Source organism: Onychostoma macrolepis, chromosome 03 (genome assembly GCF_012432095.1).
Source record: "Onychostoma macrolepis isolate SWU-2019 chromosome 03, ASM1243209v1, whole genome shotgun sequence".
Lineage (NCBI taxonomy): Eukaryota > Metazoa > Chordata > Actinopteri > Cypriniformes > Cyprinidae > Onychostoma > Onychostoma macrolepis.
The window spans coordinates 7,716,859-7,788,947 of NC_081157.1; the positions used below are offsets into that span (position 1 = coordinate 7,716,859).

Genomic DNA, 72,089 nt, shown 5'->3' on the forward strand with positions numbered 1-72,089 from the left:
GCAGTTGTATTTTGAAATATTTTAACTAATCTAGGTTAGGTCTGTAACTAATGATTATTTTGGTAATTGAGTAATCTGATATTTTTTAGTAAGTCAAAACCATGGCTTTAGTATGACTATTTTGGTAACGCTTTAGATTACAGCCCGCAAAGTACCGCGTAATTAAACAGAATTTACAGCATACCTATTTGTAACTATATAGTACCTACACAGTACCTACTCGTAGGTATAAGGGAACAATATGCAACGTTTGGGGAATAAGGGGGTAATAACCTGCGGAATTATAAAGCATTTATACGGTAAGTATTTTATAACTAAAGGTTACCTATTCTGAAATTACGAGGTATGACACACAAAGCGCAATTTTCCACGTCAGCATAATTTACAGCTGTAGTAAAGATTATGAGATTATGTGATATGCATTACATACTGTGTTTGGCAACAATATTATGATTTAGAACAAGTTGCCTTATTGTAATATAAAATATATGATGCCGTATATTTTACACTACATACTGGGTACTTATTGTATTATTACAACATATAGCTTACATGACATTGATACAAATAGTAGGCCTATACTATAGTATAATTTAGTAATTATAGCAAAGTTAAAAACCACCATAGTCGAGATTACTAAAGTATGGGGAAATTTTGAGTTTCTGCTATGATTTGGTTTAAAAACTGATATGAAAATTTACCTGATAAAAGAGCATTGCATATGGTCATCTCAGCAGCGAATCATGTCCGTTGAGGTGCAGTAGTGGGAAACTAGATTACCTGTTTCCAGCTGCTCCCAGGATATAACATATAAATATACCATCATAATGCACATGTACATTTACCGAATTGATGTTTTTTGGATAGCTGTAGTGCTGTTGGTGCACTTGTGGTTTGAGGCAAGTAGAATAAAATGTACTGCAACATTTTTCTTAACTACTATGCAAACATACACCCTTGTTATGTGTAGTTACTGTGTAAGTGTAACATCCGTGGGCTGTAATCTAAAGTGATTCCTTGTTACCCTCTTGTTACGTGTAGTTACTGTGTAAGTGTAACATCCGCGGGCTGTAATCTAAAGTGATGCCTTGTTACCCTCTTGTTACGTGCTGTAATCTAAAGTGAAGCCTTGTTACCCTCTTGTTACATGTAGTTACTGTGTAAGTGTAACATCCATGGGCTGTAATCTAAAGTGAAGCCTTGTTACCCTCATGTTAAGTGTAGTTACTGTGTAAGTGTAACATCTGCGGGCTGTAATCTAAAGTGAAGCCTTGTTACCCTCTTGTTACGTGTAGCTACTGTGTAAGTGTAACATCCGCGGGCTGTAATCTAAAGTGATGCCTTGTTACCCTCTTGTTACGTGTAGTTACTGTGTAAGTGTAACATCCGCGGGCTGTAATCTAAAGTGATGCCTTGTTACCCTCTTGTTACGTGTAGTTACTGTGTAAGTGTAACATCCGCGGGCTGTAATCTAAAGTGATGCCTTGTTACCCTCTTGTTACGTGCTGTAATCTAAAGTGAAGCCTTGTTACCCTCTTGTTACGTAGTTACTGTGTAAGTGTAACATCCGCGGGCTGTAATCTAAAGTGATGCCTTGTTACCCTCTTGTTACGTGTAGTTACTGTGTAAGTGTAACATCCGCAGGCTGTAATCTAAAGTGATGCCTTGTTACCCTCTTGTTACGTGTAGTTACTGTGTAAGTGTAACATCCGCAGGCTGTAATCTAAAGTGATGCCTTGTTACCCTCTTGTTAAGTGTATTTACTGTGTAAGTGTAAAATTAAACAATTTTAGTTATGCTAAACAGAGCTTTTCCAAGAACAGAATGCAGAAAAAACAAACTTGCAACCACTTATACAAAATACAAAGAACAGTAAACACACACACACACACACAATCATACATTTATTTTTAATAGGCATATTATCAATTTTTCCTTTCAGCTGAGGGCAGGAGTCGACAAATTTCTGGAGATCTTTTGCATATGCTTGCAAAGTTATCCCTGCAGTATATGAGGGAGCAGAAAAGTCCTCCACCTCTGATGCAGTTTTCAACTGTGATCACAATTAGAGAAAAATACATTGCAAAAAAAAAACAAACAAACAAAAAAAACTGTTAATACATGTCAAGTTTGCATAATGTAAAGAAGTGCTGCACAAAGCTTATATTTAACCAAATATATAAAATAAGGACTTCTGTGAGGACTCTGTGTCACAGCAATGTTTCAAGGAAAATCTGTAAGAGTTGCCAACACTGTGATACGGTAAAGCAATAAATAATAAAATAACAAAGGACTACAAAAGTACACAGGTAACTGGAAAATAAAAACAAGAACTTAATAGTATAACAAAATAGAGAATATGCGACAGTCAGTAGGTGACAGTCCACTCTGATGGGCTCCAACTCACCTTAACCCCTGGGTATACCCTGTACCTTACGAATTTTTTTAAATTATGTTTATACCATAGTTAAAAAAAAGAAACATTCTTACTATAGTTAAACCATGGGTACCACAAAACAGCCATGATTGTGCTACAAAACCTGTGGTTAAAACCTCTTCAGCCCTGTTGCATATTTAGCATTTTTACAGAATTAGGCATCCCTGAATTTAAAAAAAGAGCCCTACCCACAAACATTAGAGAACATTTATAAAAAATAGTCTCTATGTACAGAAAACCCGGTCCCATTTTATATTAACTGGCCTTTACTACTATGTACTTGCATCAAAAAGTACAATGTACTTATTGCGTTTATATTGTATTGCAAATCACTTTTTCTGCTATTGAGGTGGGATACGGGTAAGGTTAGGGACAGGTTTGGTAGTATGGGTAGGTTTAAGGGTGGGTTAAGGAGTAAGGGATGGGTCAACAGTGTAATTATAAATGTAATTACAGAAATTAATTACAGATGTAATTATATGCAGGTATTTTTAAAATATAAGTACAAAGTACAATATGTGCATAGTACCAAATGATTAATTTAAATGCTAAGGCCACTCAATATAAAGAGGGACTGAAACCCTCTAAATTTTAAACCATGGTGTTGTTTTAATGTATTTGTTCATAATTTTATGACAAACACAAATGAAAAAAATTCCTGACAAGTTACTCACCTGTATGTTATCCAAGATGTTCATGTTTTTTTTTCTTCAGTCGCAAAGTTTTTTTGAGGAAAACATTCCAGGATTTTTCTTCATACAGTGAATTTTTATGGTGGCCAGCTGGATTGAAGATTAGGCTTGTAACATTGTAAAAGAAACTCCCGGGAATACTGAATTCTTGCCGAGTCCAGAGGAGATTCAAACAAGCACATGCTCAAGTGAATTAAAGTCAATAAAACAATTACTCCTATTTTCTCCATTTCCTCCTCTGTAAATTTCTTCAAGAAGATATAAGAAAAAAAAAAAATCTCCACATCAAAAATCTTTAAAACAAACAACGAGCAGACAAAAACACGTTGACACCTGTAGCTGCGAGTCGCCGCGTGCGCAGCGCCATTCTGTAGGCATTCTTCAAGAGCGCTCGCACTGATGCCCAAGAGATCACACAGGCTCTCCGCTCAGAGTCATTTACAGTGTCTGTAAATGTCTGTAAATCTCTCTCACTGACTACTTCGTCCCAATCAGATTCAAAATGGTCAAAACATGATCTACATAGGCTATATGATCTATATATGATCTACATGCGCACCCTAAAGACCCGGAAGTCCCGTACCTCATTCAGGACATGCGCTAGGGCTTGCCGGATTGCCGTAAAAACTTGTCAATGGCGGGGAAGCGTTGTCTCTTAATTGACGAGATATCTCGTCAATGGCGGGGAAAGAGTTAAATGAACAAAAATGATTATATTTCAGCTAAAGTCATAATATTATCAAAGTCATTAATATTTGCTTTATTTCTATGGTAATATTTGTTTAAATGAATTGAGAAAAGCCTGCACATGTTTGAACACATTTTGACATGTTTTAGTAAATAAAATAACTGATTTTTGTTCAGTGAATATACTGTCATAAAACATTTTACAACTCAGAAGAAAAGAGATATTTCAGAAAGTAAATATTCTGTCATGATCTTTCACTGAAGGAGATCTAATAATAATTAAATATGCCTTTACTGTAGTTAAAATAAATATATTTGATTAAATGCTGTGATTAATGTTATATTTGATAACATCAGAAACTCTCCTGAAGCTGATTTCAGTCAATTAATTAATTTTATTCATAATTCATACAGCATTCAGACATTTCACACATCAAATAAAATATGATCTCAAGATGATTTGACATTGTGTTTTATTACAAACAATAGAGGAAATCAAATGAATGATAAGATATAAGCCTGATTTTGATAGTAATAATAGAAACACAGATCATCACTCACTGATTTACTGTCTAGATGTGGATTTCTGATTCATGTTCATATTAATGTGATGAAGAGACTCTATAACATCTCACTGTCACTGATTGTTCATGCAGCTCAAAGCATTATGGGTAGAATCTCTGGTCAGTTCTATTCTGATTCATCAACACAGTTTCACTGATGATCCAGGAAAACATAAAACCCAGGATAGAGCGGCTGAGTGAATGTGGTCTGGACCGTGTGGATGAGGCTCATTGTGTCAGAGACACTGTAGAAGGACAGAGTTCCTGCGCTGTGATCCACAAACACTCCTATTCTCCTGCTGATGGGCTCTACAGGGAGATCAGTCTGTATGTCATTGTGTCTGAATGAGTATCTGGAGGGAAAACAGTTCAGACTCCAGGACTGATCATTAAATCCAAACTCACACTCATAACCTCCTCCCCCCTTCCTGCTGATGCTCTTATATGACACTGTTATAGACACGCGACTATCTCCACTCCACTCGATCTCCCAGTAACAGCGTCCACACACACTCTCTCTACACAACACCTGAAACACATCAAATCTGTCTGGATGATCAGGATACTGCTGATCTGTGAGAATGAATGTAATCACTCTGTTGCTCTCAGACAGACGGAGGTATTTATTCACTGTGTTCAGATCCAGAGTGAGCTGATGGGAATCTGCTGGAGATAAAACACATCACAATCAGGAATCATGAATCAATTTATAAATCAGACACACAAACACATGGTCTTTAATATAAGACTATAACATCATCCAAACCTGCACTAAAACTAAACCTGTGTCACAGAACACATTCTGATATATATTCTCATATATCTTATATGTATGTTTTAACAGTCTTTTATAATATTATATAAGAGTGTTAAAATGTTCAGAGATCTCACTACACACTGTGTGCGTGTGTGTGTGTGTGTGTGTGTGTGTGACAGTGTGTGTGTGGGTTTGTATTTGTGGTTTACGGGGACACAAATTTGTTTAATTACATGGGTATGACAGAGGTATTACAATTTGAAGGTGGTTTATGAGGACACTGCCTATGTCCCCGTAATTCAAAAGGCTTAAAAAAACCATACTAAATGGTGGGGGTTTTTTTAATCTAAAAATGTTTCCTGTAAGGGGTAGGTTTAGGTGTAGGGTTGGTGTAGGGCGATAACACGTGGGTCATTCTTAATTTGTGGTGGCAAGTGGTGTCCCTCTACTTTACAGCAGTTGAAATTAACTTTAAATACCAATAAATCATAAAATGTTTGCATGTTTGTATTCTGTAGGCTAAACACAATTTGTGCACTGTTAAGTTAAATTTTTTTTGTTTTAAAATACATATTTAATTGAGTTTTAGAGATTGCATTTGGAACAAAATATGAATGTTCCCACCATACCTTAGAGAGGTACCATGGAATGTAATTGCAACAAAATAAAATTTTTAACAAATAAAGTGGTTATATTGTGAATACAGATTTTATTTAACATGTACAATTTTATTAAATTGTTTAAAAAAAAGTGAGTGAGTGTGTGTTTGCGTGCGTGCGTGTGTTTGACGTTCACAGACCTCCAGAGGAAAATCACTAAATCACCTCACTGTCCTTCAGAGCCAAGAAACCAAGGACATGTTTAACCAGGGACCTGATCATTCAGTGCCACATCAAACCCATTTCATTCCTCCATAAACCATAAACTCTGTTTTCCATTTCATTTAGTTATGGATTCTGTGTTTCATGATTTAATACCAGTTTAACATTTAAAAAAATATGTCTAATGAAATGAAGTAACAGAAACTTTTGAAATCCTTTAAAATTTATTCAAATTAAAACAATTTACAACAAAACAAAAAATGTCATTTTTTTTTGTCAAATAAGATGCTGCACAACAGAACTGTATAAATAATGAAACAAGTACAGTTGTTGTATGATATTCCTTTAAATTATTAGTATTATTATTATTATTATTATTATATTAATGTTTGTTCAGCAGTCATATGTTTGGGACTTTTACTTTGACGGGTGTCGTAAGGGTGACAGTATCTTCCTGTTTGGACCGGAAATGAGCATTGCGCCTGTAAGAGAAGGTGTTCACTGTGATGTGGAGCTGTTTGAAGCGATTATTATATGAAGGGTGAGTTATTCTGCTGTTGAATATCTTCTCTGAGAGTTTGTGACTCAGTTTGTCTGGTTTGTGTGTGTGGTATAAGCTCTTCACAGCTTGTTTTACAGTCAGAGAGCAGCTAGCGTGTGATGCTAACGCCACTAGTGAACGTATTCTGGAGTGAAACCACCTCGGCAGTGCACTAGCTTCTAGCTGTCACTATGGCAAATATCAACTGCTTTGTTTAAAAAAAACGTGCATTAAAGCTGAAATACAGCCTGAACGATGACAACAATAACGTACAATCCAGTGGCGGCTGCTGGTCTTTCAAAGAGGGGAAGCTCATAATAAAAATGGCCTACTTCATAAAAATTGTCCATTTATTTATACGTAAATTCTGCCCTACGTTCCTTTTCAAGAAAATGCTCTGTGACCCTGTCGTACCAACTAGGCGTCTTCTCTAGTGACGCTAGCCTAGCCTGCTGTATGAATGAATGAATGAACAAACAATCTAAAAAAAAAGATATTAAACTCGACGGAGGAAATGTGGGAATTAGGTTAAACTGAAACAAGGAATGTGGTGTATAATAGGGTTGTCACGATACCATAAAAATGTCTTACGATACTATACCAGCTTAATTTATAATTCAATTCTACAAAATGAATCAAAATTTAATAAATGAATAGATGTAAGTGAAAACGGACAATATTATTCTCTGAATACTTAATTAATGTGAATGAATGACTGGCTATTGTTATCCATGAAATGATCTAAACAAAACTCATCTTAGCACTGCACAGAAGCTGCATGAAGTGACATTTAGATGTGGCATTTATTCATTTAGACTGTATTTATAATTTCATAAATAATGTTATGAGATTAATGTTTTAAATACTAAATTCTGAATATAGAAATATGACGGGAAATATGATCCCCTTTTAGACGGGAAACTTAAAAAAGGCCAGCAGGTGGCAGAAGTTCGTGATTGAATCACTGAGTCATTAAAATGATTCTTTCAAAACGACTGAATCCTTCAGGATCCTCCAAATGACTGAATGATTCGCCCAAATCAACGTGGATTTGGATTCGAACACAAACGAAACAAAAACAGCACTCTTTCTCATTTCATATTGCCTAAGTGTCAGGAGAATTTTTTGCTTGCATATCTTTTTCTCGCATAATTTCCGAGTTAGCAGCATGTATATTAAAACATAACATTATAAATGAATAAAAAATATATATAATGATTGATAAGAACCAAGTGCAAAGCCGCTATGGGACTGAGCTCGAATAGCTTCAGCGTCAGCGACTTTTTATAGTACAAAATCGCTGTCAATCAAAAGGAGATGCAGACCCTCCAATCATCACGCAGAAGCCCGGAGTCCAGGCCAGCCCACTCCTCCATTCACCCCCAGAGACGCTGAGCGTCCGTGGGCGGGACATAATCGCAGCATTTATCCAATGACCGTCTAGTTTCGAAGCACTGAAAAAAACTGTTCAAAGCTGCCCCATTAAAGTCAATGGACGCTAGGCTTCAACAGAGAAATACACTGATGCTACGGGAATGTATGAGAAGGAAATCGAGTCACCCGACCTGATGTATGAAGCTGATTATGAACGAACTCGTCTTCGAGATAAACGTGTTCTAACGCATTTTTAGTCAATAAAATGTTAACACAATAGTACATATTTGACCATTAATTTTTTGACATTATAGGGGAAGCCGAGCTTCCCTTGCAGTCTTAAAGAAATCCCCACTGATTTGCGCCCATTTGTGCTGGTCTAAAAAAGAGGTGTGTTCAGGCGCATTGTTGGCGCGTTGCTATTTTGAGGAATTGAAAATATATATTTTTTGTTATTTAAAGAGCGCGTTAGTAGAAAATGAGCCTCTGGGCGGGTCCACAACATGCGTTCACTTTACTTATTACACACAGGGACGCACAGCAGCACACAAACATGCCAAATATTAAAAATTAAAGGATTACAGTGTAAGAGAATATTATTGTGTAGACTACATAAATATAAAAATGTCATAATGGATAGTCATAGTGTGTATCAGTGTCACGTACATCGGAGCCAAGGAAACGAGGAGGCAAGGAACTTGAAAACATGACTTTATTAACCAAAACTTAGGGAACGCTTGAGACACGGAAAGACATGCACAGAATGACGATTAAGACCGGACACAGAGGCAGGGAAGCAGAGGACTTATAAACACTGGGGAAAACTAGATAATTAATGACACAAGGCTGGGGAATAATAAACTAATGAGGAGAACTAGACGAGAACAGGAAACAGATCAAACATGGGCACGAGAGGAGGGGAAACACAAGACATAGAAAGACAGGACTGACATTACTCCCCCCTCCTGGAAGGCATGGGGTGGGCGCTCTGGAGGCCTCAAGGGGCTGGATTCAGGAACAGAAGGCCTCCAGGGCGGCTGGTAGCTCGGGAGGCCATGGCGGGTCAGGGAGCTCGGGCGGCCATGGCGGGTCCGCCTCCGAGGCCGCGGCCCCAGCCCCCACCTCAGCCTTTACGGCTGGAGCCCTACTACCCCCCCCAAAAAATTCCTTGGGGAAAGTAGAGGCTCTGCCTGGGCGGCGTTCTGGAGGAGCGGACTCTTGGGGGCGCTTGCGAGGAGCGGGCACTGGAGGGACTGGCCCTGGAGAGGTGGGCACTGGAGGGCGTTGGCGAGGTTTGCGTTTCCGTAGCAGATCCGTTCGCGTTCTGGAGCCGTTTAAATAGTTAATTCACCAGGCGCGAGCGCAACTTGCTCTTAAAGGGAATGGGAGATGAGACTCTGATTGGTTTATTGCACGTTACGCCCAAAAAAACGCCCATTACCCATTAAGAGAATAGGGACAACCTGTTTAGACCATGCACCCCGGGCGCGCTGACCGTTTTCCCATTGTTAAACTAGCAAAAGTGGATTTCAAGTCAAGTCAAGTCAAGTTGAGCTTTATTGTCATTCCGCTACATGCGGGGGCATACAGTGGAACGAAATGTCGTGCCTCACAGGACCACGGTGCTACATAAATACAGGCATACAACAATGGAGTAAGACAATATAAACCTATACACAACTATCCTACTGATAGATTTTGACTATAAATATAAATATACTATCTATAAAAAAGTACCTATACAAACTAAAAAATACAAACTATACAAACTATACGAATGCTTCAGATAAATACTGTACATGTGCAAGGAGAAACATTGAGTTCAAGCAGCTGGCTGGGGAACAGTGCAGGAGGATTTGTAGTGCATGAGCATGTAAACATACATATATTACTGAGTTCTTTTTGTGGGATTTGTGTATACACAGCAGTGTGTGTGAAAAGTGACTAGTGCGCATAGAGGAGGAGAGTGTGCTACTACAGGTGGTTTGTACAGGCCCACTCACCTGTGTGTAGCACACTTCGAATTGCACGTTACATGTTACAGGAGGTAGGGGGTTTGTATGGGGGTTCAGAGAGGGGCGGGGTGATTTGAGTTCAGGGCTCTCACAGCCTGGGGGAAAAAGCTGTTGAGCAGTCTGGCAGAGCGGGCTCTGATGCTCCGGTACCGTCTTCCTGATGGTAGGAGCTGGAAGAGACTGTGGGAGGGGTGTGAGGAGTCCTTCACGATACTGTTGGCTTTGCTGGAGCATCGTGTGAGGAAAATGTCCAGGATGGAGGGGAGAGGGGCACCGATGATCCTTGCAGCGGTGTTCACTGTCCGCTGGAGGGTCTTGCGGTCTGCTGCAGTACAGTTCCCGTACCAGACAGTGATGCAGCTGGTCAGCACACTCTCAATGGTGCCCCTGTAGAAAGTGGTGAGGATGGGTGGAGGGAGACTTGCTCTTTTCAGCCGGTGGAGGAAGTGTAGGCGCTGTTGTGCCTTCTTGGAGAGTGACATGGTGTTGGTGGTCCAGGTGAGATCCTCTGTAATGTGCACCCCCAGGAATTTAATGCTGCTGACTCTCTCCACAGGCGAGCTGTCGATGGTCAGTGGGGGGTGATCACCGGAGTTTCTCCTGAAGTCCATCACAACCTCCTTTGTCTTACTCACATTGAGGGACAGGTTGTTAGTGCCACACCATTCAGCCAGCTGTGCCACTTCCTCTCTGTAGTGCGTTTCATCGTTGTTGCTGATGAGGCCTACCACTGTTGTGTCATCAGCGAACTTGATGATGTGGTTGGAGCTGGACTTGGCAGTGCAGTCGTGGGTCAGCAGCGTGAAGAGCAGCGGGCTGAGCACACAGCCTTGTGGGGCACCTGTGTTCAGTGTGGTAGTGCTCGAGGTGTTGTGGCCGACACGGACTGACTGAGGTCTTCCGGTTAGAAAGTCCAGGATCCAATTGCAGAGGGAATTGTTAAGGCCCAGCAGGTTGAGTTTATTTATGAGCTGTTGTGGGATTATTGTGTTGAATGCTGAGCTGAAGTCGATGAACAGCATTCTAACGTAGGAGTCTTTATTTTCTAGGTGGGTAAGAGCCAGGTGGAGAGTGGAGGAAATTGCATCGTCCGTAGAGCGGTTCGGACGGTATGCAAACTGGAGCGGATCGAGTGTGTTGGGAGGCTGGTTTTGATGTTGTGCATGACTAACCTCTCAAAGCACTTCATTATGATTGAGTCAGTGCTATGGGACGGTAGTCATTTAGACAGGACACAGGTGATTTCTTTGGTACTGGTATGATTGTTGTGGATTTGAGACATGTGGGGACGACTGCCTGGCTCAGCGAGGTGTTGAAGATATCTGTTAGGACATCTGTCAGCTGTGCAGCACAGTCTTTCAGTACACGGCCAGGTATGTTGTCGGGACCCGCAGCCTTGCGTGGGTTGATCCTAGATAGGGACTTCCTTACGTCGGCTGGAGACAGACAGAGCGCCTGGTCGTTGGGAGGTGTGGGCAGTTTTTGTGCAGGTGTGTCATTCTGCATTTCAAACCGTGAGTAAAAGTGGTTGAGTGTATCTGGGAGGGATGTGTCGTCATCACAGGCCTGTGGCGGGGGCTTGTAGTCTGTGATGGTCTGAATAGCTTGCCACAGGCTCCGTGTGTCACTGCTGTCTGTGAAGTGATTGTTGATTTTTTGAGCATATGACCGTTTTGCATTTTTGATGCTGCGGGACAGATTGGCTCTAGCTGTTTTGAGGGCTGCTTTATCTCCTTATCTGAATGCTTCATCTCTGGTCTTTAGCAGCCCACGAACCTCTGCTGTCATCCATGGCTTCTGGTTGGCACGTGTGGTGATGGTCTTGGTGACTGTCACATCATCAGTGCACTTTTGGATGTAAGCAGTCACAGTTTCAGTGTACTCCTGTAGGTCTGTGTGGTTGTTGTAGGTGGCCGCCTCTTTGAACATGTTCCAGTCTGTGTCCTGGAAGCAGTCCTGCAGTGCTGAGGTGGCATTGTTTGGCCATACCTTGATCTGTTTGTGAACCGGTTTGGCCAGTTTCAGAAGTGGTCTGTATGCTGGGATTAGCATAACAGAGATGTGGTCTGAGTACCCGAGGTGGGGGCGGGGTTCAGCTTTGTATGCGCTCTTAACTGTTGTGTAAACAAAGTCCAGTGTGTTATTTCCCCTTGTTGGAAAGTTCACATGTTGGTAGAACTTTGGCAAAACTGTCTTTAGGTTTGCGTGGTTGAAGTCACCGGCTATGATGAAAAAGCCGTCGGGGTTATTTGTTTGTTGTTCGCTGATGGCGCTGTACAGCTCGCGAAGCGCGCCCTTTGTGTTTGCGCACGGGGATGTAAACCGCGACAATAACAATGGCCGTGAACTCCGCGGCAGATAGAACGGTCAACACTTCACAAACATAAACTCCACCAGCGATGAACAGTGTTTTGTCACTACCCCAGCATTGTTACACCATTCTTTGTTGACGTACACACACAAGCCACCGCCGCGAGTCTTACCAGACAGTGATGAATCTCTGTCCGCGGTAGCAAGTTAGTCCGTGCAGCTGAATGGCGGAGTCCGGGATGTTGTCGTTCAGCCATGTTTCAGTGAAAACAAACACACAACAATCCCTTGTCTCATGCTGTGTAGATCGACTGAGTTGAATTAAGTCCAGTTTGTTTTCCAGAGAGCGAACGTTTGAGAGCATGAGTGTTGGAAGAGCCGGTCTTGTGGGGTTTTCCCTCAGCCTAGCTCGTATACCTCCGCGCTTACCGCGCTTCCGTCCTCTCTCACACCGCTTGCGACGCCGCCTTGTGCGGCCGCGGTCTCGAGGTCCGGCTTCAGCAGTAAACAGAGGCCTCGTAGCTTCTCAGTAGCCGCCGGCGAGAGTTGGTCTTTGTATGCGTTGCCGATATCCAAAAGTCTTTGGCGAACATATTTGAGTTTAGGAGTGATTTCCTTATGAACTAGCGGTAAATTTACACTATTTGGAGACGAACAGACGACATTAAAAGACAAAAAAGCACCGTCTTTGGGACCTGGAGCAGCCGCTGCGTCTGATCGCGCCGCCATCTTGGATCCTAATTTGGACACGCCCTGAGTGAACTTGCGCCGTGCGCTAAAGACCATGTGCTTAGATTGTTAAAATAGGGCCCTTTGTGTTTAAGTCTTTTTTCACAAACATTTGCTCTCTAGAAACCATGTCAGTTTCAGTTGAAATTATTAGCATTATAGTATTGAAGTATTAGCATTATAAACACTGAATTAATACCAACATATGAAATTATATTAATGACAGAAAAATTAGGAATGCTGGACAATAAATATATAACAGGAATATAACAGTAAGCCGTTTTTGCAGCATTGTCTTATATTAATGTCTGTTAGAGGAAGACTGTAAACAAAAAATTTAGGGTTTCCAGGCTTTTAAAAAGTCTTACATTGTACAAGAAAGTCTTAATTATGATTTCAAGAGGTCTTAAATTTGGGGACGGAATGACCAGAATTGCGACATGGCTGAATGTGACGATTAAACTTCAAAAGGCTACGATTTCATGAAATAAACATGAGCGTTGCAAGTTCAAAGTCTGCACTTACTGCCTTTACCAGGAAAACAGTTATATTTCAGCCAAACACGACACCTGCTGTCAGAGAATGAATCAGTTAACATGGGTTAAACTAGTACGCGTACGAGTTTCACTGCACGATTCTATTAAAATGCATTTAGAATGATCACATAATTTAAGATATAGGGGCAGAAAATGCATAGCCTATATTTATATCATTTCATATCACACGAAGAGTGCTGTTTTTTTCTCCAAAAGTCAGCATGATTACAAATGTAATATTGATTTTATGCAACAGTTAAATAAACAAGAAGTTAATATTAAGAGACTTACATTTTAGACACCATATTTCCTGTTTTTGCTCTATTTCACCAACAAAAATCATTCCAAACAGCTACAGCACTGTTTTTGTGTCTCTGAGCAACATGACGGTGTTTCGTTCCTGAATGACACAACCGTTTAAATGATTCGGTTCAATCGCAATGACTCGCTTATTAACAGTGAATTGCTGCCACCTACTGGCGGTTTTAATTTCACATTTAAAGTATCTTCATTTTTAAAAAATAATTTCAAATATCAGTTTTCAACGTTTTATGTTTCAAATATCAAAACATTATTTATGCATTTGTAACTGCAGGTTAGCATTCTATGTCCCTCTGAGCTGCATTAAACAGTGTGTAAATACATCTAAATGTCACTTCAGATGCATTGCAAAGATACATTTTGTTGATACTGATTTCATTTGCTTGGTAACAGCCCAAATGCAAGAATTTGACTCAAAAGATGATGCACACTTTTAGAAAAAAATGGCTTAAAGGTAAAAAAAAAAGAAAAAGAAAATACCCATAAAACTTATTGGAAAAGATTAATTTCTATCATTGCTGTGAACTGACCACACAGAATATGAAGAATATCAAAAAAAATTCAGGAGTCAGCTGTCCACGGTAATCTTTAAGATACCAGCACAATAACACACTCAGCAAAATATTATCTAATTATCATAAAATAATATAATAAAATAAAATAATACAAATTTTCTGGGATCGATAAGATCCCAGAAAAAATCAAGATATAATTTTTTTGTCCATATCGCACACCCCTAATTCATGTTATTTAATTTATATAAGAATTTTATTGATAATAATTGTTTAAATTAATATAATAATTAATACTTTTGACTTATCCATTTTCTTAAAAAAGGTTTAAAGGCTGAAATGTAAAATTTATCATTTTATAAAAGTTTTTGTGAAAACTTGTATCTGAATTGTAAATTATGCTTTTTATAGTCATTTTACAGTTTAATATGGTACTATAGATGTTGCCCTAACCCGCTCATATGGTATTAATTTTATTTGTGCAGGTCTTAAAAAAGGTCTATAAAGGTCTTAAATTTGAGCTTAAAAATCCTGCAGAAACCTTGTAAAGGTGACCTATTATGCCCCTTTTATACAAGATGTAAAATAAGTCTTATGTAAACACACACACACACACACACACGTACAGCCACTCCAAAATTCATTATTTAATTATGACAGACGCATGCATCATGACCTAGATCACCATGCTTTCTAAGGGATTAAAGCGTATAACCCTAACGCCTGGCCCGAAGTTAACTTCCGGTCTGTGTTTGTTTATCGGTCTGGTTAGTGGCGCCGGCTACAAACACAGTTAAAGTTAAAGTGATGAGTAATGAAGCTGGGTTGTTGTACTGTGGGATGTGTTTCCCATACATTTATTTATTTGTGGCGACCCGCCACGATATCAAAACTGACCGATTTTCCAAAAGGCTTCGTTGAATAAACATGAGCATGTAATGCACATTTAAAAATCAAAAAGAGGCACGGGTGTTTTTATATCACAGTATTTCTGAACGAAATTTTCGATATCATTTTAATTTCATCTTGCATTTAATGTCTGATAAAGCAGCCTTTGTAAGCTCAGTGCTGCCTTGTCTACAGCTGTTATCAGGGAACCCTCTAGTTCTCTGGCTTTAAAGCACCTCCTGCTGGCAGAGAATGAGTTATTTATTACTTATTGCATTTTCAATAAGTTCGTCTGATTCACGCAGCAAACATATTTTGCTTGTTATCAAAAAAGAATCTACTCTAGAGGGACTTAGCTGTTGTTATTGATTCTATTTGGAAGTCTACCGGAAGTTAAGTTAGGGCCACAAAAGTGCACATTCGCAGTAACGTTTGTTTATGCTGTTGCCGTTGAAACCGTAGTGGAGTAATAGTAACTAATAATATAGTAATAGTAAATGTGTAACGTTGCATAAGCTCATTCTAACTTAGTGTCATATCCATATAAATCATTATGGTTTGTATGGCTAGGACCTACAGTTCCTAAAAGGATTTAAGTTTACTACTAGATGAAAAACAGTTAAAGGTAGCAGGTAGGGATGTAACGATTCACTCAACTCACGATTCGATTCATTTCTAATTTTCTTTTTTTACAAAATGAGATTTACAACAAATTATAAATTAAATGTGTCCTTTTATTATTGCTTGGACAAAAGTTGGTCAAATTCTTTGTGAATTTGAAATATAATAATATACTAATATAGCATATATTATTGATCTTTTGTTGGTTTTGATTGCTTCTATTGTCCTCATTTGTAAGTCACTTTGGATAAAAGCGTCTGCTAAATGACTAAATGTAAATATAATGTAAATGTAAATAACAAAACTAAATTGACATTTAAAAAAAAGCTCCAAATCAAATAATTAAGTAACAAATAAAAGAAATCTCTTCATATAAACAAACTAAGGCTTTGTCTGTGCTCTTGTCACAAATCTGGTCTGTGGCCCTCTGCCCGATAGCCACCAGAGGTCACCCTTCCATCGAATTGACTCAGTACACTACTGTTGCACGTCACCCACGGACTACAGTACCCATTATCCATTGCACTGACGACACGCACACACACACACACAGCTGATTGCTTAAATACTTTCGTTTGAATACTGAAGGTTGAATACATTGTTGTAGTCATGTCCCCATGTGCTCCAATACAGCAGGTGTGGTAATTTTAGTTTGATTGCAATGAATAGGGTTTATAAATGCACAGCCATGAACTTGCTGTATGATAATGATATTTTGCCTTAGTAATAAATATCATCAATAATTATTTTTTCACCTCTTTTTCAGTAAAAATTCACAGCTTCATGCGGACAGCTACTTCATGTTCCATTGAGCAAGCAGCTGAGTTTTCAGACAGCATTTTAAACATGATTGTCACAGACATGCGCCCACTGTCCATGGTGGAGGATGATGGCTTTAAAGCAATGATTTCCACTTTCAATCCCAAGTACGAGCTTCCTTCAAGGTCCTTCTTCATGAAAAAGATGGAGAAAAAGTATGAATGCATCAAAGGCAAGTTGAAGAAAGCCCTGCAGGAGACTGACAGCATTGCACTCACAACTGATATTTGGACGAGCGTTGCAACAGAGGCTTATCTGGGGGTGACGTGTCACTACCTTGGGGAGGATTGGGAAATGTTGTCTCACTGCCTGACAACGATGCCCCTTGAAGAGAGACACACAGCAGCAAATATTGCAGAGTGGATTGAGGATGTAACTGCCAAATTCGACATTCCACCTGAGAAAATCAAAGCTGTTGTTCACGACAATGGTGCTAATGTCGTAGCAGCAGCGAAGATTATGCAAGAAAGGCATGGATGGGCATCAGTGCGATGTGCAGGACACACCCTCAACTTGGTTGTACAAAGCTCTCTAAAGATCCACCAAACCATCTCCAAGTGTGTGGCTGCTGTGAGATGCCTTGTTGAACATTTTGAGAAGAGTGAACTGGCATGCACCAAGTTGAAGGAGAAGCAGAAGCAAATGGGCACCGAGACAAACATGCTGGTGCAAGATGTATGTACACGCTGGAACAGCACCTATCAGATGTTGTCCAGGCTGCTAGAACAAAGATGGCCGGTGACTGCTACACTCTCTGACCCAGCCGTTACTCAGAGAGGGAAACACTACCTTGATCTCAAGCCTGAACAGTGGAACCTGATTGAGGAGCTGAGCCAGGTCTTGAGCCCTTTGAAGCAGCTACAGTGTTTCTGAGCGGACAGCAATATGTTACACTATCTGCACTTCCACAGCTAGTGCTCAAACTTAAGAAAAACATACAGAGTCCAGATCTTGAGACTGCACCAGTGAGGTCATTCCAGGCTCATGCAACAGAACAGATCACAGCAAGATGGCAAGGACTGACAGAGTTTACACCTGAATCTCCTAACATCACCCTGTTTGCTGCTGCTCTGGATCCCAGGTTTCGAAAACTTAAGTTCTTGCCTGCTGACCAAGTATTCAAGGTCCAAAGCACAGTACAAACCATGGCACTTGCTGTTGTTGCCAAAAAGCAAGCAAGGCAGCCCACTGCAAGTGAAAATGGAGCATCCAGCACAGCACACAACTCCCCAGAAGCGAATGCCAAGAGGGTCACATCGTTCCTCAACATACTGGGATCAGACTCCAGCCCCAGTGATGAAGAAGAAGATGAGGAGCAGCAGTTAAACCAAGCTGTGCAGAGGGAGGTAGGCAAGGTTTTTGGGTCCTCTTTAACAATTTCCACAATATGGCAGTCATTTTCTGTTTCTGTATTAAAATTGTTCTATTATATGTACTATTTTGCAAAAGATCAATAACAAAACACATTTTTAATTATTTCATTGTCACAACTGTTCCACAGATCTTGATGTATTTCGGAGAACATCCCCTTGTCCAAAAAGGAGAATCCACTGTCATGGTGGAAAATGAATGCTGTGCACTATCCAACACTGTCAAAGCTGGCAAAGACTGTGCTGTGTATTCCGGCCACATACACGCCATCAGAGCATCTGTTTTCAGCAGCAGGAAACACTGCTTCAAAGCGCAGGGCAAGCCTCAGTTCTGAGCATGTTGACATGCTTACCTTTCTTCATTGCAATCGCGTGCTCTTCTAAAGACTTGCACACACACACGTTGAGAGAGAGACATTTATATTCTTATGAATATATTGGCTTAAAGCAGTCAGTGTGAAACCATGTATGGACTCTTGTTCCAAGTTCCTGTCCATGTTTTTGCCTCCTAAATGCCACAAAGCATTCAGTAAAGGCTTATGTTACGCCTGAGCTGTAGATTTTGAAATCTTTAGTTCTGAAAGTTAAGTTGCACGACTTAAAGGCAGTGTTTTTGTATCATTATTATTTATTTATTTTAGTGTATGCCTTAGTTTTGATACTTTAAAAAAAGTCATTTGAAAATTATTTATTTTTATTTGTTTTTGCATCTCAGAAAATGTTTTGTTTTAAACCCAGAATGTATGGCACTTAAATGCACTTAATTAATCTCAGTCAACTTTATTGTAATTGTTCACAGTACAAGAACAGACAGTAAAACAATAGGTAATAACTAAATGTTTATTCTTGATAGAAAATATTGTTGTATGCATTGCATACTATGTATTTAAAAAAATAAAAATGTTGATTTTTTTTATAAAAGAAAGAAACCAATTAGTTGTTAATTTTAAGAGACCTGTCTTATTTCCTCTTGTATATTTAATATTGCTCTTTAATTAAGCAAAAATATGTTTTATCCGATTACTCGATTAATCTATGGAAATTTTTTTTGGTAGAATACTCGATTACTAAAAAATTCGATAGCTACAGCCCTAATCTGATCATAACAAAATTAAATCAAAGTACAGTCATTTATTCTCGGCTCACTACAACACAAAACAGAGAGGAGTGTGCATTCTAATAAGTAAAAAAATCTAATTTGTTCATAACACCACCGTCATAGACCCCGAGGGACGTTTCATTATCATAAATATCTCAATTAATAATAGCCCAGTTACAATTGGCAATTTATATGGCCAAAACACAGATGACCCATCTTTTTTCCAGACCTTTTTTTCTTCCATTTCAAATTTTTCTAACTGTCCAGTCATAATAGCAGGTGATTTCAACACAGTTCTAGACTCAACAATAGATAGATCTAACAGTTTAGGCAATAAACATATCTGGAAATCTGCAGAAACCATAAAACAGTTCATGAGTGATTTTGGTCTTGGTGATAGTTGGCGTATACAGCATCCTAATGTTAAAGAATATTAATTTTTCTCACCAGTCCACCGATCATATTCCCGCATTGACTTCTTTCTCACCAGTAATTCTATCATATCAAATATTCCTGAATCAAAGATCCATCCAATAGTTATTAGTGATCATGCCCCAGTAACATTACAATGGAACATAAATAGTCCACATAAACCCTTTACTAGATGGCAATTTAACACATCTCTTCTGAAAGACCATGACTTTGACAGTTATTTTAAAAGAGAGTGGGCATGCTTTCTAGAGATGAATGACTCCCCGGAATTATCCCCATCTCTTCTGTGGGAAGCAGGGAAAGCAGTACTAAGAGGAAAAATAATTTCATTCTTCGTTTACAAAAAAAGGAAATAGAAGGAACAAGCAGAACTGGAACAAAAAAAATCAAAGAACTAGAAGACTCCAATATAAATAACCCAACAGAAAAAACACGGGATACATAAAAAAAATATACATTTCAGTTAAACGAATTAATCAATAAACATACCCAATTCCTAAGTCAAAGGCTAAGACAAGAAAACTTCCATCACAGTAACAAATCTGGTAAATATTTGGCAAATCAAATCAAGCAAAATAAGGAAAAAACAACAATAGCAGTTATTACAGACATAGCAGGGAAGTCCACCAATTCACCAGAAGAAATCAATCAAATTTTTCAAAATTTTTACAGTAAATTATATTCTTCTGAAAAAGACCCGACTCAGAAAGACATCAATTAATTTCTCAACAATATCAACCTACCTCAACTTAGTAAACATCAAATAAATACTCTTGAATCCCTGTTAACAGAACATGAATTTTTTAATGCCCTTATGACAAACAATAAAGCACCAGGTCCTGATGGATTCCCTGCTTTTGGTCCATCTTATCACCACTATTTATCTGAATGATAAATGAATCAAAACAAAAATAAAAACTCCCAGATAATATGAACACAGCCACAATTTCACTCCTTCTCAAACCCAATAAAGACCCAACACTACCGTCAAGCTATCGTCCAATTTCCCTAATCAATGTAGACATTACAATCATCGCCAAAGCACTAGCCCATAGATTAGAAAAAGTCACACCATCTATAATCCATCCAGACCAAACTGGTTTCATTAAAGGTAGACTTGCATCTAACAACACACGCAGAATTTTTAACTTAATGTATTATTCATCAACTCATCAATTCATAAAGCCAAAACCATCATAGTCAATCTTGACGCAGAAAAAGCTTTCAATAGAGTAAACTGGAAATTCCTGTTTTCCACATTAGAGAGGTTTGGTTTTGGGGAGTCATTCATTAATTGGATTAAAATTCTATATACATCACCTTCAGCCACTGTCATCACTAATGGACTAACATCACGTAGCTTCACACTGCACTGCGGGACTAGACAGTGGTAAAAGACTAGACATCATCCAAGTGGATGCTGCACACTGGTGGTGGTTGAGGAGAGACACCCCCCATGATTGTAAAGCGCTTTGGGTGTATTGCAATACACAATAAAGCGCTATATAAATGCCTCACTCATTCATTCATTCATAGACAAGGGTGCCCACTCTCCCCCTCACTTTTCACCATTTTCATTGAACCAAAACAGCAACATAAACAGTCAAAACAGCAACATAAAAGGAATTCAAACACTAAATATACACAACAAAATAAGTCTTTACGCTGATGATATATTATTATATTTACAAGACCCTCCATCATCATTACAATAAACGATTAAACTCATTGACTCTTTCTCAAATATTTCTGAATACTCAATCAACTGGAGTAAATCTGCTATACTTTCATTACATTCCACCAGTTTGGATGTGACATCCCATACACCACCAATTCCTCTGTGCACCAATCACATCACACATCTGGGTATTAATGTTTCCCCCGGGCTGTCAGAGCTGTTTGGACTCAACTACACTCCACTACTTAAAACAATAGCAGATGATCTTCAACGCTGGATGAACCTACCACTATCTATTATGGGCAGAGTATCAGTAATTAAAATGACTATACTCCCTAAATTAAACTATTTATTTACAATGACACCAACACAACCCACCCATTCCTGGTTTAAATCACTAGATTCAATCATTACCAGATTCTACAGGAAAAACAAGACCCCAAGAATTAAATTGACTACCTTACAGAACACAAGGAGGACTGGAAGCACTACATTTTCACTACTACTTTCTGGCCAATCAGCTCCAAAATATACACAAATGGATTCACCCTAACCCATCAGAAAGCACATGGCTAGATGTTGAACAAACAATCTGTAAGGACATTAATACTTCAGATTTACCCTTCTACAACAGACAATCAAAAAGCATCATTGGTTTAAAATGCATCTATTGCTCCTGATGCCGCCTTCTGGACACAAATCTGCAAAAATATTTACTTCATGACGAAAAAATGCCAACCTTCAACTAATACAATATAAAGTACTTCATAGATTTCACCTTACTGGACGAAAATGATTTAAAATGGGTTTTACTTCAGAAACATGCTCACATTGTACACAAAACACCTCAGACACTTATCTTCACGCCATGTGGCATTGCACCCCAGTTAAAGAATTTTAGGAAAATGTTACCGAGTCACTATCCAACCTTATGGGAAGTCACATCCCATTGTCTCCCTTCCTCTGTATATTAGGTGACATATCCATAATCAGTTCAAATGATACAGATAGTATCACTCCTAGTGGCTCTAACTGTCGCCAAGAAAACTATCCTCATGAACTGGAAATCAAGGAACACCATACATATTACATCTCGGAAAAACTTACTACTAGATTACATCTCCATGGAAAACCTGTCAACTTCCACTCAAAATAATACAATAGAATTACACCCCTCTTTGTTATCTCTCATAAACTTCCATCAATCATGAATCCGTTGACCCTCTTTGTCTGAAGCCATCCTCAACGACACACCATTCATCAATATCTACACAAGATTTGGGGGAGGGGGGTTAGGAGTGTCAGAGAGTCACCGTCAACGTCATCACAAGCAATCACGAGATCACTGTCACCTGAGTTTTGATCACCAGCACCTGCTCACCCTCATCAGCACTGCCATAAAGCAACCACACTCTCTGACATTCATCGTCCGGTCTACGGTTGACATACGGAACGGTAACCTGGCTCCTTTCTACTAACTTCTCCCATTGTTGTTCCTCAGATTCTCTCCAGCGATACTCCACCGAAACCTTCCAAGATCTCCTACGATTACCCTCATTATTCTCCGGACTCACACCATCCAGTACTCTGCGTTCACCCCCTCTGAAAGACTCACTCCCACGTTCACAAACTATTTTCTCACTATTATTGAATAAAGTCACATTCACCACTAACCCTTGGCTCTTGGCTCTGTTGTGTGACAAGGAGGAGGTAGCAACAATGGCTAATATCAAACTAAATTAAAACTTATAAAAGATTAAACTTTTTTTTCTCTCTCTCTCTATCCTTTCTTTCTGTCTCTTTCTGTTCTCCTCACTTTCATTGTTTTTAAAAAATTATTTTTATTATTTTGTTGTTTATTATTTTTCTCTCTTTCTCGTTCTCCTTTCATGCCTCTGGGCCTCAGTTGGCTGTGGCATCTCAGTTCCTGCCCTGTGTGGTTTGGTTTAGTGGTTGGTGGGTGTGCTGTGGGACCGGAGACCTTGTACCTCCAACCTGTACCAGCTTTGGCCTGGTTTTCTTGCCTCTGGCAGGTTCAGCACTACATGGCTTGCTTTCTTAATGCAACACTAGACGATATACATACATCTATTGTAAAATAAGCAAGGGAAGAAGGGAGAAAGAAAAAAAAGAAGTAAGGGAGAGGGGAGGGGAGGGGAGGAGAGAAAAAAAAACATATGTATAGCAGACGCACACAGGATAAGTGGGACGTGAGCGTGGGGGCCTGGACTGGTTCCACGCTGCATGTCACGCTCTTTTAATGCATAAACTCAACAATACATATACTTATGTAGGGTAAGCATGACATGTGAGTGGCGGCCGGGGGTGGAACTTTGGGCCTTCTGCCCCGCAGCACCTCTCCTTGAAGGCTCGTTTTGGGCCTAATTTATGCCTTGCTCACGGAGGGCCCAGAGGCAGCCTTACAATATCTTACTATTTATAGCTTTATTATTATTATTATTATTTCGTCATTACTACTACTACTACTATTACTACCATTATTATTTTTATTATTATTATTACTATTTGTCCTCTTCCTGATCCTCCAACCACCCCCCTGTCTCTGATGAATAAGTTTATTATCGTTATTGTTGCTACTATTACTAATTACCATTTAATACAATTATTATTGATATTTGTCATCCTCCTCACCCTCCAACTTTCCCCTCATTTCTGATTGAGTTAATTACTATTATTATTATTGTTATTATTTATTTATTAATATTATTGCTGCTAGTATTACTAATCACCTTCCTCACCCTCCATCCTCTAATGTTTGCTATTAATGCTATTATTATTATTATTATTATTATTACTACTGTTATCATTTATGGTTTTTTACTATTGTTATGTCTGTTGTACTTTCTATTTTTATTTATTAATTATTATTATTATTTTTTCCACCTCCAACACCCAGTCACACTACTTACATACACACACACACACACACTCACACAAATCATGTTGGCTGTCATGTATGTTTCGTTGGCCTTGGTTATTTTGTATTTGATTTGTCACCTGTAAATAGTATGTTTGTTTGCATAATAAAAAAAATAAAAAATAAAAATTCCCATGGCACTTCTCGTAAAGAGTAGAGATATAACTGGCCAAATCCCCTCCACTGGCCCTCACTCAATTGAATTCAGTTCAAGTTTATTTGTATAGTGCTTTTCATAATACAAATCATTGCAAAGCAGCTTTACAGAAAGTTTCTAAATTATATTTAGGAGTAGCTTATTAGTGGTGACTTTGGCAGAAATGTACAGTAAAAATCATGCAGTTAGTTAAATTACATGTAATTAAACAAACGGTGAACACTGTATTACACTATATGACCAAAATCACTGGGACACCCTCATCAATCATGGGCTCCTAATAATCCCAATCCACTGAACTGACTCTATCTCTCTCTCCTCTCCAGCTGTAGCTGTGTGCGGCTGCCGTCCCATCATCCACCTCTTCCAGCAGCAACCAGTCTTGGGCTGCAGGGTGATATGGCATATATTTATACGCTATATTTATAGCCTAGATAGTATATTGCTACATTATATTCCTCAGCAGCGAGGTGTAAAATCACTGTTTATGAAGTAACTAAACACATCTTCATTGTTTGTAGAGAGAGATGCGCAGACGCAGGTAACACGCACACAACTGTCATATCTCTCTCTCTCTGTCGCTCTCTCAATAATTAATTCAAATAAATGATACAATTCATGCAAATAAGTGTGATCTATTATTAGTCAATTATTCTGCTTATACTACGGTTACCACACGTCAAGACATCGATCAAATTATATATTTCAAAGCATTCGTCCGGTTTTTGTACTTAAAACGCTGTTGTGAGTAAGATTAATTTCTTCCGCATCTCATCAATGTCTCTGTTGCTAATTCCAAAACATCATCTTAGACCTAGTAAATGGAGGCTTTTTCTGCATTTTACATCTGCTTTAGCTTGTTTCCTTCTAATAAACTTGGAACTGCAGACTAAATATTGTTTTCTCTGTGACGCATTGCTGGTTTTGTTCCTAGCTTCTTCATGCTGATGGCCTGCTGCACCCCAGAGCTGTCAGACAACATCTACAAGACCCTGCGAACCATGAGACTGTATTTTCAGCATCATTACTCTAGTCTTCAGTGTCACATGATCCTTCAGAAATCATTCTAATATGTTGATTTGCTGCTCAACAAATGTTTCTGATTATTATCAATGTTGAAAACGTACAGCATTTATTTGAAACAGAAATGCTTGCTCTAACTTTTGATAATTGATAATAAGGCACTGATAATAATCAGAAATGTAATCTCTACTGAAGACAGTAATGGTAAGCGATGGCAAATTCAATAGTAATTGAAGTCTATGGAAAGTCCCCACAATTCACAAAAACAAACGTGTATTAGGGATGGGAAGATTCCCCAATTCGCTCGGTGCATCGGCAAAAAAAGTTAACGATGCGATGCATCGGTTTAAAAAGTGTGCATCGGCTACAAGTTGGCATTTGTATCGCGATGGATCGTTTCTAACACATTTGCATCTGTAAAAACCAATTTATTTATATATAATTACTAGTGGATGCGCTACACTTTTATTGTTTAGAAAGTAACCAGTAATCTGTGACCAATATTTTTTATATAGATTGACTTCTCCTCTCAAAACTGTTTCTCAAGCGCTTTCTCTCATCACCACTGGGCGTGAATATGACGAATCACAACAATACGGAGAACTGTGCAAAAGCAAACAGCAAATATATCTGTGCTGTTTAATGCATTCGAGGCATTGTGTTTTCCTCAGTGCATAACTGACATGTCACAGGTATATTTTTCATCTGTAAATGTTAGAAAGTCATGCAAATATATCCATTTTGCTGTCAGGAGTTTGCGAGGCACGCGAGAGCAAGGAGCGCTGCTGCACGCATGCGCGCTAAACAGTCAGAGCGCAATAATTCTGAGTCAAATATGCATTTTGCTAAAATATTCATTGTTGGACATTAAATGTGCCTTTTGTAGAATTTTAAACCTACATATAGGTGTATTTTTATGATAGCATAGCAGTAGTAACTGTAAAGGGACTATTGTAATGGGTAAATAAAAGCTGATGCAGTCCTAATTACTAATCATCGATCACAAGTGCAGTATGGAGTACCTCAAGGCTCAGTACTAGGGCCGTTACTTTTCACGCTTTACATGTTAGCCTTAGGAAATATCATCAGGAAACACGGTGTTAGCTTTCACTGTTATGCTGATGATATTCAGCTCTATATTCCTTCGTTGGCCCGGCGAAACACACCAAATCGAGAAACGGAATGCATAGTCGATATAAAAAACTGGACGACGAGTAATTTCTTACTGCTAAATTCTGAAAAAACAGAGGTGTTAATTATCGGACCTAAAACCCCCACATGTAATAACCCAGAACACTGTCTAACACTTGATGGCTGCTCTGTCGATTCTTCGTCATCAGTTAGGAACCTAGATGTGCTATTTTTTTCATCTTAAAAATATATCTAAGTCAAATGCAGAAATGTTAATTCATTAGAGGTTAGATTATTGTAATGCTTTATTGGGTGGTTGTTCTGCATGCTTAATAAACAAACTCCAGATGATCCAAAATGCAGCAGCTAGAGTTCTTACTAGAACCAGGAAGTATGACCACATTAGCCTGGTTCTGTCAACACTGCACTGGCTACCTATTAAACATCGTATAGATTTTAAAATCTTGTTAATTACTTATAAAGCCCTGAATGGTTTAGCTCCTCAGTACTTGAGTGAGCTCTTATCACATTATAGTCCTCCATGTCCACTAGGTTCTCAAAACTTTTGGCCATTTGAACCTTTTCCTGTTTAGCACCAAAACTCTGGAACAATCTACCTAACACTGTACGGGAGGCAGACACACTCTAGGGCTTTTCACACTGCGCTTAACCCCGGGTTATCGTCGTTCTAAACACCGGTTTTAACCCCGGGTATGTTTCACACCTGTAGTTTGTTCAGTGTGAAACGGAGCAGTGTTTGCTTGTTGCTGCTGGATGCTTGGCAACAGACAGCCAATCAGAAATTGAGCAGCGAGGCTCATGTCACGTCAGTAACAGGAAACGCGCGTTCTGTAAACTGCTGCCGGTGAGAAGATAATATTCACATACTTTGCTCCTTGTTTTCTTTCTTTTGTACTTTTGTCTTTGTTTTCTTGCCTTTGTGCGTCATGAGGCCATTCACATCGTGCCTAAAAACGCGTTTAAAGCGCTAAGTCCGCCGCTTTCTCCTCCTTTCCAAAGCGCTGTAGCTTGCGCTCCCGTTGCTAAGCAACCATGCCAAGCAATCTGCCGTTGCTAAGCAACCATGACCTGTACTCTTCATGAAGATGCAGAAGTTTCAGCAAAGAATAAATGGATTTCCGGCACTAAATCACTTGCAGTAGCTCTGCTACTAAATTTATTTAAAAATGGCTATCCCTGCCTGTACAGCTGATCAGCTGTTCCTCAATCTTCGCTGATCTAAAGACATAAGCGGCGACATTTTTAATAACTGGCAAGACAAGGGAAAAGCCATGTAAACAGGTTGCCTGCTGTTCGTCCAATCAGAGACAGTGACACCGCAAATATGCAAATAAGAACGTTAACCGGGGTTTAGGAATGTACAGTGTGAAACGTCTGTTAATGAATACCCAGGGTTAACAGTTAACCCCAGGCATGGTATGAGCAGTGTGTAACGTGATTACAGATAACCCAGGATTCCGCTTATCTGGGGTTTAGGATGACCCAGGGTTAACAATTTCAAGTGTGAAAAGCCCTTTTCTGTCAGTTTAAATCGAGATTAAAGACCCATCTCTTTAACCTAGCTTACACATAATACAGTAATACGCTTCTAATATTCAAATCCATTAAAGGATTGTTAGGCTGCATCAATTTTGTCAACCAGAACCGGGAACACTTCCCATTACACCCGATGTACTTGTTACATTGTAAAAAGAATGGCACCTACGCTAATATTAGTATGTTTCTTTCTTATTCCGAGATCACCATAGCCACCTGATCCAGTCTGTATCCAGATCAGATGGCTACTGCAGTCACCCGGATCCAGTCCGTATCCAGATCAGATGGTGGATCAGCACCTAGAGATGACCTCTACTGCCCTGAACATCAGCGGAGATCAGGACACCTAGATGAGCCCCAGAGACAGATCCCCAGTGAGGACCTCGTTACCTAGACAGCCATCGGGACAAGACCTCGGGAACCAGATGAGTCCTCTGCACAATCTGACTCTGCTGCAGTTGGAATTGAACTGCTGGTTTCGTCTGGTCAGAGAACTGGCCCCCCGACTGAGCCTAGTTTCTCCCAAGGTTTTTTCCTCCATTCTGTCACCGATGGAGTTTTGGTTCCCTGCCACTGTCGCCTCTGGCTTGCTTAGTTGGGGACACTTAATTTCCAGCGATATCGTCGACTTGATTGCACAGATACTATTTAAACTGAACTGAGCTGGACGATGACATCATTGAATTCAATAATGAAATGCCTTTAACTGAAAATTGAGTGTTCAAACTTGTCATTTTACATTATTGACTCTTTTTTGCTATTTTGATATTGGAAAGTTGTTTTGACACAATCTGTATTGTTAAAAGCGCTATATAAATAAAGGTGACTTGACTAAGCTCAGATGAGTTAATATGTGTTTCTTATAGCAGTTAAAATGTAACTTTTAGTTTAGTGATTTTAATGCTTTAAAGAGCAATGTTAGATTGTAATGTTCTAATGCTATCTGTTCTAACTATAAAAGGTACAGCTGTTGTAAAACCAGACAGAAAGGCGGCTATGATAGTATGTGAGAGAGTCAATGGTAATTTCATTGCATTCATATTGGTTAATGTTAGAGGAGCTCAGTTTAGCCTGACAGCTTGCCTGCCCTGGACCAGGTTAGCTTTCCAGCATAAGTTGCCACAGTGACTGAGGTTGATCTTTGCTAAATTTGCTTTATGGAACCAAATAATTTGACGGTGAGTCAGACTAACTGAAATAAGCCTGGCCTACTTGGTAAACTTGTTTTATGAAACAGGCCTCGAGGCGTTAGAAGTCAGAAGACACATAAGTTAATTTATGATTTGTTGTCTGTCTGAACCAAAGAAATAAAAGCAATCATATTTTTTTTCCATTGCATCAAATCGCATTGTGTTGAATCAAATCGAAATTGAAATCGAATCGCACTGCATCATAACGGGGTGAATCGTATCGCATTGCATCGCATCGCTAGCTGCTTCATATGTATCTTCAATATATTGTATCGTTGGCTATGCATCGAGATGCATATCGCATCAGCCTCAGTTATGGAGATGCACATCCCTAGTCCCCACAATTCACAGAAACAAAAGTGTTTGTGTTTGTGTGTGTGTGTGCGTGTACGCACATTTGTGTAGTCCTGCTGTAATTCTGGATTCTCCTCCATGATCCACACTGTAAAACACACACAGAATCATATTATTATATTTTCGATTATGATCTTAGCTTCCAATGATTTTGAAAACAATATAATCAAGATAAAACAACATGTTAAATGATGCTTTAAACATACTAGCAATATTCTAGATGTTAGCAACATGCTAAACATGTTAGAATAGCACTAGCATCAGGGTTGCAGCTCTCACACCCTTTCAGACTCTTGTCTCTCACTGACCGACTAAATCTCACAGCAAATAACAAGAATCTGCTACATCTGCTCAGGATTTTCCCACTGGTCTTGTTTGGTTTCACAGAGACTGGACTGGTCTAAAGCACATTAAACCAAATAAAACCAGACCATGAAATGAACAGCTAAAGCGATGACGGGTCAGTAGTAGCTGCCTCTTGCGGTGCCAGATCGCTCAGTCTTCTTTTACTCTCTCTCCTGAAAAGTCTAAATAAACTCAGTTCTTGTCAAGAAAAAAGAGAAAGGAATGGCAGTAGTGAACAGGGTGGCCAAAGGGATGAAGCTTAGGTGAATGGTGCACTGTTAAACACGGGAGTGTGAAATGACAGTATATTCCAGGTTAATAATTGCATTATTTTCACAGTGGGACTCGTAGAAATAAGAGGGGGCAGTCGTGGCCTAATGGTTAGAGAGTCGGACTTGTAACCTGAAGGTCACGGGTTCGAGTCTCAGGTCTGGCAGGCATTGTAGGTGGGGGGAGTGAATGTCCAGCCCTCTCTCCACCCTCAGTGCCACGACTGAGGTGAGACCCTTGAGCAAGGAACCGAACCCCCGACCCTCAAGCAGTATTGGCTGCCCACTGTGTGCTCACAGTGTGTGTGCACTTTCAAATGCATATGCACATGTTTTATTCGTTAATTTAATGTACTGTAAAGCAGTGGTTTTCAAACCCTGGGTCCCGACCCTCGGGTGGGTCACGAGACTTAAAAAATGGGTCACCAGGTTGATTTAAGGAAGATGTATATATATAGGTAACAAAGTTCAAGACTCGGGGAAGAAGGAAGCGAGAAGCGGGAAGCGGCAAATGTAACTTTAAGAATAAAATAAACATAAACATAACAAAATGAAAGTAAGCAGCAGCCACCTCACGGCAGACTCCAGTGCGCATCTGTGTTTACATGTGTCAGTTAGAATCCACTCACCGCTCAAAACGCTGGACTTCTTGTTCAGTCCTGAGTTCTGCAAGCTAATCCTCTCATTATAACAAAGTGTAGACACAATGTAAATAGGAGATTTACTGTGCAGTGCAGAGAGATTCCTTGATTAGCCTATAACGGATTTTTCTGAGATCGCAAAAAAAACTGAAATGACAGCTTTTTAGTGATTATTAAGAAAAAAATAGGGTTGCTCTTAAAAAAGTTAGAAAACCACTGCTGTAGAGTACAGTACAAAAATAATTACACTGCCCCAGCATCCTGTCGTTGGTCTGGGACAGGCCAAAGAACCTCTTCAGCATCACAGGCTATACTGGCCCTGGCTAGGCAGCGGGAGTAAAGTCCTCTTGCATGCCTGATCCAACCCTGACACTTTGATTTGAGTGAAAACAACGTATCTGTGTGGCGCAGCTGACACAGAAGAGCATACGCTGTTTGCGTTCAGTGCATATTCTCCAAAACGGCGCTAGGAGGAGACAAATTTGAATAAAGTTTTTTTTGTAAAATAAAGTTGAACCCCTGATGTCACATGGATTATTTTACCGATCTCCTTGCTACGTTTCTGGACCTTGATCTTGTAAGGACCCTTGTTGTCTGAGAGCTCTCAGATTCCATCAAAAATATTGGTAACACTTTATTTTAGGGTCTCTTAACTAGTTGCTTTTTAATATGTATATTACTAGAATATTAGCCATTTATTAGTACTAATTAAGCACATATTAATGCCTTATTCTACATGACCTTATTCTACATCCCTAATCCTACCTACTTTACAACTACCTTACTAATTATTAATAAGCAGCAAATTAGGAATTGATTGAGGGAAAAGTTGTAGTTAATAGTGAATAAGTGTTCCCTATTCTAAAGTGTTACCAAAATATCTTAATTTGTGTTCCAAAAATGAACAAAGGTCTTATGAGTTTGGAACAACATGAGGGTGAGTAATTAATGACAGAATTTTCATTTTTGGGTGAACTATCCCTTTAATGATGACTCACTTATAAAGACAGTCCCTTGCCTCCATCTACTGGCATAACAATGATAGTAGATAATGAAATATTAGCATTATACCGTCAGTGGCATAAAATAAAATACTGTTTATTGCAATTATTTCTTGCCCAACAAAAAGTAGTTATTGTGACCTACACACAATTTATGCTATTTTTCAATTAATGCAGCATGTAAGTTAAACTATTAAAGGGCAATTAAATTACACTGAGGCAGATTAATGCTATCTGATGGAAATAAATAGGCTAAATAAAATAAAATGTAATAAAATTTTCAGGAAAGTGGATCTCAAGGGCCGGAGATGAGAACTGCTGGTGGAACCACTGGATACCATCATTACTTTTATTATATGTATTTAAATATTTTAGAAAACTTTTGGTTGAGATTTTGATTTTTTTTTGTTTGTTTGTTTGTCTTCTGGCTGAACTAACTGGTAAACAGCTGGCCAAAGATATTTGTTGTTTATGCCAGAAAGCATATAGAAAGAGGAGAGTATTCTGTCTCAGTCACAATTCATTTATTTAATATAAAAGAAGATGCATTGATTGTAAATAGTGACTCAGGCTGTTAGTAAATCTCCTTTTATGTTCCACTGAAGATAAAACTCACATTCCGGTACAAAATAAAACTGTGTATGTTATGAAAAGTGTCATTCTTGAGAAAACTATCGCTTTTAAATTGTAACATGGAGATATATATATAAGTATTTAAAAAAACAAAAACAAAGAAAACAAGTAGGAAATAGTTGTTGATTGTGTGTTGTCATTTAACCAAATGAAATCAACATCATTTCAATGTAAGGTACATTGCACTCCACTGTCATCTTTCATTAAAGGCATAAATATAACTTTAAAAAAGAGTTTATATGGTTGCTTCTTATTTATTTTGTTTCAATTAAAACTGCTCTTGGTGTTTGTGGTGGTGTGGCAGGGCTCAGACTAATGCTCTTTAAATCTGTTATATTGTTGTGTCCTCTAGAAACCCCTAGACTTCTATCTACATTGAGACATGGAGTAGTTCAAAATCAAATACTAAAACTACGGATGCACGATATTATCGGACTGATACTGGAATCGGCCGATAATGGCTTTAAATGTAAATATCGGAAATATCGTAAATATGAAAAATTATGCCGATATGTCTTGCTGAGAAGAGGAATACGTTAACTCACATGTGCTCAGGGTGTGCTACTGATTAGATCACGTCAGCAGTGTGGCTCATTCTTGAAGCAAAGTTTTTGTCTGAATGATGATTAGATTTACTCTTTTGGATCGCTGCATTTAATCTGTGAAAGCACGCACAGAATGAGGTGTTCGGTGTGTGATAGAGTGACCAGTTATAGCACCTGCAGTGGCAGCAGCGGCAGCCTCCCCCCCGGGCCTAACGCCCGTGTTGGCCTACTTCTAATTAACCCTTTAGGCGCCTGGATTTTGACATCAAGATTTCAAAAGCTTGTAGCTTGAAAGGGTTTAAAGATAGAGATCTACTGTAAATTAGAAAAATGTTGGGCATGACCTAAAGTTTATGTGGGGAGTAAATATACTCATCTAATTTGCATATTATGATGTCATCAGGGGGCGGTCCTCTTGAATTTCATAATATTCAGGAAATAGTAGATATTGAATTGATATTTGAACTTATTTGCATGTTTTTTTAGGTTTTTTTTGTCTTTTTATCCTCATTCCACATGATCAGGAAAAGAGGAAACCAACAATAAAACAGGAGAAAGTACTAAATTATTACTATATTACTATACTATGTGTAAAACGCATGTGAACAGTAGCCTACTTTTTGATCAGTTCATCAGTAATATTCAGGAAATAATAGATATTGAATGGATGTTTGAACTTATTTGCATGTTTTTTTATCCTCATTCCAAATGATCATGAAAAGAGGAAATCAACAGTAAAACAGGAGAAAGTAGTAAATTATTACTATATTACTGTGCCATAGTAAAATACATGTACCTATTTTTTTTATCAGTTGACCAGCTATCTGCCCAATCAGGTATCTATGTGACAGTTTATAGTTCTTGAGAGTATGTACCTCTCTTTGCATGGCACAGCGCACAGACCTACCCCTCACTGACTGCACCTGTACTGCCTGCCGGCGGCCCTTTGAACGCGCGCGATCAGAAAAAAAGTCGCAGTCTGGCCGACCATCAGCAACGCGATGCCTCTCCTATGGACACTAAGACCACGTCCACCCCTGCCACCCTCATCCCCGTTGGGCAAGGCTCGAAATTATCACTTGATGGTGCTTCGTGAACACTCTCGCCATTTACGGCGGCGCCATTGCGCATGCAAAGATGTACCGGGAGATGCGCGATCATTAGATGGCCGATCGTCATTTCCAAAAGGCAAATATTCCCCTTCAGAGTCAGAATAGGCGAATAACATTTGCAACACGTCCTCACAGTACAACTTTTTATTAGCCATTTGGCGATTTTCTCTCACAAATCTCACAATTTACTCAGACGCTAAGAACTGAACTGCTTCCGCATCAATGACACGATAGCTCACTTGCTCTGCTATTTCCTCGAACAATTTTGGTCTAGAATCGAAGTACTACATGTCTGCCATCTAGTGGTAGGGAATACAAATGAGATACTACACCATATTAGGAACTACAGTCTGTTTAATGAAGTATGACGTCTTGTCGCAATTTTGCGACTTTGACGCTTAGAGGGTTAAATTAAATAACGAGTATGTTTCGATTTAAAGGTAAGAAGCTATAGCTTACATTTAAAAAACAAAAATCACAAACATGACAATGAATATTGTAAATTACATAATTTTATATATACTGATTTATTCATTAATGTGTGATATATGTTTTTTATTTTTTAAACAGAAAAGCTCTAAAAGATTTTCAGAATTTTTACAACTCTTTTGCTTTAGACCATTTACAAATGTTAAATCTTAAAATAAAATGTTAATAATAATAAAAACACTTTCTGGGGGGGGAAATGCAGTGATTCATATATAGTTTATTTATAGCTATTTTCAAAGCTTCAATGTACTGTCAAAAAACCTTCATTATTGTTTATTTAATCCTAACAAATAAGTTCTTGTTAAAAACTAACCAAAATGTAAAATATTTTGCTTATAATTTCTGCACAGGAGAGACTTGGTGTTGGTTCCAAACAAAAGGAAAATATATCAGTATAAGTATCAGTATCGGCCAAAGAGAGTTGAAAAATATTGACATCAGATATCGGCAAAAATCCAATATCGTGCATCCCTAACTAAAACCTAAAAACTTGCTGTTCAACATACTTGAGTTTGTCCAGATTCTTGAGTTTTTTAGAGAGCAGCTTCACTCCTGAATCTCCTGGGTGATCGTAGCTCAGATCCAGCTCTCTCAGGTGTGAGGGGTTTGAACTCAAAGCTGAAGACAAATAACCACAGCCTTCCTCTGTCACCATACAGCCAGATAACCTACAGACACACACAGCAACGGTCCGCATTAGTTTGGCTGTCAGACATCACTAACACAGTCATTTGTGCTGTTATTTTCTGTAGTTTCAGTCACAAAAGTAAAGTAATCAGAAACAGTTATACTCCATTAAAGTACAAATGTACTTAAAAACAGGCACAAAGTACTTCTACATTGTCACTAGACACACAGGGTTAACCTCCTGGGATCAACAATGGCGCCGTCACTTTTTAATTTTTTCATGATGACAGCGAAAAAAGAACTTAAAATGCTCCGTTATATAAGTGTAATACATAATTTGAATCTGAAAAGGTCTTTTATTTGTGTACACTCACAATATCAACAAAACAGTGTGCTTTTGTGAATTAAAGAAAATATACATGGTGTGCTTTCAGCCATTTCAGTCTCTGCGAATATCATTCTGAAACCCGTCAATAAAATTAACTGAAACTCAGCGAATACTTGACATACAGACATGAGGAATAAATCTATGGAATGCTCGAAGTGTCTACTTTGAAATTAAGTAAGTCTTATCGACAACAAATATTCTGTGTTAAAGTAATCTGTAGGGTTTGATACATAAATATAATTTAATTTAGCTCAAAGGGAATCATTTATGATTTTATAGGGAATTTGAACAGAATCACTGTTTTGCGGCTGATCACCGAGTCGGCAGCGATTCACTGAACGAGCCGCACAACATTAACTCTGCACTGGATATTACAATCCAAATTATAGTGAAAACACTATTAATAAGCACAGTAACAAGATCGGCAGATTAAGACATTAACTTGTAAGCAGAAAACACAAGATACTTCTCTTTTAAATATAAATACGACTTTATTTTTATAAACCTAAGACATAAACTAATCTAACACATGAACCCTCGCGTTGAGTTTCTCAATGAGGCTAAAATTTATATTAAATGCACCAGTTCAGTTAGGATCTGGAGTTGTTTTACTTGCGTTGCCTTTGGTTACAGGGATTCCTTTCTGTCGTCGTCGTTGCAGGAAAGGGGTCTTCCCAAGTTGGTGATTGGCTGGAAGTTCAGTAGTCTTTGAAGTGATGTCTTGGGAAGCCAATGGTTGGGCATTGGCTGAGGATGGTCTTGGAGTCCGTTGCTGGTTGAAGTTTGAAGCGGGTGCAGTCGGAGCTGGACTTTGCGGCCAACTTAACTTTTGAACATGAGACTCAACGGAAAGAAAAGAAACTAAAGTAAAAGAATAAAATGAGTAACGAGACTAGGTGATTTTTCTTCTCATCATGGTGTTAAGTAGCAACTGGCCTGTAGGCCAGAGCATGCTCAAAGAGCGCTAAAACAGCGTCAAAACGCGGTGGCGAGAAGAAGAGAGAAGGGACGAAAAGAGGGAAATTTGATGGTGTCCTGAGTTCTTAAACTCGGCTTCTGGACACATCCCATCTGGTGTCTTGACCAATTAGATAGGCTATTGTCTTAGCTAGGGTTGTTCCTTCCATCATAAATTAGCATGTTATCAGTCACATGGTCTGAATTTTACACACTCTTGCAAAGTATAATTTTGGATGTGATTTCTATAACCAGAATATGATACATTTGACAAAGAATCAGTTGGAAGAAACGTTTCAAGCTAGAAATGTCAAACTCATACATACCAAACACGACTAACCTTAAAGTCATTCAATAGTTATTAGAAAGACATACATAATATGTGCTTAAAACATGATAGTCTAATGTGTGGTTACATACATAATATAGTGTTGTCTAGCAATGTCCTTTTAGGATGGTTTTATGTGCATATGAAAAAGAAAGTCTCTGTATAGTTCTGTGTAGACCAAAAGACATGTTCTTTGGACAGAGGAATTTCAGTTTGGTTCTTTGTCTTCTATGTGTGGGGGAAAAGTCAATCTAAAGAAGCTTGTGATTTCTCTTGTGGAACACATGTGATGGCCATCTCTTTGACCATTAATCTTGATTATTTGTCCCAAATTTGACGATCTCCTTCCGGTATTGTACTTATCAAATAGTGTTCTTTTGTCTTAATGTTGCAAGCTGTTCTGTGAAAGAGGCTTGTTGGTAAGGCTTGCTCCATAAGTCAGAGATATGAATCTTTACGACGTTGTCCTGTTTTCTTGGGCCTCTCCGGAATTTCGGCTCCTCATGTTTCGATGTTCTGATCGAATCTTAGTTTTGTCTGACTCGTTCTGATGCTACAAATCCGTACGAAACTGAGGTGAGGCACAGTTTTTCCTGTCTGAGCTCATTATCTGTAATGTGATAATGCCCATGAACAGTGTGCGCTGTTCATATGATAATTATCTACGTCAGACACGCAGACATGTAAACACCCACATCGCCTCCATAAACAAAGTGTGAAGATTCATCAAGTTCATCTCGGCTACTTTTAATTTTTTGAAAACGGCACGCTAAGCCAGAATTTACCTCAGAAGAAGAACGCAGTTTTTTGTGTTTATGAATACGGTGTCACGCTTCACTCTCAAACTAAATGTGGTAGCATGTTGTTAATTGTTTTATGGAAAACAATTTACCTCAGTATCTCCAGCTTACAGTTTCTCTTCAGTCCATCAGAAAGCAGCTTCACTCCTGAATCCTGCAGGTCATTGTTACTCAGGTCCAGCTCTCTCAGACGGGAGTTTGAGGATTGTAAAACTGATGACAAACTCTCACAAGACTGAGCAGTGAGATTACATATGGAAAACCTGAACGAGAAAAACAGTAATTGCACACAGAATAAATCTTAGCAATGTGATTTTTAATGATTAATGAAAAAAAAAAAATCAATGAAAGTGTTTGAAATCAAACCTCAGTATCTCCAGCTTACAGTTTATCTTTAGTCCATCAGAAAGCAGCTTCACTCCTGAATCCTGCAGGTCATTGTTACTCAAGTCCAGCTCTCTCAGACAGGATTTTGCGGATTGTAAAACTGATGACAAACTCTCACAAGACTGAGCAGTGAGATTACATATGGAAAACCTGAACAAGAAAAATAGTAATTGCACACAGAATAAATCTTAGCAATGTGATTTTTAATGATTAATGGAAAAAGAAAAAAATCAATGAAACTGTTTGAAATCAGACCTCAGTATCTCCAGCTGACAGTCTGGACTCTTCAGTCCGTCAGAAAGCAGATTCACTCCTGAATCCTGCAGGTCATTGTTACTCAGGTCCAGCTCTCTCAGACAGGAGGTTGAGGATTGTAAAACTGATGACAAAGTCTCACAAGATTGAACAGTGAGATTACAGCCATATAGCCTGTGAAGAGAACAAAACAAACAGCCATATTAATGTGTTTATCAGGTTTATAATCTGGACTGCATGTTTGTCCTAAATACAACATAAGCATTAAAGTGGTAGACTTTAAAAAGACATAAAAATGGTATTAGTAACAGAAATAAGCACAGATGCCAGGGCATGTAAAAAAAAATCTCCAAGGTTCATAAAATCCCTCAGGATCAACTCCAGAGTGTTAAGTTTGCAGCAAATCAAACTGACTCATGAATATTTTGATCCAGTTCAACTCACTGACTCCGTGATCTGGTCACAGTGGTTCATGTTATCAACACACTGAATCTGTCTTACTGAAATGAGGCAAGTAATATAATATAAAAAGTAATATAACAGTGTGCAGAGGATTTGATTGACAAAGTGAAAATAGAGCTACTATAATAAACGCATAAAGAAAGGGAACATGTTTTATATTGACGTGAAATTGTAAATTGAAACAAACTGTTCAAAAGAATCACTTAAGGAAATTTAGGTATTATTTCATTTCTCATAATTGGAAAATTGCATTACAAAATCCCAGGTTTTCCAGGATGCTTGGAACATAGTGATTCAGTGAATGTCAAACCTCAGTATGTTCAGTTGACAGTGTGAACTCTTCAGTCCATCAGAAAGCAGCTTCACTCCTGAATCCTGCAGGTAATTGCTACCCAAGTCCAGCTCTCTCAGATGACAGTTTGATGATTGGAGAGCTGAAGACACAGTTTCACAGCATCTTCCATAAAAACCACAGCTGTCAAATCTGCCAATACAGAAGGTTATGCTAGTTATTTTCTGATATTCAGTGTTTCTGCAATAACTTATTTTACCCTTCATAATCAGAACAACAAGATCTTTTACAGAATATTTCAACATTTAATTGTTTAGTGATGTTAGAATAAAACATCTGATCAAACAGCAATCAGTGAAATTACTCACAGGGCTTTTTTGCAGCATCTCACAGCTGGAATGAGTCTCTCGTAATTTTCTTGTGATGAAGTGAACCTCTTTGGGTTGAACTCATCCAGCACCTTCTCTGACATCAGCAGTACTGTGGTCAGCATGGTGCACATTGAAGATGAGAGTTTTCTTCCTGGATGTTCATCTGAACTGAGATATCTCTGGATTTCCTCATATAACGAATGATCCTTGAGCTCAAGTAAGCAGTAGAATAGGTTGACTAAAGCTTCATCTGAGATAAAGTACCCGTCTTGTACTTGTTTAATGTATTGAGTTGTCTGTATGATGCTCTCTGTGGTGTCTTCATTGCGTGTGATCAGACCTGTGAGCAGGTCTTGGCTGGATTTCAGTGTAATGCCCATCAGAAACCGCAGGAACAGGTCCAGATGTCCTCTCTGACTCTCCATGGCTTTATCAACAGCCTTCTTTAGTAGCTCCTGCAATGTGACATTTTCTTTGGGATTATTAAAGAAAAACTGAAGCTCTTGCTTGTTCTTGTTCTTCTCCAGGTAACAGATGAACACATGCACTGCGGCGAGAAACTCTTGAACACTCAGATGCACAAAGCAGAAGACCTTCGTTTCATGAAGTCCAGCTTCCATCTCAAAGATCTCAGTGATCATTCCTGTGAACTCCTCACTCTTCAATCCTGTGAAGTTTTCGCTCACATCAATACCACATGCTTCCAGATCTTCCTCATAGAACACAATGCTTTCCTGCTTCAGCTGTTCAAATGCTAGCTTGGCTAGCTTCAAAATCATTCCTCTATTTGAACGTAAGAGCTTTTTACGTTGTCTTTCTGTCTTTTCATCATACTTCTGGTTCTTCATCTTCATCTGTATCAGCAGGAAGTGGATGTACATTTCAGTGAGTGTTGTGCTGATGCTCTCTTCACTGTTGTTGATGAGAATATCCTGAAGTACTGTGGCTGTGATCCAGCAGAACACAGGAATATGACACATGATGTAGAGACTACGAGACGTCTTAATGTGTGAGATGATTCTGGAGGCCAGAGTCTCATCTTTGATTCTCTTTCTGAAGTACTCCTCCTTCTGTTGGTCAGTGAATCCTCGCACCTCAGTGAACAAACCCACATGTTCAGGAGGGATCTGATTGGCTGCTGCTGGTCGTGAGGTCACCCAGACTAGAGCTGATGGAAGCAGAGTCCCTTTGACCAGATTTGTAAACAGTACATCTACAGATGATCTTTCCTCAAAACTCTGCAGAATTTCACTTTCAAAATTTAAAGGCAGTCGACTCTCATCAAGTCCATCAAATATAAACAGATTACAGCTGGCATGTAGCCTTAATTTTACCAGATTCTTCATTTCAGGATAAAACACCTGTACAAACTCATGGAGACTGAACTCTCTATCTTTTATTCTGTTAATATCTCTGAATGGAAGCAGGAACACACAGTGTATATCCTGATTGGCTTTTCCTTCTGCCCAGTCCAGGATGAACTTGTGCACAGAAACAGTTTTTCCAATGCCAGCGATTCCCTTGGTCAGCACAATATTCTTCTCACTGTTTTCCCTCAATATACTGAACATATCATTGCATTTGATTGGTTTGTCCTGTGTTTGTTTGTTCTTGAAAGCATCATCAATCTTCAGATTCTCATGTTCCTGATTGACATCTTTCATGTCTCCCTCTGTGATGAAGAGCTCAGTGTAAACAACCTCGAGATGTGCTTTATTTTCTTTCTTGCCCTCAAAAATACGTTCTGCTTTCTTCTTCATGTTGGATTTGTGAGTTTCCAATAATTTTTTCAGAATCAAATCTGTTGTTATAAAAGATGATTAAGTTAATAAAACATGGAAAAAGCAAAAAACAGATTTAATTTTTTTAAAAGAAACATGACAAAGCTTTTGCATCAGCCTAATCTCGTCAGAATTCATTCAACTTATTGTAATTAAATCACTTTTGAAAATAACACCAAAGACTTTAAATATACAAAGATGGTGCACATATAATACTTGAATGAGAGAAAATGCAATGCACAATATGGTGAAATAGTCACGCTTCTAAATAAAAGGGCCAGCTGCTAATTGTTAAAATCATCGCATCACTGCAGCTGCACTTATAAGCTTCGGTTGCTATAGAAATAAGTCAGCATGCTGAGACGCGCTCTTAGGACAGTGTATGAGCAATGACTGGTCTAGCCTGAAAAATAAGACTTTTTAAAACTATTTGAGCATAAGAAACAAATCTTACGAGACACTTGTTGCCAGATTTTATTGTTAATGTCAAATTTCATCTTATGCTTAGTGAACAGCTTTCAGAATTCAATGTTTTCCTCATTCAAAGAGATGGGAGCTGTACTTTCATGACTGAAATTGCTGAACGAGAGGCGTTTCAAAGATGGCCGCCGAGTGAAATGACTTGTCTTAAATGGAATTGGTAATACATTCCTGAGGTTTTTGATTTAATGCACTAAATTTTTCATAAATATATTACTCTTGTGGATTTAAGCTTTCAAATCAAGTTATCCTGGTATATTTACTTTTTTTGAATGCCTAATTTGTAAACTCAGTACACAATACAGGGCTTCATGAACATCTGGCAGTGAATGCACTGTTTCTGTGTATATAAGGTATACTGTCGTGGTCATTGCTGGTCACATACAGTGGTTGGCTGAAGTTTCTGGCTGTTGAGGAGGTCAATCTGGTTAGATCTGGTGATAAAGTACATCACTCCTCACATTTCACTTCTGTTCTAATATTAATACTGCTCCCAAACCTGATCTGCCCAACATTATGAACAACACCATTGCATGGCAGTGTTTAGGTCACTGCCACTGATATTCTTACTCTAACTGTGATTTATACAGTGAAAATTGTGAAAAAAAAGTTTTGAATACGACTGATAAGACCTTGTTTTTCTGTGTGTTTCTCTGCTGTCTCTGAGAGTTTTTGTGGCTCTGTGAGAAGAGAAAAATAGTGAGTAGAAAAGTTAAAAAGAAGTGTGAAAATATGCAGATACATGAAAGAAAATACTGTAAAAAATATCTGCCTATGAACAATATTATCATAAATGAACTGAGATATTTAGAGGTGTATCACAGTCTTCCCTGTTATTCTCCTCCTGAGTGTATCATGAGTCACCATTCACTTCCCTTATGTTAAGTCACCACAGAGAACGTGTGAGTGAAGAAATGTCACACAGCCTCCTTTGTATTTTTATAAGGAGTTATTTTTCAAGTGATGTATGTTTCTACCTGCCACGTTATTATTAAAGGACTATTTTCCTTCATCTTCTTTGTGTGTGAGTTTATCTTAGACTCCCGTTTCAAGACACTAACAAGTCAGAAAAATATCATACTTACATGAACTTTAATAGGAATAGAGTTCACAAACACTCAGCTGTAACATCTGCTTATGATCCTTGATGGTCGTTGGGACTTTATGTCTTAAGAGACCCTTTTAGCCTTTTGACATCTGCATATAATTCACAGCCTGGCCCCACATTCTACCGTTATATGGGTGCTAATTGCCAAGGGTTGTCCCCCCCACTGTCAAAAAGACGCTAAACAGATCGACTATCTTGTCTCTCCATCGGACTTCAAACACATTCCAAGAGAACTAAATGACCCTCGGTACCAGGCCTGTGGACTACCCCCACGATCACAAGATACATAACACACACATAGAGGCATTTTCTTTATTTAGACCATAATTAATCAGTTACAAATGTATCTGGTATATGCATGTGTTGTTTGTATGTTTCCTTATTATATTAGCCTAGTTACCATTCATTATTCGTATTAGTAAGCTCTAATCACTCATATTCAGGTGTATGAATGTATCTCTGGTTTAATACCTTTTAGATGTCTCTTTCTTGATATCAAAATGATCTGCTCTTTATTCCTCAAACAATGATGTACACTATGTGATCGTGAAATGCATCATACTATTTTTACTGTACTGTGGGAAAAATTACGCCAGTCTCCAGATTAGTCATAAAACATGCAAATGAGGTGTCAAGCGGGACAAAAAAACACTTTCCCGCTGAAACTATGTGCCTTGTTATTGGTCAAACTAATCAAAATGGGTGTTACAGGGAAACCAGATAAAACTTCTCCCACACCGAAAAGGCAGTTCTTCTCTTTACTTTCGGTGCCCTGGAGACACACATATCACCTTGGAAACCTCACGACTCCCCTTCCGGGGTAGTCCGATCTTCTGGCAGTTTTAAGTTTAGTAACTTTGTCGATTCACTTCGGACTAATCAACCCATGGCTGAAGCTTGACGAAGCTTTCACTCCTAAAGGAATTCATCAGGAATCTACGCATTATACATGCGCCAGGATGCTTTACTCAGCACCCACAAAACCCATGCAAGTAACCGCTTATTAACTATTTGGATGCGCTTCTAGGCTTCGACCCCTTTTAATTAAGGTGATGTGATTATCTGATGGTTAGCTGATGTGTAAATCTTGCCATTACACTCTCTCTTGCACGCGAGCGCTCCCTTGCTCCCCCCTCCCTCTCTCTCTCTCTCTCTCTCTCTCCCTCTCCCTCTCTCTCCCTCTCCAGGCCTTCCTTGCGTTGGCATCTATGTTTAATGTGTGTATGTCTGTGTCTAGTTCAATGTTGCATGTTCCCCTGTAGTGTAGTTTAATAAACATCCATATATATTCACACTTGGTTGTCTGTGTCTGCTGCTCTCAGAACGAGGTCACTTTAACGTCCGGTCTTGTTACATGCTCGGGAAGCAATGTTTCAGTAAGGAAATTATTTGTCGTAGCCAGAGAAATAATTTTCCCTAGAGTCAATAGACGGTCCGTACTGCGGACGAACTAATCATTTTATTGTACTATTAATGCTACAGTTAATTCCTGAAGAGCAAATTTGCTACACAACATTATTTTACTTTTCTGCTAATAAGCAGTGTGTCTCAGTCGGCACAGTTACAGTGACAGTACCGTGTCCTGCAGTGTTGTAGTTGAAGGTCACTGATGTGATGGTGTTTCCAGTGAGTACAGAAGCATTTACAGTCGCTCCTGTCTGAGCGTTCAGATCAACACTGACTCCAGTATGAACACCACTGCTCATCTGGACTGGAACACAGACAGAGACATTCATTACATTTCCTAAATGATAATTTCCAAGTGAAAAGAAGTATACTTGAATGCACTAAAAAAAATACTTCAATACCAACAAGTACATTTGTAGTACACTCTTATTTTTGTGCTAAATAAAATGTTAGAAGTTATACACTATAAATACACTAATTAAAAGTATATTTCTACTTCAGCAGTACTTCAGTGCAATTGCAAAAGTATACTAAATACCACTGAGATTTAAATTGTATTTTTGCAGTAGTATACTTTATTTCAATGCACTGAAATTCAGAGGACTTTTATTGGTGTATTTCTTAAAAGTGTGCTTTGAATGATTTAAAAAATAGTTCAATGTTAGTACATTTTTATATAGTTATCCTAAGTTTAAATGAAATTGATTATATTTAAAATATATTGGTAATTCAATAGTTATAAGTACATTTTCCCAACTTTGCTACTTAAGTACATTTAATATAAATATAGTTTCAGTCAGGTGCTCTGGAAGCGCGGGCACTGGAGGGACTGGCCCAGGAGAGGCGGGCACTGGAGGACGCTGATGAGGAGCAGGCACAGGAGGGCGCTCGGGAGGCACAGGCACAGCATAGCACTTTCGAGGGGCTGGCACAGGCCTGGGGGGAGCCGCGACTGGTGGGCTTGCCATACTCTCTGCTGGCGGGCTTGCTTTGGCTGCAAACGGCAGCGTAGAATTCCCCGCGGACGGCGGCCTTGCGTGGGCCGCAGGTGGCAGCGTATTTGCATGGGCCGCAAGTGGCGGCGGGCTGGTTCTGGATCGGGGCTGGACTCTCTCCAGACACCGGAGGATCCCTTCTCTCCAGTTTAGTCCTGTGGTGTCTGAGAGGTCCACGGGGCGATGGTAATTTGCCCTGATCCAGAACAGAGAGCTGATGGTGGCATCCTCCCACGCAGTCGCTGCGGCGAGCCTGCAGAATTCCCAGGTGAATTCGACGAAGGGGAGATCTCTGCAGGCTAAGGTGATGAACTCTGCGGCGACCTCCATTGCCACGGTGGAAAAACAGGAACAACAAAAAAAACTCACAAGAAACGGGGAAAATAAACGGGGAAGCACCGCACAGAGGTAACGGTTAGGGTCAGCTGTTCTGTCACGTTCCGTAGGAGCCAGGGAACGAGGAGACAAGGAACTTTTCCAAAACAGACTTTTATTCATCCGAACGCTAGAACACAGGAGTCACAGGAGACACGGAATACAGGAATGACGAATAACAGCTGACACCAGACACAGGGAACACAGGGCTTATAAATAGAGGAGTAAACTAGATAATGAATGACACACACCTGGAGCTAATGAACTAATAAACCTAAACAAGGACAGGAACAAACCAAATATGGGCACGAGAGGAGGGGAAACACAAGACACAGGAAGGCAGGACTGACAGTATGTTAAAAGCACATGCTCAAAAGTTCATATTCATGGTGTCCCAAAATAGCACAGTTGAGTACACTTGTTCTTAAGATTATCTTAATAATTTTTAGCATAGTAAGTACAAATTAGTGTGCGAAAATAGAGCACTTTAAGTACATAATGGAAGTGTACTAAGTGCACTTAAATAAAGTGTATTTTACTGCACTTGTTTTTCACCTGGGAACTTTAACATTACTGGTATTCTGTTCTTCATTACCTTGCTCATGTTTCAGTTTTTTTTCTTTCGGCTCATCAAGTGTGTCACAATACTGCTCAACAGATGCCATCGTCCTTCACCAACTCACTGCTGTTGGACAGGAAGAAAAAGGTTTTTAAAGCTCCTCTGTCATTAGACACTTTCCAGAAATAAATAAGGATCTATTTGAAAATAAACATGTAAATAAAATATAGCAGCATTTATAAAATATGAGACATTAAATGTCTCTCTGTGGACATATTATTCACTATATTTAAAGAAACAAATAATATTAGTTTTTATACACCAAGAATCGTGTAAAATAATACAATAATTTAATTATTAACAGCAGTTGTTCATCACTAATGCTCGATCATCACTTAATTAATCGCTTAATTATCTCATTAACTTTAAAGGTCCTTGCACACTGAGGCTCTGAATATCACTCAGAAATGGTCCAAATTTTTTTAGTACGGACAAAAGTTTCAGAGGCAGTGTGTAAACATGATTGACACAACATGAGGACGTATTTAATTTTTAATGTGTGAAATTTTCCTCTCAAAATTTCAGTGTGAAATTTCAGACTCAGTGTGCAAAGACCTTAACTCTGCTTCAGTGTTACTTTAATACTTTTTAGATCGTGACCAAATGTTCTCTGAGCAGTGTTCAATTAACTCCGTAGGATCTTTAGGGCAAATCATACAGTAATAATGTGATCAGAAGTGTGCCAAAAAAATTTAAAAAATAAATTCCTAATTTTATGGAAAATAACATAATTTTTTAAGGTTGTTTTCTTTTCTTTTAAATTGTAGTCAAAACTGTAAAATAACCTCTAAATCAGGGGTGTCAAACTCAGTTCCTTTTATCCAATTAGCAAATCCTGCTAATTTTTTTCTGCATAATGATGCATTTAAAAGTAACGACCAAATGGATGTTTATAAAAGTTCACATTGCTGTTGCAGATGAAATATAACACAGATATCAATAAAACTTTTTTTTTTTTTTTTTTACCAGGTTAAATGCTGATTATTAGTAACTCTCAAACCCCTTTTTGCAAACCTCTCTACCTAACGGTCGATCGCGCACATCCGCCACGTTTGTAGTTTTTCTAACGCGTTTTATACGTGTTTGTAATTCTGGACTGAATCCTTCGCCAAAGCGCAATGGATTGTCGGCAATTTTAGCCATTAGAGTGTGCACGGATCCACACTTCAAAAATCGACCTGAAATAGTAGACAAGTAGATAGGGACCAACCTGGTGGTGGAAGGGGAGGAAGGAGGGGAACTTCGATGAACACCTGCGAGTGGCAGAAAGGATGGTAAGATGAGACTTTTATAATTCAAGCAGAGCGGTGATTGGCTCAACTAAATTAATGACATATGACGTGAAATTTGAGTCTTTCTGGTAGAACTTATGCTACGCTTTCATTTCTACCAAAAAAGACTCAATAGGCGGAGAGTCATTTGAGAGAAGTTTATTCTGTAATAAAAGCAAAACCAGCCAATAGATCTCTTTAAGTATCTTGGCATAGGCCCCATCTCTCGTCCAGGTCTTGGGGTTAACCGGCAGGTCGTGCTTGAAGATGTAGGCATGGCCTGAACCTACCCCCAAAAGAAGATGAAGAATATCCCAACCTTTGGGATAGCGATTATTAGATTCCTGTAATTAAAAGTAAAGCATTAACCGAATGTTGAGGGTACTCTATGCCAGCATTTAACGATTAACTTTAAGTAAAATGAGAACTTGAGGTGTTGTGTTGACCATAATGCATGGAAATTAGAAATAGGAGACTATCGTACAACTGAGAGAAGCTAAAAACTCCTTAATATTTAAGAAGAACTTGAAACCACATTATACAGACATAATTACTTTGGCCATGATAGGCTGATTCGTGATATGACGATGTTAACTGAAAGCCACGATAGGCAATGAAAACGAGGGTCGAAAATGCCCAATATATATATATATATATATATATATATATATATAAGGGGTGTCAACGTTAACGCGTTAACGCATGCGATTAATCAAAAAAATTAACGTGTTAATATTTTTTAAACACAGATTAATTGTTTGATAAAGTTTGACCCCAACTTCTTTCCGTCATCGTAGCGCTGAAGGCTTTCTATCATTGTGTGATGAGGGTACAGCGCCAGTGTTGCCAGGGTAACGGCACAAGTGGGCTATTTTGAAAATACAAAAATTACAGAACCGTGGGCTGCGGTTTACTGGGCTACTTTTATAATGTACCGTGGCCGCCCAAGGTGTATATAGTCAAATAAAAATTAAAATAGATCCTTTTACTAATTTGTACTTGGAATGTATCCCTGGCGACTTAAGAACGGAGAGGCGGTTGTAACATCAAACAACGTGAGTTTCAGCAGAGCACATGTTAAGGCTTTTAGACAGCAGAAATAAACATGACAACAGCCACTATAGATTATATAAGATAATAAACACACAATTACGATAGATATGGTCTGTATGTGATTTTCTGGAGGTGAATGTGTGCATCTGAAATGCTAATTTGTGCAGCGATATAAAAGGCTATACATTTTAACAACAGTAATCAACCAAATTTCACATGTGATCGCAAAAGGAAGTTATTACAAACACTCGATGGTGGTTTGAAGTGAGTTCTGAGTAAAAGTGTGCTATTAATCTCATAAATTGTCTTATGTAGCATGATGCTAATGTAAGCTCTAATGCAGCTGCAGAGCAGGTCCAATTCTTCTTCATAATGCATTTTGTCATAATACCTCACGTAAGGTCGCAAGAAAATGTTTTGTTGTATTTATTTAGTAATACTTTTGATAATAGTTGGGTAAATGTATACTGGGATTGAAGCGCTGATAAAATAAAGGCTGATAATGGCTGAATAAAAACAAAAGAATAATGATTAAAGAATAATAATATTATGTCTCATACCTGGCGGAAATGTGAAAGGTTCTGTTTCCTTAAACTAGTTTGTCATGCATTTCTTTTTCAACACATTTACAGGTAAATCCTAGTATTTTAAATTTGCGATTAATCATGATTAATCACAGTCCATGACTGTGATTAACGCGATTACATTTTTTAATCGATTGACAGCACTAATATATATATATATATATATATATATCAGTGGTGTTCCGTCCATATAAGCTGCGAATGCGCCGCATACCCAGGCCATCTGAGAGAAATTAATATAAACATGATTATAAGTTGATCACTTGTCGTTTGAGATGTGACTTACAACTTAATAAAGTGTTGGGTGTAACATCTGCTTATGATCCTTGATGGTCGTTGGGACTTTATGTCTTAAGAGACCCTTTTAGCCTTTTGACATCTGCATATAATTCACAGCCTGGCCCCACATTCTACCGTTATATGGGTGCTAATTGCCAAGGGTTGTCCCCCCCAGTGTCAAAATATGCTAAACAGATTGACTATCTTGTCTCTCCATCGGACTTCAAACACATTCCAAGAGAACTAAATGACTCTTGGTACCAGGCCTGTGGACTACCCCCACATTCCACCTTCATATGGGTTGTCCCAAAGTTCAGTAACTTTGTCGATTCACTTCGGACTAATCACCTAAAGGAATTCAAGCAGAAAAATGCGCTGTTGCTGCCAGATCTCAACTGCCTAAAATTACAGTGTGTTTGATGCAAAACTAACTCGACTAAATCATAAGAAAAAAACATCATAACTGTATATTTCCATGCTTTCTCAAGCAAAGCAGATTTTGAAAGTCCACTAAAAACATAACTGGTCATAGACAATGTTGAAGACGTTATTAAAAAATAAAATAAATAAAAACAAATTTTTTTTAGTAAATAAAAAAAAAAGGTTTATAAAAATGTATTTAAAATTTTAAATAATAACAAACATCAGGAAAAAATAAGAAACAATACCTTTGTTTTCCGTATACTTGTGTCGCTTACAGTTAAAGTCCTTCTCTGATTTTATTGTTGTTTGCAATGTTACTTGGCAATATTTTTATTATTATTATTAATAATATTTTATTTTATTTGTATTTCTTTTGTATTTTCATGGTCTATTATTGGAGTAGTGTCACCCGGGTTGGAGTTTTAACTCGTAATCACTGGTAATAAAAAATAAATGAATGAATAAATAAATAAATAAATAAATAATAATAATAATAATAATTCAATCTATGCAGAATCCCCCATCTCCCCACCCTCTGAATATTACATATCATACACGTTCTAGCATTTGAATAACTATGGATAAACCTGAAACTATAGACGAAGGATTGGAGATGAATTTAATTTACAGATAAGGTAGGAATGTGCATACTTTTAAATCGACACCTGCCACGGTGTTTTCCTCTTTGAGTGCATTTTAAAAACTATGAGGAGAGGAGAGGGGGGAGAGGGGGTGTGTGGTCTTAATCTTAGCACTCAGCATACCCGGTTAAAAAAGTCACCGCTCGCCACTGATATATATATACAAATACATACGTGAATGCTACTTTTCACTAAGCCACGATAGGCCAATATTTAATGTTAGAACGATGGTAGATTGATAACTGCGCTAGACATTATTGACCAGGGCTACGTTTAGCCTCTCTCTCTCTCTCTCTCTATATATATATATCCATGATATAAAGTTTCAGTGATGTTTCCGTGGAGCCTCGATAGGCTGAATTCATGAATTCATAACAATATTAAGGTCATAGCCAGACTAGGCATTAAAGATCGGGGCCACTTTTAGCCTTGATAAAATTCTATGATAGGAAGCTATGATGATGCTTTTCTGTGCAGCCTCGATTGGCTGAATTCGTGATGGGAATAGATATCAAGGTCATAGCCACGCGAGGCAATAAAAATGGCCCATGTTTTCTGCCCATGAAGAAAAATATGTAATATACCATGAATATGTAATATACCATGAATGCTACTTTTCACAAAGCCACGATAGGCCAATTTAACGATAGAGACGATGGCAAAATCTAATACCATGCTTGGCATTATAGACCGGACTACGTTTGGTCTCGGTACATGTTTAGATTATATAAATCTATGAATGACTAATTGTCATGAAGCCTTGATAGGCAGAATTCGTGTTTAGAATTAATATTGGGTCAGAGCCATGATAGGTATCGATGACCAAGGACAATGAATGTAATTGATATCATATATGAAATATATTAGAGCCTGTATTCGCAACCATTTCATATTAACCCAAAATAGATCAAGATCGTGGTAGGTGATTATAATTATAACAGAAGCCACGATTAGCAAAAGGCTAGGGCTGCAATTGGTCATGAACATTAAATCTAATATTCCGAAATATTAAATCCTATGGACGCTAAGCATGAGTTAATGGTGATATAACTGAATAAACGTAACCACATATGCACTGATGAGCTCTTAGAATTCTTAATTGTGATTAAAAGTTGTCGTAAATAAAACCACCACCAGTAGCTAGCGAAATGCATAACTCTACCTTGGTTGAAGGTCGAAAGAGTTCTCCAAATTTACTTTGCTGAAAGAGGAATAACCTGGAAGTACATAGTTGAGCGAGCAGTCTGGTGGGGCGATTTCTGGGAACGTGGTTAAATCTTCAGAATTTAACAAGGCTTTCCCCAAGATTCTCTTAAGTCATGACTTTGTTGACCTCACAAGACTGAACACAAGAGTTTGCTGGGCGTTCATGTATTCTATATACTGTATTCTAATAATATATTTAAATTATATACTTGTATATTTGTAAATTATGTTTTTTTATATTATTATTATTTTTTTTATTTAACGAAAAACCAAAATGATAAAGAGGGCAAATAATTTTGGAGGACTCAGTACAGTATTTAAACATGATTGTGTCTATGCTTTTTTCCAGAAATGCATGTTATTGTGTAAGGCGTAGCTGCATGGACTATCAATGGAGGAACAGAAAGCTCTGAGATTTCATTATAAAGATCTTCATTTGTGTTCTGAAGATGAACGAAAGACTTGCGGGTTTGTAACGATATGAGGGTGAGTAATTGATGACAGAATTTTCATTTTTGGGTGAACCAACCTTTTAACTTCTGTTACCTGGAGTGTTCAAGACATTGTTAATGCTGACCAATATGCCATAAGAAATGAACTGGGAGTAGAATGAATACTTTACACAAACACTTGGTGACATCACAATTCAAGATTTATTTTAAGCATACTAAATATGGCTGTAGTGAAAAGTGTAACTGAAACTTGAGAATTTCTGATAGTTTTTGTTTGTTTGTTTTTCCAGACTACATCCAAAATAGTGTTTCCACATCTGAGATGAAGGCAGTCATAAGAACCAAGCGGAACAATGAGGATAGTCTCTTCAAAAAATGAAACCTGTCTGAATAATGAGGGAAGAAATATGCATGATTGTGTGATTTGTAAATAAACACTAAATACATTTAGTGTAACTCTCAGCCTGTTATTTTAAGTTTAAAGAAAAGTAAAATCATTTATTGTTGCATTGCTGTTTTGACATTCACTGTTGTTAAGTCATTATATTGCAGATGTGTGCAAATAAAACTTGTTATTCTGAATATTCTGATTGTATTTCAGTGTTACTGTACAGCATTTTATTAGTATTTCACTTTGGTAGTACTGAATTGTCCTTCAGTTGTATTATATATTGCAGCATACTGCAGATTTATTGCAGTATAACTGTAGTAATACTTCAGCTGTATTGCAGTAATACTGCAGTTCTATTGCAGTTGTTTGTTAGTAATACTACAGCTCTACTGCAGTTGTATTTCAATAGTACTTCAGATGTATTGCAGTAAAACGGCAATAATGCAGTTTTGTTTTTAAAAACTGCATTGTTCTACATGTAACAAAAACTGCAGTATTAGTTTTTAAAAACGGCAGTATTACTTTTTAAAAAACTGAAGTCATTTTTTTGTAAGGGAAGCTACTTTTCCAATCTCATATTTCACAGATCTGCATTTAAAAGTGAACAAGCTATATTCATGGGCGCTATTGTTGCAGTGGGAGTTTTCTGTATTTATATTTCTGTAACTCTGTTGTGTTACACTTACAGTGAACTGAAGTGAATAAGTCAATGAAGTAGAAATTCTGCTTGTTTCATTGAATGAGTCTGAGTTCATCACACAGACACATTATTACATCGAAACTGTTGAGTGAAAGACCGAACCGAATTTGATTGAACCGAATCATTTAAAGGGTTGATTCATTCAGGAATAAAACACCATCATGCTGCTCAGAGACGCAAGACAGTGCTGTGGCTGTGTTTGGAATTATTTTTGTTGGCGAAATAGAGCAAAAACAGAAGATATGGTGTCTAAAATGTAAGTCTCTTGATTAACTTATTGTTTATTGAAATCAAAATCACAGTTTTTTTAAAAACAGCAGTTTTCGTGTGATATTAACTATATAAAATTATATAAATATATACATTTTCTGCCACCATATCTTGAATTTTGTGATTATTCTAAATGCATTTTAACTGACTGAATCATGCAGTGAAAGAACGCACTATAAATGCACACACGCACTGTTTAACCTATTAGCCTTCATCATGTAATGTATGTGTGCACTCTGTAAATGTGTTTTGTGTGGTTTTTGCTATACTCGATAATGTCAAATCGCACATCATTAAAACAACAATAACGATATTATCACAGACGATATATATCGCACACCCCTAGTCCCACGTCACATTGGAAACACTGAATGAGTTTGCAGAAGGCTCAGGCCAGACCACAGTAGATGCCAAGTCTCTTTTGCAAAAAATACAGACCGAGAGGTTCATCTTTCTCAGTGCAAGTGATTTCTGCTACTGACTGTGTCCACGTGATTGAGGGCCTAAATGAAACTTTTGCTAGGTTTAATAACTCAGACGGGGAATTTGAGCGAAACATGAAAAAAACCCTGATGTGCACAACTGGGACGTAGAGGGTGCATGACACGTAACAGAAAATGACCTGCCAGGCTCTCCAACTCTCATGTGACCTCTACAGTGGATAGATGTGCACCCTTTAGGAGTGACCTGGATTTGCAATCCTTGTGGATTTCCATTCTTGACAGACAGCTGATGGAACTTTGGCCAGTCCATTCTGTAACTTTAGTGATACGCAGAGTCTGGGATTTTGCACATTAATCTGGCAATAAATGTGGCAGACCCAGTTTTTCTGATGCACACCCAGAGTCTCTTTTCTGGCTACACCAGTTGTATGCAAGGAGGGGATTTCAAGTCTTAACCTGTGTTGACATTCTTTTGCATCGTTGATGCATTTCAATCACACTATTTTCCTTTCTTGCCAATTTATCATATATGTGTATTAATTACAGCTGACTCTCCAGGTAATCGGAAACACTTTATAATAACTTTCATTAATAAATCATTAACAAACATTTTATAATGCTTAAGAGTAGAGCTGCACCGATCGACCGGCCAGGGACCAGAATTAGCTGGTTTCCGCATGATCGGTCCGGACCGGTGACCAGCGGTCAGTCTGCCGATTCTGAGCCGGTCTGTTGTGACGTCACACTTACGGTGACTGATTTTATGTCGTGCCAGATGAGGCTTGCACAGCCTGAGTAACATTGCACGACCAAAATGTTTCAACACCAAATTTTTATACAACAGTAGTTCAATAAACAAGAAGTTAAAATTAAGTGACTTACATTTTAGACACAATATTGACTGTTTCTATTTCGCTGATGAAAATAATTCCAATCAAAGTCACAGCAGAACTGTTTTGTGTCTCAGAGTGTTGCGTCCCGTATTGTTCTTGGAAGGCTGTTTTCTCCTTTTTCTCTCTCTTGCTTCACTCTCACCTCACAGGACCTGTGATTGGACCATGCTTCCATCAGTCATCGATTCTACGCGATGCTTTGAGGACCAATCAGACGTTAGTGGGCGCGAATAAAGACCCGGATGTGACGCGAGTTCGGGAGGAGCTTTTGCTTTTGACTTGTTTGCTCTCCTATATTTGCTTTGGTGTTTGCTCCTGTTTTTGTTGTTATTCTCTGAATTTGAGTTATTGTGTGTTTGAGTTTTCTCTTGCAAAACTTTACTGTTCATTGGCTGTTTAACTGCGTTTACGCTGTGACTTGACTCTGTTTATTCAAGTCCTACTTCTACACATAATGATGGGACCAGCTAAGCATGTCACGTTACTTACATCTTACTACACACAGGTTAAAGTTGTCTAAACACTCCTTATCTCTCTCTCTCTCTGCCTGCTGTTTTTTAATTCTTTCCAAGCTCATTGTCCCAGACCTGCCCTTACTTGTCTCTCGAGCTCTGTCATTCCAGATCGCAGCATCCTGTGTTTTTCTTTCTTCTTTCATCTCTTTCTCTTTTTCCCCCCCAGCTAACTTCATTTTTCGCTGCCTACTCATTTTCTAACGACAGCCTCTCTCTGTTCCTTCGCTCTGCTCGATGACGGAGGATCATGGGCCAGCATTCAGTTTCTGCCGTGCGTCTGATCAGTAGACAGCTCCTTCACTTCTCATTATTTCATCACCAATTTAATCTCAAGAGTTTGTTTTTCAGTTAGTAGTTTAATAAAGTGTTCCGACTTTAATCATTTAAGTCGTTTAAGACTTTCTTCAATCAGTAGTTTAATGCTAAAGAGTTTCTTCTTTAATTGGTACTTTAGTGTAAATAGTTTTTTTTATTCAGAAATCTTTCAACGTGACTCATTTTCTGTCTTCAGTCCAAAGTCTGAGCGTCTGGTGTTTTCCAGGTGAGCGTGAAGACAGAAGATCACTTTACAGGGACCACAGAGGAATCAAGCCAAGCCAATTTTATCAATTCAATTCAATTCAATTCAATATTGCTTTATTGGCATGACTGTAAAAAATACAATATTGCCAAAGCTTGAAATATATGTGGAGAAATATAATACCAATGAAAAGATCAAAATAATAGAATAAAAACCTTATAACAATATAAACTTAAATAAACAGTGTAACAAATAAGAACTTATTATGTGAACATTTCATACCACAGTGTTTAACACATAAACACACACAGGCTGAGGGTCACTGTGGTAGACAGTAGGGAAACACTTTGAGGTCAGATGTAATACACATATTACACACATTACACACATTCACCTGCTGTCTCTCAGGCTGTGGCACGTCCACACGTATCTCGCAGCCAGTGCTGCTGTCTGTCCCTCTCCTAGTACTATCTTTATTTGTTCTGTTTCACTAATGGTTGTAAAGTTCTTTATTAAGTTGGTGAGTTTGTTGAAGTAGAGGTTTCTTATTGATATGTATTTATGACAATGAAGGAGGAAGTGTGTCTCTGTCTCGATCTCTCCTGTCTCACAGTGAGCACACACCCTTTGCTCTCTGGGTAACCAGCTCTTTCTGTGTCTGCCGGTCTCGATGGCTAGTCTGTGCTCACTGAGCCTGTACTTGGTCAGGATCTGTCTCTGCTTTGTGTCTCTGACACTCTGGAGATAATCTTCCAATTCATAATTTGATTTTATGGTCCGATATAGTTGTAATTTACTTTGTGTTTTAGTCTCTTGATCCCAATGTTCCAGATATATATTTTTAGATTGTTTGATAATTTGATTTATTTTGATGTTTGGGTGAGAAGCAGTGCTGGTCTGAGACTGGTTAGTGTTAGTAGAGTTAGTCAGGTTAGTAAGTCTCAGAACCAGCTGACTGAGTGGACTCTTTTCGGGGTTCAGTTCTTGGGTTTGTAGTGCTTTAAAATGTAGCGATTCTGTGGGACTCGATTTAAGATGCATCCAGAATTTGAGGGATCTTTTTTGTATATTTATAATCAATGGGAATCGGCCTAATTCTGCCCTACATGCATTATTGGGTGTTCTCCTTTGTAATTTTAGGATCATTTTGCAGAATTCTGTGTGTAGGGCTTCTGTTGGATGTCTGTCCCATCTAGTGTAGCTCTGATCACTGAGTGGACCCCAAACCTCACTTCCATACAGCGCTATGGGCTGAATCACACTATCAAAGATTTTACACCAAATTGGAAGCGGTATTTCAATATTTTGGAATTTTTTCTTGATTGCGTATAGAGCTCTTCGAGCTTTATCTTTGAGAGCATTCACTGCCGTACTGAAACTCCCCGATGCAGTGATGATCAGGCCGAGGTAGGTGTACTGCATCAGTGCTGCCTAGACTGAACCGGTATCTGTGTTCCTGACATCTGGGCTTTTTCTGAAAGACCATAATGTTGGTCTTTTTGAGGTTTACAGCCAGGGCCCAGTTCTGGCAGTAGTTCTCCAGCAGGTCTAGGTGCTGCTGTAGTCCCTGTGGTGTAGATGACAGCAGCACCAGATCATCTGCGTACAGCAAAAGCTTGATGGTTTTGTCTTGTAGAGTGAGTCCAGGGGCTGTAGACTGGTCCAACTGCACCGCTAATTCATTAATGTAGATGTTGAACAGTGTTGGACTCAGGCTACAGCCCTGCCGCACTCCTCTTTTCTGGGTGAAGAAATCTGTATGTTTGTTGCCAATTCGTATTGCACATTTGTTGTTTGAATATATTGATTTTACAATGTCATAAACTTTACCCCTACACCACTTTGTAAAAGCTTATAATATAATCCATCGTGCCAAATAGAATCAAATGCTTTTTTGAAATCGATAAAACATGCAAATATTTTTCCATTTTTGGTCTGTTTTACGTGTTTATTGATTAGGGTGTGTAGGGTGTAAATGTGGTCAGTAGTTCTGTGATTAGGAAGAAAGCCAATCTGACTCGGGCTCAGGACACTGTGTTCATTAAGGAAGTTTACTATTCTATTGTTTAAAATACTGCTAAATAACTTCCCCAGATTACTGCTCACACAAATGCCTCTGAAATTATTGGGGTCCAATTTGTCTCCACTCTTGTGAATTGGGGTAATAAGTCCTTGGTTCCAGATGTCAGGAAAACAGCCTGAACTAAGTACAAGGTTGAATAATTTGAGCACAGCGGTCTGAAGCTCAGGTGTGCTGTGTTTCAGCATTTCACCTGGAATGCTGTCAGGACCACAAGATTTCTTACATTTTTGGCTTTTGAGTTTGTTTGTTAATTCTTTATATGTAATTGGGAAGTCAAGTGGATTTTGATTATTTTTAATTGTGTCTTCATAGGTTTGTAGATGTTGTTTGATCAGATTATAATTGTCATTGAGTTGTTTTGGTGGGATTTCTTTATACAAATTTTCAAAATGCTTTGTCCAAGTATCTCCATCTTGTATTGGCAAGTCTTGTGGTTTTGTTGTGCTCAGATTATTCCACATATCCCAGAACTGATTATGATTTATTGAATGTTCTATTTCTTGTAAACTTTTGGTCAGATGGTGTTGCTTTTTTGCTCTTATTGTGTCTTTGTATTGTTTTAGTTTTGAACAGTATTCAGTTCTTATGTTGGTGTTGTATGGTTCTTTATGTTTCAGATTTGATAATTTTCTAAGTTGTTTTCTTAATGTTTTGCAGTCTGAGTCAAACCATTTTTCACCTTTTGGTGTTTTTTTCTTAGTGTATTTTTTGCCTTTCTTTTTCAATTCACTTATATATGCTGCTTTTCGAAATATGTAATTGATTTCATTTGTAGCCAAATTAACACCATCTTTAGTTGTTTCAATTTTTTTATTCATAAATATAGTAATTAGATTCTTCAGTTCTTCAGAATTCAGGGCTTGGATACATTTTTCTGCACTGTCTGAAGTCCATTTGTATCTCTGCTGGACCTGATACAAGTTGCAGGTTTCCTGCTTGTTTTGTTCTGGTGTGTGATGTGTTTTAATATAAATGTTAGTTTGGTTATGGTCAGAAAGCGGAGTTTGTTGTATGACAGTGAATGCACTGAAGGAGGAGGGGTCCATGTCAGTGATGGCATAGTCAACTACACTAGCTCCAAGACCTGAACAACACGTAAACCTCCCTAAAGAGTCCCCTCTGATCCTGCCATTAAGCATGTACAGGCCTGAGGCTCGGCAGAGCTGCACTAATTCTCTACCATTTTTATTTACAGTTTGGTCAAGATTGTTTCTTGGTGGGAGGTTTTTTGTGAGACTCGGGGGGTTTTGGCCAAAGACATGCTCATTGCCCTTTGGATCTATATTATCAGGTTCAGATCCAGTTCTTGCGTTTAAGTCTCCACACAGCAGCACGTTTCCCTGGGCCTGGAAACGGCTGATCTCTGTGTGGATGTTGTTCAGATATTCCTCATCATGGTAAGGGGATTCTGCTGGAGGGATGTAGATGGCACAAAGATAAGTGTCAGTGGTTGAAATGCCAATTTGATTGTTTAGTTTTAACCAACAATGAAATTTACTAAGTGTAATTATAGAAATGTGTTTGGCCAGAGCTTCCTTGTACCACACCAGAATTCCTCCCGAGTCTCGTCCACGGTGGACTGTACTTAATTTAACTGAGGGTACAATTACTTCATAGTAGCCTGAGGGACAGTAGGTAAGTGCATCATTTCGACACCAGGTCTCGGTGAGAATGATAATGTCAGCATCTTTGTTATTTTTCAGAAATAGTGAAAAATAACAATTTTATCTGTATAGTGCTTTTCACAATATACACCGTTTCAAAGCAGCTTTACAGAAAATCATGATGTTAATGTTTATAATATCTGTATCTTCATTCCTTGAAGCAGATTAGAGCTGGACGGTAATATAGTTACATTATGTTATGATATAAACAATCACACAACTGAGATTTGTATAGTATGTACATAGCTTTACGTGAGTCAACTGTATTTAGACACAGGTACAGTTCTATCTGACTTTAAATATCGAGCTGTGTGATAATATAGTTAGATTTTGCAGTGATGTATATAATCACGCAGCTGAGATTTGCTGCCGGCTGAGTGTTTGGAGATGATAGATTTTGTAGTGGGTTTGCATTGCCACAGACAGACGGTAATCATGGGAAAATGAAGTCTGATCTCATGTTGTTTACTCGTCATCTATCGCTCTGTGTGTTGATTTCAGATCTGTTCAGAGTAAAGCTGCATTAAATCTGGAGGGAGTTTCTATAATGTGTAAATCAGTTTAGATTATTTGATTTCCATACCTTGTAATAAGGGCTGTCCTCGACTAAGTATTTTTCTGGTCGACTAGTAGTCGTTCATATTAAGCATTAGTCAACTAATCACATGTTTATTAATAAACCATTTAAAGAATTATAATGAGCCTTTAATTGCCTACATAGCCTAATAAGTGCTCAAGCACACGCATAAAGCTTGCTACAGCACACCGTCAGAAGTAATGATAATAAACGTGTCAGTGAAAAACAGTAAGAACTGCATTAAGATTTTAATAATTCACTGATAAACAAGTGCTTTCTTTGTTTTCAGTTTCAGACATGAAGTTTGCGACACTGACTCGTCATCTTGCGCCTGTATGCATGTTTCATACAGATTACGTAATCTGAGAATATCTGTTTTTTAATTTGAATTGGTTCATTTGAAAGTAGACATTTCACTCTCTATAGATATATTTTTCATGTCTGAAAGGCAAAGATATACACGGTGTTTCACACTCGTGTTCACAGACCGAGACAGAAACAGCATCCCGTTTGCTTTCATTATTTTACAAAAGCACGGTACTGTGAGTGCAAACAAATAAACGTAGAGTCTTCACAGATTTGAAAGATATATAACTCTTATCTGTATGAGCAGAAATGAGGGAGTATTTTAAGATCAAGTGAGCGCACCATCGCCTCCATCTGTCCTTCACGACCAAAGACTAGCCGTTAACGATCTGTCCGTCACGAACTGCGTGACTTCGCCTGTGGATTTTTTTTTTTTTGTCCTGTGACTAAGCGACTAATAAAATTTTGGTTGACCAAGCCTCTTCTGGTCGACTAACAATTAGACAACTATTAGGGGCAGCCCTAGTAAGCAGTACAAATATTCTACAACTACGTATACAAGTACTAAATGAAGTATAAATATCAAAAAGTTCTTTGCTCAAGGCAATATCAGCGATGGTTCTGGAGGTGTGGAAATCCCCTCAGACGATGTTTATATAAGGCCTTGCATCTTCTAATTTTTCTTCTTCGGGATTCTTTGCACTGCTGTCTCAATCTAAAACACTTTTTTTTTTGAGATATTGTTAAAGTACATTAATATATTGACCAAACACAACACATGAGACAAGTACTGCACCCTGATGAAAGTATTGCGATTTGGCTGTAATTGCACTGAAAATCAGAACATATTCCAAATACAATATAGTACATAAACTTTTGTGGAGACAGGAAAAAACACCTTAGCATCATCTCTTCATATAGCTGGATATGAACACTTCATCCATAACACAGTCAATGTCCTGAAGAATCTTCTTGAATGGTGACTCCATCCTTACACAGACTCTGTATCTATTAGGTCACAGGCCTCCTCCATGGCTTGAATGAGGGGTATAGCATAGGGTCAGAGGTCATAAACCTTCCACTGCCATGCAGAAGGGAAAAAGGAAAGGAAGGGAGAGTGTTGTGGGAGGTACTGGAATAATGGAACCAGATACCTAGTCTGTCCAATACTTAGTCTGTCTAAAAACGTGAGTATGTGGTTGGTGTTGTAAGGAGCTATTTTGGCATGAGGACCCCATTCTGCGTGATTGCAGCATGATTACCACCATGTTGACCCGGTACATTCAAAATAGCTCTGAGGCCAAAGATGTTTCTCCCTGTTCCTTTTCCTGCACCACTGCTTTTCATTTTTGTTGAAGACAAAAATTCACCTGTTGTCTTTTTATAGTGCTTACACCTTGATTTTTGAGTTCACAGTAAAGCACCTAAGTGTCTGCACACCTGATGGCCGTGTTTGATCAGTTGGTTCATATGTGTAGTATTTTGGAAAGCAGTGCCTTAAAATGGCAAAGAAGTGACATCATGATAGATTTCTGTGTCTAATGTATGCTCTGAATCTCAGCTACTCACCTGAACTTAAATATACCTTTGAGGTACTGCAGAAGATAGTCATGGAGCTGGAAGGCTGTACTCTATCAAAGAAAGCTCAGGTTCTTGGAAACAGACTCTATGAGTGAGTTGTTTCCATGGTACGTAAGGCAGACACACAAGGTATTTTCAGTAATATTATTATTTTTAAATAAGAGAACAACACCAATAAACTTCGGGTAATCAAAAAATTGTTTTATTACATCGTAGATCAGATTTTTGTTGGTTTTTTTCTGGAAACGTGCAGACTAGAATAACACAGAAATACAGTAGCAAACAATAAATGATAGAAAAACAAAAATTAAATAATGAATCCAAAGTTTTAACATGAGTCGGCTGAAACATCTAAATGTGAATGCGCGTTGTGTGACTATTTACAGTAGGTCTACATGTGGGTGAGTTTGGTCAAACATTCATCACTTTGACTGTGCGTTTCATCCTGTCACTTCAGGCACTGGGCTAATGTTTTATTCTGTGTGCACTGTGCCTTCACCATGCACATCAAAGCCTTTTGGAAAATCTATTTGAGGCGGTCGGGTCAGTTATGATATTGTGGTGGGCCGCCACAAATAAATCAATGTAGGCCTATGGGAAACACTAAATAATAATAATAATAATAATAATAACCTTTGACTGAGTATTGGCGAGCCATCTGGTCGAGCACAGCAACCCCAGCTTTCTTTTTTTTTTTTTAGCTGAAACTTCACAGGGACACCTGAGACTTATATTACATCTTGTAAAAAGGGGCATACAGTAATAGGTGCCCTTTAAAAAAAAACATATAACTTTCCCCTAGGTGTGAAATGAATTCCATCTTTCAAAAATAGCCCAGAACTGTCATGTCTAATGTGAGGGTGCTCAATCATGGCACTATTTAAGCTGTGCACAAATGTAGCCATAACTCTGTTAACAATCTTCCGAAGAAGAGGAGAAGTGCTTTCCACCGCAGTCCACCCGGCCAAACCAGCAGACACGGATGCCTGGCAGACTGAGGTTTCTTCCCATTGTCTCTGCAGCTCTCTGAGCACCACGTCTGACAGAGCTGTCACCAATGATCCACACTGTGTCTATGGAGGGAAAGTAAAAGAGTTTAATAGATGCTTGAGGTAATGAAAAATAAGAAGCTAACTATGAAAGGTAGCTCAGTTTTTTTATGTTGACAATACTGTCACATGTGGGAGAAAATAGAACAAGGGAGCAACACCTCAAAATATATATTTTTGTTGTCCTTTTAAGACAACAAAAAGAGAATATCATATCAGCTGTCAAATGTCAAGTTGCCAAGAGTAGTACTTACATTTTAATCAGTGTGCAGCAGACATCGTGGATGTGTCACGGGTGGCCATAACAACAGAAACCAATCACTGAAAGAAATAAACATCTTGTAAAAAATGCATAAAGTTTTGTGTGATGGGTAAGTGTAGGGGTAAGGTTTTGTGTAGGGGGATAGAATATACAGTTTGTACAGTACAAAAACCACAACACCTATGGAGAGTCCCCACAAAGATCGTGAAATCAAGTATCTCTGTGTGCATGTGTGTGTGTGTAAATACGTGAGCCCTGATAATATCAATTACAGATAAATAGTTGTTTCAAGGTATGTTGTGTAGTTTTAGGTTAATTTACCTCACGAGTAAGCTGGAAATGTTCAAATATCAACCGCCAATATGTCAAACTAGGCAGGCATGGATTCAGCAACCAGGCTCTTCAGCTCACCCACGTCCCGACTCTTTGCCCATTTTCAATTATCCGGGAGGGACACGCTGCTTTTTTTGCTTCCGGCTTCGCTACTGTTCGGATGCTCCTGCTTATTGCTCTAATCTTTGCTCCCTATTTATATACTTTTCTCAGATTTCTCTAAGATTTTAACTTCAGCATATCAGCACAGTGCTCAAACAACACAGTTTTTAGAAAAAGAAGACTGCTTGTAACAAAGTTACTTGCTGGACCTCCAAAACAGGTGGAACACACAGCAGATCGTCATCACGGACCCCCTCAGCATACAGCCGGTGAGTCCTGTGAATCTAGTGAATCTCAACAGTTCAACAGCTCAACAGTCAAAGTGTAGAGCAGTGGTCACCAACCTTTTCAAGCTGAAGATCCCTGACCTCGGCCTTAATGAAAGGCAAGATCTACCTATCGAAGAATAGATAGAAAAAGACAGCCCAGATTGTACTTCCAACTTGAGGTCTTTTATTTAGTATTTGAATTGTATTTGAATTTAATATACATTAAATGTTCTTTTCTTTAAAAGTAAGGCAGCTCCTGTATTTTGATTAGATTTTTTTCATCTGTGAAAATGCCATTTCACAGAGGTAAGTTGATCCAAAGTAGGTACTCACTTTTAGTGCACATGCAGTGAGGAGCGGAAACTTCTCTCTGTTGACAAGTCCCCAAAAGTCACTGTCCCTTGATCTGGCTTTCAGCTCAATGTCATTTTGCAAATCAACCATCTCCATGTCAACTCCACTTGACAAAGAAAATACTTGCTGGAATTTGGCTGCAACCTGTTCTATATCAATGAGCATGAATGGGTTTGAGACAAATACAGCAATACATTCCGTTTCATTTAACTCACCAAAACGCATATTGAAATCTGTTGCAACTTTGTCCAGGTGAGCACAGTATTTCTCAGGGTGAAAAACGTCCTTGTCTTTAATGCTCTGTGACATTTTTTCCAGGTTGGGAAAGTGTGTTAGCCTCCCGTTTTTAAGATATGTGATCCAAACACCGAGCTTAGACTTAAAAAAATGCATCATCTGACAGTTCCTTGTGCTCCTCGTTTCTTTCAGATAGAAATGTCTTTATCTCAGGCAGTAAGTCAACAAACCGCTGGAGCACTTTCCCGCGGCTCAATCACCGCACATCAGCATGAAGTAGTAGGTCTCCGTACGCGGCATCGAGCTCATCCAGTAACGCCTTGAATAAGCGATGCTGAAGTGCTTTTGCTCGTATCGAGTTTATCAGTTTGACCACCAATGACATTACGTGTGAAAAGTCTACGACTTTCCCAGCTAAAGCCTGCTGATGAATGACACAATGATAGTTCTTGAACTCGGGAAAATCAGGGTCATTACGGCACAGTGCTATAAAACCAAGGCACACGCCACGCATCGCCGGTGCTCCGTTGGTGGTAATTGCTACCAGTTTATGAATGGAGATATCATTTTCTCTTACATATTTTTTAAACTCATTGTATATATCCTCACCTCGCGTTCTCTCCTTCAAGTGCAAAAGAGTGAGGAAGTCCTCTTTTGTTGTAGAATCCTGGAAAGCCATTCTAACAAAAACAGCAAGCTGAGCTGTGTCCACTGCATCCAGCGATTCATCGAACTTGTCTTGTCACAGAGTGACAAGTCCTTTAACACCTGTCGATCCACGTCCTCTGACAGTGACTCGACCCTCCTTGCCACTGACGCAGGGCCGAGAGGTACAGCACGGAGTGAGGCTTTTATGTCATCTTTGTTTTTGAAATCCTTGAAAATAGTCTCTGCAGTAATGGCCATGGCTTCCTTGAATAATTCGCCATCCATAAAAGGCTTTTTGTTTTTAGCCAGAAAGTGACTTACACGAAACAATGCTTCAGTAGCAGCCTTACTTTGATCAGCAGATTTTGTAAAAAGTGATTGCTGGGCCTTCAACTCAGATCTCAGCCCGTCAACTTTCCATGCACAAATCGCGCTCTTTTGTGGGTAGCGGTCTTTAAATTTCGGGTGGTTGGTATTGTGGTGCCGCTCCAGATTCCCTCTTTTACATAATGCTTGTTTTTGGTGGCACAACATACATACACACTTATCTTTTACCAAGGTAAACAGAAATTCTGTTCCCATTCTGGATGAAAATTGTATGTTTTTGCCTTCTTTCGTGGAGCCTCCGCCATTCTAGTTTGACTGTTACCTCGCGGCCACGGGCTATCACCATGGAGATCCATATTGACGTTTGCGACAGTTAATTTACGGGTGCTCTTCTTTTATCTGATTGGTCACTTCATTGAAAATAAATAAAGCAGTTGGATTAAGAAATACAGATGCTTGCAAAACTGAAAACGTTTTTATTTTCGGGAGCTACCGGGACAGTGATAAATATCTACAAGTCGATCGCGATCGACGGGTTGGCGACCACTGGTGTACAGGAACAAGCTGATCGACAGACTAATCGATGGCACAAACAGGGAGCGAGACCCAAAGGCACTCGAGACATCAGATTGTCACGAGTATCAGAGTACCAGACTTTTTAGTCGAGATGGCCTCTTATGTTCTAAAATATAACTCTTTTAATTTTGACAAGGACTTTTATCTTCAAGTGAATGGCACGGCGATAGGTTTGATTTTTGCCCCGAATTATGTGAATTTATTCATGGGTTATTTCGAGCACCGCTATGTTTATAACTGTGATGTCAATCCATTTTTTTCTCGCATAATGAAATGGTATAGATATCTCGAGGATATTTTAATTTTTTTTTTTTTGGGAGACCTGGAGGAGGCCCATGAGTTTGTGACCATTTCAAATACTTTTGTAGAGGAATTGGAATTTTCCCTTGAAGTAAGTTCATTTTTTGGATATGTGGATTTGCCATTTTATTGAAAAGTTGCTGATTATGAAAAATACATTTTTGGATAGAGGATATCCCATAAAATGGGTTAATGATGCTTTTGAAATAGCTTCTAAAAAAACACGTACAGAGTTGTTAAACAAGAAGACAAAACGGACAAAAAAAACATTTGTTTACTTATCAGATAAGAAACATTTTTTAAAAACATTGGCATTTACTAACCTCGGACCCAGAGTTGAGCCCTTTTTTTTGATATCCTCCAATGATTGTAAATAAGTGGTCTAAAAACTTTAGAGATCTTCTTGTACATGCCCGGTTTCAGAGTGCGGTCTCTCCTACATCTCAAACCTTATTGAGTCCTATACAGAAAGGAAATTACACAAGCCAGGCCTCTGTGGCTCTCTCCGATCACCATCGGAGGGAACCCACACCCGAGTAGTAACACTCTCATGGACTCCATTACCCACACACCCCGTACCAAGGACTAATCACCGCCAGGTGTTTCCCATCTACCCCTCCATATAAGCCACACTCTCCTTCAAGTCGGTGTCACCTGTCTCTCCGCTGAGGAAAGGGAGAGACGCAGCCGTCAACATTTGTGTCTGTGCTGAGGGCTGCCTGTCCCGCTCGCCCATCCCGGCGAGATTCCACTACGGTGAGTGCTGACTACAATCACTGTACTTCTTTTGGAATCCCCATCACTATTAACAGTGACGAGGGGGGAATCGAGACCATAGCCATGATCGATTCTGGGGCAATGGGGAATTTCATTGATATTTAATTTGCCAATTCTCATAACCTCCCTATCATTTCATGTGAATCCCGGGTAGCGGTGGCAGCACTAGACGGACGACCGCTGGGCTCTGGGAGGACTCCCGAATTACAACTTCAAACCGGAGCCCTACATACCGAGTCCATTAGGCTGTTCGCCATTGAATCTCCTCAGAATCCTGTCTTCCTGGGCTTGCCGTGGCTGGAGAGACACAATTCCCGCATCTCATGGTCGGCACAGCAAATTCTCCAATGGTCAGAGTTCTGTCAACACCACTGTCTAACTTCAAGCTCCAAATCAACTGCTCTTCCCAGGGAGGAGAGGCCCGAACTCAAAGATCTCCTCGAATTACCCATCGAATACCAGGACCTGTCAGAGGCCTTCAGTAAGGCCAAAGCCTCCAAACTCCCTCCGCATCGACCTAGCGACTGTGCCATAGACCTTATCCCAGGGTTGACGCCCACCAGAGGCAGAGTCTTCCCTCTTTCACAACCCGAGTCAGAGACTATGAAGCAGTACATAGAGGAGGAGTTGTCTAAAGGGTTTATTGTACCATCAAAGTCTCCAGCATCAGCGGGGTATTTCTTTGTCAAAAAGAAGGACGGAGGCCTCCGGACCCTACATTGATTATCGAGCTCTCAACGACATCACCATCAAGTTTTGCTATCCATTACCCCTGGTCCCAGCAGCCCTAGAGCAGCTCTGCACCGCCAAATACTTCACTAAACTTGATCTGCGCAGTGCATACAACCTGATTCGAATTAGAGAGGGAGATGAGTGGAAGACAGCTTTCTCGACCACATCCGGGCACTATGAATATCGGGTTATGCTGTTCGGGCTAGCCAACAGTCCTTCTGTGTTCCAGGCATTCATCGATGAGGTCTTCCGGGACATGATGAACCAATTCGTGATTGTTTACATTGACGATTACATCGATTACATTACAACTTGAAACCCATGTCAAACACGTCAGGGCAGTACTCCAGCGGCTCATCAAATACCAACTGTATGCCAAGGTACAGAAATGTGAGTTCCACCAGACACCGATTTCGTTCTTGGGCTGTCATCAACTCTGAGGGGGTTACTATGGACTACAGTAAAGTGCACGCGGTGCTCAATTGGCCTAAACCCACAACAGTAAAAGAACTTCAGCGTTTCTTGGGATTTGCAAATTTCTTTTTTTTTTTTTTTTAGGGTAATTATTATTATTTTTTTTATTATGCAAGTAAAGAATGTGACAATGTTTACATGTACCAAATACATAATATACCAAACATATAACATATAAGACAAAGAGAAGACAAAATAAACAAAACAAAACTGAGGGAAAAAAAATAATAATATAAAAACACAGAGTTTATAAGGTGACAATATTTGCATGTGCCAAAATGTAGAACCAATTGGACAAACAAACATACTGATGGCCAACATTACAAGTCCGTTCTGATTAACTCCTGTATTTGCATTCATATGTCTGTGAGCATGTATGTGTGAGTGCGTGCGCCCGTGCCTGCGTGTGTGTCATTGTATCTAGGGTTGGGGATGGAAGCATACAACTGAGATTGCATCATAATTGGTTGATAACAGGTAAGAGTAATAAAAAACAAAAATAACCAAAACAAATGAATATATAAACAAAGACTAATAATAATAATAGAGACAACAAATGTTATTAGCAACAATGATAACTATAATAATGTTAATCATAATGATAATAATAATAATAAAAATAATGATTTCATCAAAATTGGGGAGGGGTGGAGCACAACAAAGAGGGCAGGTATAAATAATAATATTAATATTGGATTATAAATTAATAAATGTTTAATAATTGGGGGGTGCCTCCGATCCCACCGTGGCTACGACATATCAGAACTTAATCCCCCAAACATCAGCCATTAGCCGTCTATTTATTTATTTTCTAATTAATTATGTTTTAAATGTGTGGATGTGTATATGTCTCAGCTAGTTTGAGATGCATTAAAAAAGTGAGATGTGTAGTGCAGCCCAGGTCAGGGACCCGGCCCACCCACACAGCCCACTTGCCCTGCATGTTGTTTTTTTTGTTTTGTTTTGTTTTTCCCCTTAATTTAAAAGATTAAGGGGATTTGCAAATTTCTATCGACGCTTCATCAGGAACTTCAGTGTGGCTCCCCTCACATCTTTACTTCAAGGGGGTAAACAACGTCTAAATTGGACATATACCAGCGAGCAATCCTTCCAGCAGCTAAAGGAATGGTTTACTTCAGCCCCCATCTTACATCATCCCAATCCAAACCTGGAATTCACAGTAGAAGTGGATGCTTCGAACACTGGAATCGGGGCAGTTCTTTCCCAGCATCATGGTAATCCACCCAAACTATTCCCATGTGCTTTCTACTCCCGCAAACTCAACTCAGCGGAGAGAAATTACGATGTGGGTGATCGAGAATTATTGGCCATGAAGGCCGCCTTTGAGGAGTGGGGGCATTGGTTGGAGGGGGCAAAATTACCATTCCTCGTGTTAACAGATCATCGCAACCTCGAGTACATCAGGTCCGCCAAACGACTCCACCCCAGACAGGCAAGATGGTCCCTGTTCTTCTCCTGTTTTGACCTCAAAGTAACTTATCGACCCGGATCCAAGAATGGCAAAGCGGACGCCCTATCAAGACAGTTCAACCATCTTCCCACATCAAACACAGCCGAACAGTGGGATATTATGACTGAGATTTCCGAAGCCCTCATTAATGATCCAACTCCGGCCGAATGCCCACCTGATCGAACGAACTCCCCAGTGCCGGTCATCCAGGTATCAATGCCACCATTCAACTAGTCTCTAATCGCTTCTGGTGGGAAATCCTACAATCAGATGTAACACGGTTCGTGCAGAAATGTGACACTTGCAACATCTCCAAGTCATCCCATCATCGACCAGCAGGTCTTCTCCATCCCCTTCCCATTCCCCAACGACCTTGGTCCCATATTGCCATCGACTTCGTACAAATCTATTTCTAACCAACTCCAATCACTTCACCACCATACTCACCGTGATCGACCGTTTCTCCAAAGCCTGCCGTCTAATTCCCCTCACGAAACTACCCATTCGAGACGGCTGAAGCATTAATGCAACAAGTATTCAGGTTTTAGTGAAAAACGCAGGACAATACAGGAACTGAATAGAAACACGGAATGGCACGGAAAACCATTAACCACATCGGGTGTGTGGGATCCCACACACCCGACACACTACTTCTTCAGTCTGCTACCATCAGGGAGGAGACTGCGGAGTCTCCAGGCCAGGACCAACAGACTGAAAGACAGCTTCATCCATCAGGCTGTCAGGAAGCTGAACTCCCTCCCGTCCTTGCCTCCCCTCCCCTCTCTTACCCCACGCACTACTGAACTCTGACCCCCCCCACCACCACCACCACCCACATCCACACACACACTGTGATCAGCACCAGTCACTTTGTACAAGCATTGAACTGACCTCATTCAGCTACCTCTTCTGTCAGTCTGGAAAAAGAATGCTCTTCGTCACTTTAAAAAATAGTCTCAATAAGCTCTTTGCACTACCATTTATAGTCTGCACTGTTTGTTTGTTTGTCTGTCTCACTGGTTTGCACTCTATTCACCATGTGCCTTATGCCACTTTATTCATTTTTATTCTTCATGTCCTTATTTGTATATTTGTAATAATTGCATTTTGTGTTGTGTATGTGTATATGTGTATATATATATTTGATTTGTACTTATCTGTATTTATGCGTTCTACTGTTAGTACTTAGTGTTATCTGTATGCACCAGGGAGTAAGAGAGTAACGACATTTCAGTTCTCTGTATGTATGTACGGTACATGTGGCAAAATTGACAATAAAACAGACTTTGACTTTGACTTTGACTTTGAAAAGGTTAATTCAGGAAATACGGGCTAGAAAACGAACACAGGAAAATGGGCAATGCAAGACTAGGATACTAACAAGGGCTCTCTAGGGCAGCGATAATGCATACAATACTCTGCAACGAGGGAGAGAATGTCCATGGCTTAAACAGAGTGTGTGATTGGTTACAGCTGTGTGCGTGTGATCAGGTGAGCGTGTGATTGGTGAGATGGCTGATGGGAAACACAGTCCATTGTGATGTGTGGTGTGAAAGTCAATATGATGGCAGGGCGACATCTTGTGGCAGTCGTACAGAAGAGCAGGCCCAGGATTCATGACAATAAACGTATCCATTTCGTTGTGAGAGCAGTGCGCTTCCAGAGAGGCTCCGCCCACACATGCCTTGATTGGCTGTGGTGTTTGATTGATTCTGTTGCGTCTGGTGTGGACACACAAATTGCTTGTCACTAGAATCCTGTCATGTCGCATGTAGTTAGGACACAGTGTAAGTGTGATGAGAATCTCACGCGAGAAATTACGTCCCTTATTCCTTATGCAAATTTACAGCTTACCTTTTGTAATAATAGTTTAGGCTACTTATATAGTACATGTACTTTCCCCGTGTCTTCATGGAACAAGAGGGTAACAATCATCACTTTAATTTCCAACCTGCAAATGTGACACTTACCCTTGTATCTACACGGAACAAGAGTATATTTTCCCAGTAATTTTAAAAAGCTTATGTATAGATACACCAAACTTACAATTTATGCCTGGCATAAAAATAGAATAGGCGCCTGTTAGGTTTTAAAATAATTCCATTAT

General features: G+C 39.0%; 2 protein-coding genes across 4 annotated transcripts; one reads left to right on the top strand and one right to left on the bottom strand.

Annotated features, from left to right (window-relative positions):
* Window positions 1–4,197: 4,197 nt before the first annotated feature.
* On the bottom strand, window positions 4,198–57,685 carry LOC131537541 (NACHT, LRR and PYD domains-containing protein 12-like). 2 transcript variants are annotated; one of them, XM_058771061.1, is made up of 13 exons: window positions 54,815–57,685; window positions 47,430–47,834; window positions 46,196–46,285; window positions 44,400–44,534; window positions 42,348–42,395; window positions 39,452–41,255; window positions 39,102–39,275; window positions 38,330–38,503; window positions 38,054–38,224; window positions 37,780–37,950; window positions 35,094–35,255; window positions 29,594–29,640; window positions 4,198–5,045 (listed from the first exon to the last, which is right to left on the bottom strand). In XM_058771061.1, the coding sequence occupies exons 3-13, from the start codon at window positions 46,263–46,265 to the stop codon at window positions 4,531–4,533; spliced, it is 3,471 nt and encodes a 1,156-aa protein (XP_058627044.1). In that variant the 5' UTR covers window positions 46,266–46,285; window positions 47,430–47,834; window positions 54,815–57,685; the 3' UTR covers window positions 4,198–4,530. The 2 variants fall into 2 exon arrangements, with proteins under 2 accessions (XP_058627044.1, XP_058627045.1); XM_058771062.1 differs by lacking the exon at window positions 4,198–5,045 and adding an exon at window positions 18,959–24,684.
* Window positions 16,073–18,583, top strand: LOC131537579 (uncharacterized). 2 transcript variants are annotated; one of them, XM_058771141.1, is made up of 2 exons: window positions 16,073–17,969; window positions 18,125–18,583. In XM_058771141.1, exons 1-2 carry the CDS (start codon window positions 17,769–17,771, stop codon window positions 18,326–18,328), a joined length of 405 nt encoding a protein of 134 aa, XP_058627124.1. In that variant the 5' UTR covers window positions 16,073–17,768; the 3' UTR covers window positions 18,329–18,583. Both variants share the same exon structure in this region; 1 of them encodes a protein (XP_058627124.1).
* Window positions 57,686–72,089: the final 14,404 nt, after the last annotated feature.

Excerpts from the sequence above, each read along its gene's own strand:
- LOC131537579 (XM_058771141.1), top strand. The coding sequence starts at position 17,769 with ATGGCACTTGCTGTTGTTGCCAAAAAGCAAGCAAGGCAGCCCACTGCA. Across the intron at positions 17,970-18,124 it reads ACCAAGCTGTGCAGAGGGAG|ATCTTGATGTATTTCGGAGA; the intron begins GTAGGCAAGGTT and ends ACTGTTCCACAG.
- LOC131537541 (XM_058771061.1), bottom strand. The coding sequence starts at position 46,265 with ATGGCATCTGTTGAGCAGTATTGTGACACACTTGATGAGCCGAAAGAA. Across the intron at positions 44,535-46,195 it reads AAAACTGAAACATGAGCAAG|TCCAGATGAGCAGTGGTGTT; the intron begins GTAATGAAGAAC and ends TCTGTGTTCCAG. Across the intron at positions 41,256-42,347 it reads GAAACACACAGAAAAACAAG|ATTTGATTCTGAAAAAATTA; the intron begins GTCTTATCAGTC and ends TTATAACAACAG.